The sequence below is a fragment of the Lissotriton vulgaris genome, chromosome 1_1 (genome assembly GCF_964263255.1).
Source record: "Lissotriton vulgaris chromosome 1_1, aLisVul1.2, whole genome shotgun sequence".
Classification (NCBI taxonomy): Eukaryota; Metazoa; Chordata; class Amphibia; order Caudata; family Salamandridae; genus Lissotriton; species Lissotriton vulgaris.
In genome coordinates, this window is record NC_141685.1 from 1,060,573,055 (window position 1) to 1,060,645,143 (window position 72,089).

At 45.4% G+C, this 72,089-nt stretch overlaps 1 pseudogene; it reads right to left on the minus strand.

Annotated features, from left to right (window-relative positions):
- Positions 1–13,628: 13,628 nt before the first annotated feature.
- Positions 13,629–24,071, minus strand: LOC147748544 (EKC/KEOPS complex subunit Tp53rkb pseudogene; annotated as a pseudogene).
- Positions 24,072–72,089: the final 48,018 nt, after the last annotated feature.

Sequence of the window (72,089 nt, forward strand, 5' to 3'; positions counted from 1 at the left end):
TCTCATAACCAGCAGACTTGACTATAGCAATGCACTCTACGTCGGAAGCTCCAACCAACTCACGCACAGACTCCAGACCATCCAAAACACAGCCACCATGCTCATCCTAGGCATTCTCAGAAACACTCCCATCACTTCCCAACTCACTGGCTACCCATCCAGAAATCTTGCCAATTCAAGCTACTCATCCACGTCTACGAAGCACTGGACCAGCATACCTCAACTAACAACTTAAACTCTACCAGACTTTCAGACACCTATGCTTCACATCTTTAACCCTTGCACGGGTCCCCTGCATCCGCAAAAGCAAGTCAGGAGTGTGCGCCACCAAGAACTGGAATGAACTTACTCAACACATCAGGACTGCTATTTCACTCTCTATTTCTGCAAGAAACTGAAGACCTGGCTGATCAACTAGGAGCACCACTCGGCCTACGTTCCTGCTCTATCTAGTGCCTGGATACCCTCACAGGTGATAAGCTGCACCATAGAAATCGATATAACATACAAACATAAAAACTCAGTAAAGTGCCCCAGTGAGAAAAAAAGAGTGAAAAGGAAGGAGTGTGTGTCTTACAGGTACAGCATTGTGTTTATAACAGAGGAACGTTGTTTATTAGTCTATAAATTTAACACGAGTAAGGTCTTAAAATGGAAAGAAAAAGAGGTAACAGACTAACTGGCAGATGCATCAACGTATCCTTTTGCTATTCCTAAATAGCGATTTTTAAGGAATCGCTATTTAGGAATAGCAAAAGCCTATGCATGTAGGAATCGCTATTAAAATAGCGATTCCTTAACATTCCTTAATTGCTACTCGCAAATTGCAAGTCGCAATTAAGGAATGCTGACCCATTCATTCCTATGGGCCTACAGGCCCATAGGAATGTATTGGAGATTGCATGAGCAATTTGCGAGTACCAGTAGATACTCGCAAATTGCTCATGCAATTTCAAGGGTGCAAGGGTGTCAAAATGACACCCTGTTGCACCCCTGAAATTGATCTATGCACATATGTTACACACACACATGCCCTAAGGGCATGTGTGTGCGCAACATGAAACTTTGAAAAATGCACAAAAGTGCTTTTTTTCAAAGTTTTAGCGAATTACCATGAAGTCCAACTTCATGGTAATTTGCTCCCCCTATTAGCGAATTCGCTATTTTTTTTACTTTCATGCATTGCATTTAAGGAATCTCAATTTGGGATTCCTTAAATGGAATCGCAATTTAAGGAATCTCAATTTAGAGATTCCTTAATTTGCGATTTTTGCATTTGGGATGATGCATCCCAAATGCAAAAATACCGGGATTCTGAGAATCTGCCCATTTGCTCCCGGTATTTACTTTGATGCATATGCCTGTAAATGAACAGGAGTGCAAGTAAAGGAGGTAAAACGGGGACACAGAATTAATGAAATAGAAGTCCGCACACAGAATAAAAGAGAAGCTGATTGGCACATGCGATAAGACTTCACACTCAAAAATAGCGAAAAGGAAGTTAAATTGGCGGAAGTTGATTAAACAGTGAAAGCACGAGCTGAAAAGGAAATCAAGCTTTGGATCTGCTATTTTTTAGGTCTCGCCTACGCAGCGCGCATGCGCTGCATAGGAGGACCTTTAGCCGTTGTTCTACTCTTTTCCGAAGCAGATACTCGTGCTTGTGGCGGCATTCACCTTGCGGGAGCGAACAGGCTCGTCCCACAAGCATGAGTATGTGCTTACAAAAAGAGCAGGCTGCACGTGGCAGGGATATGTGCACGCACCACTCCCGGGCCAGCATGATTGCAGTACTCCTCCTCTGTTGCGGCTCCTCCTCTGCAGCGCCTCCTCTCTGCGTCCTTCTCCCCAGCACGCATCCTTTCTGTGCCTCCCCCTCCCTCTTTCTCCCCCCTCCCCCCTTGCTCTTGGTTCTGAACTTCGCTCTCTACCACCCTGTCACCAGAATTTCCTTCTTCCTGCTTCTGCTCCCTCATGTTCTATCACCCTTTTTCGCCATCTTTTACTTTCTTCTTTGCTCCCCCTTACTTTTCCTCCCTTATGTTCCATTTTCTATGTTTCTTTGCCCCCACCCAGTGTCCTCTCTTTCGCCTCCTCCTTTCTCGTTCACCCCTCCTAACTCTTGTGATGCCTTTTTTTCACCATGCACTTAAATAATATGGAATCGCCATAGAAGGATACACAAAAATAATCTCACAGGTGCTAAAGCCTTCAGTACCTAACCCCACCATTTTACTTCCTGTTCACATCTGACGTCACCCCTTCCAAAACTTTTCTATGATTCTTAAACAACTATCCATTCCTTTCCTAGTTTCCTAGATACCCACTAACTGCTGGAATTCATCCACCTGCCTGTAAACCCCACCATGTCAGAGACCGTGTCAGCACAAGCCAAGTTAATCAAGGCCAGGCAGCCCAGAAGGAAACCTCCCTGCTCCATGACCTGACTGTAAATGGAGAATAGATCCGAGTCCTGGCCGGAAGTGGCGGGTGACTCATCCGGTCTGCTCATTCAGGCGTTGGTCCCACTGGGACAACTCTTCTGGCTCGTCACCTAATAAGTACGTCAGGATGTGGGGGTGCCTTGAAGTTCATGGGTTCTTTCATCTGTGCCCTAATAAAGCGCTTGGAGAATGCACAGTTCCTCTAAAGGTTTAGCTGTCCACCGCTTTCATTGCTTTCTTACCCCCAGCCCACTTATTGCTTTTGAGGGAAATTATTTTCTTCATTTAAAACGTCTTTCCATTTTCTATAAAACATTATTGTGCAGGAAGTCAGGTCACTTTATTAATGGCTCCCATGAACCATTCTCCCAAAACGTTTACTGATACTTGGTAGAATATAAAGGACAGTAAAAGTTAAATATTGGGGTAGCGAGTGGTTACGATTACTTATGTTGCTTCTTGAAGCTGCGCTGACTACTCTACACCCAGGCCTGGTGCTAGGAATTATGGAGACCCCATCACTTTAAAATGTTGTTGTTTTGCAGCCCTCACTCTGCCCCTAATACCAGGGGCTCACCTGAGGCCTTGAGAATGGTGTGGCTCCTGCTTAGATGGCTGCCTAAAATTGTTCTAATGCTACTTCAACCTTGTTTGCAACTCATAGGCTTTTAGGCATCCATTACGGAGTCAAGTACCACAGTTTACTCTAGAACAGTTCTGGTAATTACATCATTTTGTGGGTAGCTGGTTTACTGATATTATTAATTCATGCTATCAGTGTCACACTTGATGCAGTATGGTTTTAATTCTCCACCAAAGGGTCAAGTTGTGTTATGTCACTTTATGCCATGTTATTGGACTCAAATGTCCTGGGGTGTAATTTCCATGTGTCTTATATTCAGATCAACTTTACTGATTTAGTTTTGAGAAACCATACGCACCAGGTGAACTTGTCAATCACCTGCGGTCCCCACAGAGGTCATTACCCTGAGGTTTGACAAACCCCATTCTATTGGATTTCATCTTTTGCCATCATCCTTTCGGCTTTGTCTGGACATTACGCTGCAAAAATAATGTTATGTTTGTCCATTTTCTGGTCATTTCAGCTGACTAGAGCTGAAACTGGTACTTTAGTCTTGCTATATTCGTCCATTAATTACCTCCACACAGAAAGGTTTTGCCCTACCCTCCTGCTACTAGCAGCTGTGAGTATTGTTTATTCAGAGCGCACTCAATTTTCGTAAAAGACAATATAGAGAAACGAGAGAGGAAATGAGTGGCCTAATTCCTCAAGAAAATATGTGTACTGAAAAAATCCAGCGAATTGCTGCCGAAGCCACTGCCACACCATTACCTTCCAACTACGTTGTCGTCAGAAATCTAAAAACAACCATGGAAAACAACCATTGGCATAGCCAATAGGTCTTGCTTTTGGGATCTTATAAGTATTTAGTTATGAAGCACAATATCCTTGGTGCAACAACATCAACTGTTGCGTGGCTAAACACTTATAAGGTCCCAAAGGCGAGACCTATTGACTATGCCAATGCTTGTTTCTTCTTCTCAGTGAGTACCCAAAATTGCCACAAGTATGTCTAAGTGTGGCTCCTAGATGTCCCTTAGGATTTAAGCTGCATCTCACTGATGAGTCCCAAGAAGGTCAAAACATGTCTGAGGCTACTTGCTGTCCCCTGAAGAAAGAAGAGGCATGGCCCAGCAGCTCAGGCTGGACTATTAACTTTTGGTGGAACCAAGACTGATTTGCATATGACGCCTCTGTCTTTTCTGCCAGAGTGAGTGAATAAGAAATGTGTTACTTACCTGTAACAGCAGTTATCCAGTATTGGTGTCTTTCATAGATTCACATGCCTGAATCATTCCCCGTCGTCGAGACGGGAGCCTCCGGTACATAGAAAAGTAATGTCCTATAGACATACATAGAGAAAATAGGCCTAAGGGCCTCACCTTAGTAGCCTATCCTTGTCCTTATGTAAAAAGGACCAAACTCTTAGAGCCAGCCAATCAGCTATGACCTCCCTCTAGAACCTTCCTGGCAGGAGCCTCAGTCCCTCAGATTTTTGTACGCACCCAGCTAGGTAGGCGTAATACAGTTAGAGAGGGATGTGAGTCCTTCCAGGGGAGGCGGGAGGGTTGCATGTGAATCTATGAAAAACACCAATACTGGATAACTGCTGTTACAGGTAAGTAACGCATTTCTTATCCAGTATTAGGGGTGTCTTTCATAGATTCACATGCCTGAATCAGAGTAGTCAGCAATACATTATGCACATTTCTGATGCAATGTTGCCATACAGGCATGTTAGATAATACACATATTATCATGCAACATTGGAACGATAGCATAAAGCAGAATATCATAAAGACAAAAAATGTGCAAACCCGGATGGCGGGATGTTGGAAGGCTCACCTCACTGGAATAGATGGCGAAGCACCGCCTGGCCCACTGCTGCATCCTTCTGAAGTTCAATATCCAGGCAGTAGTGCCTGGAGAAAGTGTGTGGTGACTTCCAGGTCGCCGCTCTGCATATGTCCAAGATCGGCACTCCAGCGAACAGTGCTGCTGATGTGGACATCGCCCTGGTGGAATGCGCTGTAACATGATCACTCAAAGGCCGTCCGGCCTTGTCATGGCAGAATGCTATCGCTGAGGAGATCCACCTTGAGATGCTTTGTTTCGTGAGAGGCATACCCATTCTTGGTCTACTGTAGGCCACAAACAGTTGTGATGATTTTCTGAAAGTCTTAGTTTTGTCTATGTAGAACTTTAGACACCGCTTGAGGTCCAAAGAATGTAGTGTTCTTTCTGTTGCTGTGGAAGGGTTCGCAAAGAAAGACCGAAGGACTATCGGTTCATTGAGATGAAAGTCTGAAGGCACTTTCGGTATGAAGTTAGGATTCGGTCTCAGCACCACCCTGTCCTGTTTGAACTGCATGAAGGGTTCTTGAATGGATAGAGCCTGTAGCTCGCTTACTCTCCTGGCAGATGTTAGAGCGAGTAACAGAGCCGTCTTCCATGAGATGTACTTGATGGATGCTCGATGAATGGGCTCAAAAGGATGCCTCATGAGTTGGTTGAGGACTAAGTTGAGATGCCATGTCGGAGGGACCCTCCGAGGTCTCGGGAAGGATCTATAAAGTCCCTTTAGGAACTGCTTTACAAGCCTACTGGACCACAGAGATGGTCCTGTGAAAGTCCTGGTGAATCGTGAGATAGCCGCCAGATGAACCTTTATGGATGCATGCGCCAGTCCTGACTGTGCCAAATGCTGCAGATATGGCAATATCTGTTCGGGTGTGATATGCAGCGGTCGCAGGCCTTGCTCTGAACACCAAATGCAGAATCTTTTCCATTTGAGAGAGTATGTTTTGTTGGTACTGTCTACTCTCGCTTTTGCCAGCACGTTCCTGCATTAATGCGGGATATTCAGGCTACAGAACTCTCTGTGCTCAGGAGCCAGGCTGATAACCTGAGTGATTGCAGGTTTGGGTGTTGTACCTGCCCGTTGGACATGGTCAGTAGGTTCGGATGCTGCCGCAGACGAATCGGTGTCCTGATGGAGAGGCGATGAAGATCCGAGAACCAGTGCTGCCTCGGCCAGAACGGGGCAATCAGGATCAGGGTACAAGGCTCCGCCTTCATCTTCCTGAGGACTCTTGGGATCATCGGAAACGGAGGAAAAGCGTACGCAAATACGCTGAACCAACCGATGGAAAAAGCATTTCCGAGTGACCCTTGATGGGGATGCCAGCTTGCGTAGTTTGGGCATTTGGCGTTCCCCCTGGTGGCAAACAGGTCGATTCCTGGGACTCCCCATTTTGAGAATATGTGATCCAGTGCGCTCTTGTCCAGTTCCCACTCGTGGGAGAGGGATCTTTGCCTGCTTAGGGCGTCCGCAATGGTATTGTCCTTGCCCGGGACATAGTCCGCCCTGAGCGTGATTCCATGTAGTACCAGCCAGTTCCAGACCTTCTGCGACTCGCGTGATAGAGTGAGCGAACGCGTTCCTCCCTGTTTGTTGAGATAGTGCATCGTCGTGGTGTTGTCCGTTTTGACGAGCACCTGGGAGTTCTGGATGCGTGGTAAAAAGGCTTGTAGTGCCAGATACACAGCCCTCAGCTCCAAAAGATTTATATGGAGTTGTTTCTCCTGAGTGGTCCATTTGCCGCTTATCCGAAGGTCCTGGAGGACAGCGCCCCAGCCTTCCAGGGAGGCATCCGTGGTGATCACCAGAGGTGCCACTGGAAGTAGAAATGGCAGCCCTATAGATAGATTCTTGCGACACCTCCACCAGTCCAGACTCTTGGATATTTTTGGTGTTATCTTTACAATGTCCTCTGTGTCCATTGGTTCGTGAGGGCCTCTTGCAATGGGCGCATCCTGAGTCTGCAGTGAGGGATGAGGAGTATACAAGAAGACATCATGCCCAGGAGAGACTTGTAGGTCCGAACTTTTAAGGACTTCCTTGACGCCACAGCCGTGGCCAGAGATATTATCTTTGTTTGTTCTTTCCATCGAAGGGAATGCCCTTGCGCACTCCATGTTCAAGGTTGCCCCGAGGAAGGTAATGTTTCTTGTAGGGATCATGCAGGATTTCCGGAGATTGAGAGTTAATCCTAGCCGTTGAAAAAGATTGGTGCAGGCGTTGGAGGATTCGGTCACGCCTGTAGCTGAGGGTGCCTTTACCAGCCAGTCGTCGAGGTAGGGGAAGACTTGGTGACCCATTTGACGCAGGAAAGCTGCCACCGGTGCAAGGCACTTTGTGAAAATCCGCGGAGTGGACTTGAGGCCAAACGGCAGGACCTTGAATTGGTAATGTTGTCCTGCGACTTCGAATCTCAGGAATTTTCTGTGACACTTGAGGATGGGGATGTGGTAGTAGGCATCTTGGAGATCCAAAGATGTCATGAAATCTCCTTTTTCCAGCATGCCTAGTATTTCTTGGATCGTCACCATCCTGAACGATTGGCTTCTTAGGAAAGAGTTGAGCGCTCGGAGGTCCAGAATGGGCCTCCATTTCTTCTCCTTCTTGCGTACAAGAAAGAAGCGGGAATAGAAGCCTTTTCCTCTTAGAGGTGATGGAACTCGTTCGATTGCTCCTTTCTTCAGCATCACAGATATTTCCTTGAGAAGCGGGCGTAGATGTTTGTGTGGCAGTCTGCGGGGAGGTGTTGTAAGAGGGATGGTGGTGAATTCCAGGGAATGGCCGAATCTTATTAATTGAAGAACCCACCGGTCTGTGGTGATGAGTTGCCAATTGGTGAGGAAATGGGTCAATTTTCCTCCAATTTGTAATGAGGGATAGAGTGGCTGGACTGGCTTGAGTAATTGGTCACTGGCGGCCGCCAGTGCCCCTTTTCTGATTTTTGCCCCTGAAGCTTGACCTTCCGTAAGAAGACTGACGACTCTGTTGCTGCTTCTGTTGGTATTGATTTTTATTTTGGTAGGAATACGAGGACCTATTTTCATAGGAGCCTCTGTAAGAGGATTGTCCCCTAGATCTGTTGCCTCGAAAGGACTGGTTCCGTGCCTGCAAGGTACCCAGTGCTCTGGCCGTATCGGTGTCCTTCTTTATGGTTTGTAGCGCCTCATCAATCTTGTCCCCAAAAAGGTGCTGGCCGTGAAAGGACATGTCCAGCACTTTCGTCTGCACCTCCTGTCGGAACGACGTTGCTTTAAGCCATCCTTGACGGCGTAGAACTGCTGCTCCAGCAAGTTGACGAAAGCCGTTCATGGCTGCATCAATGGCACAGTCAATGATTTCAGCTGCTGAGGTTTGACCCTCCGTAAGCAGTGCCTTGACTTCTCCCTGCACTGCGTCAGGCAGTTCCGCTAAATAGGGGACTATATCTTCCCAGAGTTTGCGATTATAACGCCCCAACAGAGCTATGGAATTGGCCACTTTGATGGTCATGGCCGATGTTGTTGTAAATCGTTTACCGATCGTGTCCAACTTCCTGCCTTCCTTGTCCGGAGGGGCCGACAGAGGAGAGGAAGGGTTGCGGGAGTTCTTTTGGGCCGCCTGTGTAACCACCGAATCTGGTTTCGGGTGCCCATTGAGGCAAGCTGCCGCTGTAAGTGGGGCTTTGTATTTTTTGTCCAGGCGTGGAACAACCGCAGGTACAGAAGCTGGCGTCAGCATTAGTTTCTTGCCTTGGTCCCATAGAAATTCTATTATTGGAATAGACTTCGTTGTCTTCTGCGTCTGCTCCTTGAAATCGTGTAAGAAGCACTCAGTTTCAGTCGATTCCATAACCATATGGAATCGCTTTGCCGCCCTTTCCACAATTTTATGGAAACCGCCAATATCCACAGGTGGTGAATCTGCCTGGCGTGGTTGGGGTGAAGCTGGGGAAGATGCCACATACTCTTCCTCCTCTTCATGGTCTGACTGGATTTCCTGGACTTCTCCTTCTCCCAGTTCATCATCATCATCCTCATCTGATGACACTACCACCTGAGGTTGGACTCTCTCATGGCGGACTTGAGGGAGAGGCCGAGACTGTTTTGGGGCTGACGCTGGATTATTTATGGTAGGCGTCTGGCTCCCACTTTCTGTTGCCGGTGTTTCTGGGAAGCGTTGCTTGTAATCCTGGATAAGGTATTTCAGGTCATTAACAATAGAAACCGGCAGGCATACCATCGGGGTGACATCCGTGCGAACACTAGTGTGGACAGAGTGTTCATGGTAAGTCATGTCCTCCTATTCCTCGTCTGTGCTCTGGCATTTGACATGAAGGTCCGAAATGGAAGTAGCTGGATCCAGGAGTTCCTCTTCCTCAGATTCTTCACTCTGGAAGATTTCTGAAGGCAACTGCGTTTGCACTTTACTCGGAGACGTTGTTTCTGGCGTAATTTGCTGCTTGGCAATCTTGCCAGCCGCAGAACTTGTTGTAGAAGCCCCTGCTGTCGTCGCTGGTGTCGTCGACGGTGGCAGCGTTAGAGACGACATCTCTACGAGCTTGGACTTCTTCCACGGCTCAGAAAAGGCCAGCGTCGACGACGAGTCTTCCGTCGACGTTGTCTTCGTCGACGGTATCTCCGTAGACGGCATTTTGATCATCGACGATGTCCTCGACATCGGTGCGGTCGTCGTCGGTGCGCTCGTCGGCACATCCTTTCTCGTCGACGGCGAGCCCGTCGTCGAAGTTTTCGTCGTCGTCGCCTTCGTCGTCGACGGTGGGCTCTTTATCGGCGACGCCGTCGTCGACGGTGTGATCTTCGTCGTCGACGAGGTTTTCGACGTCGACGACGGTTTCAGCAGGATAATAGATGGAATAGGTCTACCTGCTGACGACGATGATGGAGTTGTCGTCGTCGATGGGGAAACCGACGACGCTGTCGTCGTCGACACAGTGGTTGTCGCTGTGGTAATCCTTTGCGCATGCCTGCTAGATGACTGAGCAGGCTTCTTAAAAGTCTGGGTATCTTTGGCAGACACTGAAGATGTTGTAGATCTTGCCTCTGAAGACTTCTTTTGTGCCTTCCTAGAAGGAGTGTCTGAGGGGCCAGGGGAAGCTACCCTTGGCCTCTTTAGAGAGACTTCTGAGGTCCTTGACACGCTACCCTCTGAAGATTCCACATTGTCTCTCTCCTTGAGCCTGTCAAGCCAGATGAGCAGGCGACCTTCCCTGTCCCTTAAGGTCTTGTTGGGGAAAGACCTACATATTTTGCAGTCTTTAGGGACATGGTCTGGATAAAGGCAATATAAGCACAGGGCATGCTTATCCTCCACATGTAACCTTTTCTTCCCACATGAAGAGCAGGCCCTGAAAAAGGCTTTCTTCTGGGATTCAGACATTGTAGAAAGCAGTAGAAAGAAAGCACTTACTGCAGAAATAAGTGGCTGAAGTAATCCTTGAAGATGTAGAATGAAGAAACCACTTTTAAAAGTTAAGTAGATGGTTTTGAAGAGATCCTGAGGAGAACTCAGGCTGGAGACTCCCTAGCACAACGTGCGGTAGAAAATCTGAGGGACTGAGGCTCCTGCCAGGAAGGTTCTAGAGGGAGGTCATAGCTGATTGGCTGGCTCTAAGAGTTTGGTCCTTTTTACATAAGGACAAGGATAGGCTACTAAGGTGAGGCCCTTAGGCCTATTTTCTCTATGTATGTCTATAGGACATTACTTTTCTATGTACCGGAGGCTCCCGTCTCGACGACGGGGAATGATTCAGGCATGTGAATCTATGAAAGACACCCTTAATACTGGATAAACTTAATAGACTGGAATGTCGCCCAGAATAACTATCAGTGAAGGAGATTCATTCATGCATTCGGTCGATGACTTTTGACCTCAGTTTTTAGATTTGTGACACTATTGATGAACTTGGAGCAGACAAACCTGGTGCTGGTAATGGGCAGATTCTGTCTATGGTTGAGGGTGGGATCTTTAAAAATGTTTTAGTGGGGGCTTTTGCTAAGGAAGTTGACAGACAGGACGCGCTCCTAGGGAGCTCTAACTTCCCACCAATCAATCCTTCACTTATCCCTCCTAATCCTCCCCATCGGCACTGTATTATCCCCAAGGCTTATGTCTGGACAAGCTGGAAGTATTGCGTGGAGAGCCCTGACCGCCCTTGCCGTCATCAGACCCCACAAGGTGTTGGGCCTTCTCAGGTGGCCAGACTCAGAGGTCCATGGCCCACTGCAGTAACGAGGTTTGCCACCTCCCAGCTGCTGGCTGGAGGTGTCCTGGGGCCGCGGGGCTCTGCTGCGGCCCCTGTGCATGCTGCTGAGAGGCTGCCACTCCGACACCTGTGCTGGGTGGATCCTGGATCCAGGGAGGAGAGGCGAGTGGCCTGTGAGACTCTTGTGACCTGGTGCGGCCAGACCCTGTGCAGCTCGGGAGGTCAGAAGAACTAGCCACGTAGGAGGATGGCACTGGGACCCCACTCAATTGGAGTGGGGCCCAGTGGTAGTTGAAAGACAGTGCAGTGTTACCATCATGGTTGTGGTGGGGGCCCGGGGGAGTTCCCGTCCAGTCGCAGGGGTCTTTTCTTCCCAGCCCTGGCAGACAGCGGTGTGCTGGCCGGGTGTAGTGCCCTGCCACCCCGTGACCCACTGGTAGGTCCTTCCTCCCCACACGGGTGATTGAAGCAGGGGTACCCGGGGGGAGCCTGGGTCCTTGTTTGCTGCAGTGGGGCGGTGTTCCCAGTGAACTGAATGCCGGCTGTGGGGCCAGAAAACAAGTACTGTAAGACGTCTGGGGCCTGCTGCTGCTCCTGCTATTGAGGAGCCCCAGCACCTAGGAATGGAGTGTTGATGGGTGGCAAACCGAGCCCCTGCTCGTTGGGAGGTGAGACCCGGCTTGACTGTGGTACCAGGTTCTGCATTACTGGCGGGGCAGGACGCCATGAGGAACTTGCCTGGGCACAGTGGTGGGGAGGGGGGGCCCTTTCAGGTGGACTGATTATTGAGTGGTGCTTTGATATGCTTTATACCTTAGCACCCCGATGATCCTAGTGCCCCCACATGACATCCCTCCCCAACTGAATGACTACGCACCTGGTGTGCAGCTACCCGATCCATTGGCCTAACTGTCACACAGGCTTACGGCAGTGCCGCTGGCATGGGAAAAGACAGATCTCAGCACCAGGTCTAGGGTAATGCCATCACATAATATAGCACCACACACCAGCTGCCGCATAGGATCACTCAGCATGGTCAGGCGACCTTGTCCAAACAGTCTCCGGAACAAGAGGCTGAACCACTCAGGGCAAGCTCTAGTTGCGGCCATTCAGGGCTCTAGGGAAGCACTTGAAGGACAAATTGCAGATGTATTCAATGAAGTCAATCTCCTATGTGCAAAACTACACAAAGTAGCAGACAAGATAGACAACGCAGAATCCAGTATCAATACCTTGCAGTCGGAGGTGTGGTCTTCATTGACATCAAACAAATCACACTCTCAACCATCTGGTGTCTCCCTCTCTTTAGAGGGTGAAGAGGTGTCAGCCCAGGCTGAGACAGCTTCCCGGGCACATACACAGCCGCATCAGAGTACTTCACAGGTTTTTTTGTTGTTGCAAAAACGTACAGATTGAATTTATTAGAATATGTACATTGCAACCGAATACGTAATTTTCCCAATTAACTTTTTCTCCAGCTTCAGAGCACTGGGTGGTCAGTAAACGTAATTCACCCCTTCGTGTTCTTTAGGTGATGGGCAATGCCACAATTGCACGTTAACAAGCGAGCTGGTGAGAAAAGGCAATTGTCCGTTAAGGGGCACAACAATGGGGTGCAATTTTATGGGTGTAAAAATTACAGCTTGTCGCTTGAGTAGCCTGAACTGTATTATATTTGCAAAAGAATGATGGTGATCAGCAAATAATCGAATAGAGTTATGATGGGTTGGAGTTTTTACATTCCTTTTGTAATTCTTGAAAATATTTATCTCAGATTCTTTAATATGTTAGTAATGTGTCCAATCTTTTATTGGATTGAATTTCTTTTTTTTAATGTAAAAATTACACAAAAGTAGAAGTACAAAACAATTAAAGGTGTTAATACGCTTTAATTCAGACCCATGCACAGGTATTTTTTTCCAAATATGGAGTCTTTAGTCCGGTAGACTGGCACATCACTGATTTTGGATATTTCATCGTTTTCTAATGCGACGTAAAGGTCCTTCAAAGTGAAATATCTGAGCTCCGGATATACATCTCCAAAATAAGGGACCCTCATCTAAATCTGGAAGCAAAGAGGTCTGGCAATGCAAGGATGAGAATTAAAACAACACATACTTTTCACTGGATGGATCACACTTATGTTTTTGACCAATTATATTCGGATGTTTCGTGCATGCTGAGCTAGATATTCTGTGATCCCCAACTGCTTGCAAGAAAAAACTGCAATGTTTATTTACCACAGGAGATGTTGCATTTAAGTGTATTGCATATGGATAGTAGGCAGTAATGGTGGAAGACAGTATGGTATTACATCAACCCATTCTAAGCAGACATCCCTGAAGAACAGACTCAAAGAAATATTAAGATTTCCTTAATACCTTTGAACAATGTGGTCAGAAAGATTAACTTTGATTGTGGTAGACATTATATCAAACCTGAAAGATTTAAGCACTGCAAAATGTAAATGAAAAATGTTGTCAAATAATTAACAAAAGGTGAATCAGCAACCTGTTTTGAGAAGTAGGGTTTTTGGTTTGTTATCCAATCATTGATCTTTTTCTTCCTCTTAGGCGAACTTCATCCAGTTTCTTAATTACTGGCCCAGACTTTTTAGATGTAGCCGAGTAGCTCTTTAGAAGCGCTGCAAAAAGATCCTCTGTATTGGGATGAGTACTGAGGAATGCTTACTCCAAGACATACAGGTCAACGCCTTTATCTTCTGGAAGTGCAGAGATGGAACTCAGTCCAAAATCTGTTAAAACTATGTCCAGGGCTTCTGCTGGTGATCGTAATAGCTTATTAGACGTTCTTAAGTCTCCATGAACAACATCTTCGTAGTGCATTTTTGCCAAAATCTGGCCTATCCGCTCAGCGAGGGGGTAGAGTTTTGCAGTATCATTTTCCAAACGTTGCAGGGTAGTAACATGATCCCGGATAGTGGTTGAATGTACAATATCCTCGAGGTATATACAGTTGGAGACGTAGTCTACAAAGTAGACCACTGGAGCAGAAATACCTGCTTTCCTGCATCTAAGGATAGAGCGGACCTCTTGGGATGTCCTTTAGTTTCTCCTAACTTCCCTAACTAATAACCTTATCTAAAGCTCAGTTCTCATTCTAAAAAAGAAAACATTTATTCAAGAATTCTTACATCTCAGGAAAATCGAATTCTTACATCTCAGGAAAATCAGCATACCGACAGCATCTCAGGAGGAAATCGAAAAGAGAGTTTTTTCTTAAGAAAAACCACGACTTTTTATACCCTTTTTCACTAACCTTATCTATCTAAAAAAGTAACTGTCAGTACAAACTCAAGTTCTGATTGGACAATTTGAGGGTGGATGAGCATCATCTCATCATCCTAATATTCAATTTCCGTAGCAATAGCTGAATTTTAAAGAGTCCTTTGTTTGAGAAAGTCTTTGACCTAGTCACATCCTCAACTAGCTACTACAGGATCCTTTCCCACGATCAGTAACTCAAATGTTCATTCTTTTTGCAGTCATCAGGGTAAGCAGTCATTGAACCGCTCTCGCTCAGGCGTAGGCAGCTCACATTCAATCTCGGCATTGGGCTGCGCATGCTCAGTTTATCTTCCATTCACAGTTAATAAAGCAGCCATCTTTTTACTAGGCCTCACGGGCCAGAACGGGAACTATCATAGAAACAAACACAAATAAATGTTAATTGTTGAAATATAGCCCTTCTGTTTACCTCCCCCCAAACTAAGGGTTTCCCTGTTAGTTGTTACCTAGCAAATAAGCAACATGTATGTGTGATATACTCACTTAACTCCATGTTTTTGCCACAAAACACAAACAGAAAGCACATTTATGCCGCTTTTGATTAAATTAAAGCCTTGTATTAATAAACATGACAACATTACTAAATTAGTCAGTTATAGTTTTCCATTCAAGCAAATTCGTATTCCCACGTATATTTGTGTGTATATTCTATACTACGTTGATTAGTTTTTTAAAACCACACAATTAATAAAGGTTACAGTTATGAGGAAATGATTTCACGAGGGGCATACAAAATTTTGTTTTTCCACCTCGCTTCATCACGGGTCACTCACAGATATAATTCAAAGCCACTTCAAAGTGCTAAATTACACAGCGGCGGTCTCTTCCTTTTTTCCCCAGACAAGGTCAAAGACATTTTCCACTTCAGCTGCCCCCAGCCTTTCTTTTTCTTCTCTCTCTTTCTGTTGCGCTCCTCCTCAATTGTAGAAAACCATGATTGTTCTTTGCTTTCCTTTCCATCATTTGTTCCTCTGTGAAATGGATTAAAAAAAAAAGAAGAAACACTTTTGCTGCACATGTCTTTGTCAGACATTTTTCTACTCCAAAATGCAGCCTCAGGAGGAGAGAAAAAAGGTTTTAAAATACATACAATAAATACATAACTAAATAAAGCAAGACAGAGTAGTCGCAAAGTGGCCAGATTGGATTTATTTACACTCAAACACATTAGCGCCACCTTACAGAGTTTGACAGTGAAGCGCTACTTTTCTTTTCATGTTGTTAGCTTTTCAAGCAAAACCCCTCATTGATTTCTGAAAAATTAGTGTAAAAGCTTTAAGTAGTATTCCCTAGGAGTATTTGCTTTTTTCCAGTATGTTGTTACCTTTTTTTCAGGCAGCATATTACTGCAGTCTAGTGCATAATTTGAATTGAATTGCTTCCAGGTGTTTATAGCGGGGCACAATTGGGTTGCAGCTGAAGGCAGTGTGAGTTTCTCTCAGTGGGGCAGTATGGTGTTCAGTGAGGGAGAGGATGTGGCACTCTGCAGATGCCAGAAACTGCAAGGCTCTGAGACAAATGGCTTGTGATAGCACGTTTAAGCATATTTGGGGCATTCTGCAAATGGCAAAGTTTTCAGATGAATGTATAGTGTCGACCAATAACAACCGAGCGCATGTGTGCAATGTCAATTTAAATAAATGTGGAAAAATACTAGCTGTGGCGTCGTCTTTTGCTTGAGGCAAAAATAAATGTGGATATATAAAAAATGCCGAAAAAATAAATATGGATAAATACAGACGGAAATGGAAAAAAATTGAATACCATAAAACCGGGAGCCCTAATTATGAAGACCGTGACAAGGATGTTATCCTGAGTGCCGCCAGGGAATTTTCGGTCCCGCAATTTGAGAATCACAACATCGCCTTATACGTGGGTTACACTCATAAGGTGCAAGAGAGACACAAGTCCTTCCTTGCTATGAAAAAGAATCTCCGGGAAAGGTACATTAAGTATATGTTGTTATATCCTGCAAAACTCAGAGTCATTGCTGATGGGAAATCACACTTCTCTGTGCATCCTACCGTCCTATAGCTCTACTGAATAAGGATCTTAAAATTTACACCAAGCTTCTGGCAAAACGCCTCGATCCATGTATGCCGGGCCTCGTGGACCCAGATCAGGCCGGCTTTATCCGCGACCGACAGGGAGCAGACAATGTGCGCTAGATCGCGCACCTCGTGGGGAAGGTTCACCACTGGAAAATTTTGTCAAAACAGAAATTCCCTTTGGGCACATTAATGAAACCAAAATGGTAAGACGTACATTAAACTTACAAACTGACCACGAGCAATCTAATGGTAAACTCAAATTCTGAGACAACAAATAAATTCAAAATGTACAGTTTTATTATATAGATAAAAATAGAATTAAAAACAATGTTAAAAACATACGTCAATCAAGGGAAAACAGACAATATATGGAAACAAATAATATTCTAAAGTTCATCAAATGAATTCCTAAACCTAAACACGGGGAGATACTCAAAAAAGGTATATTCAGCCTAGTCAGAATACTCCTTCAATAGATATAGCATAGATTCTCTCCCCCAATTCTCAACGCGTTTCGACGGGCCAAGAATCATACAGCCGTCTTCATCAGGAAAAATATTAACTGTCTTCCCAAGATAAGTCTAATTTATGTAATCCTTATTCATGGATGTAAGACTTATTCACTGCAGCGAGTAGGGTTATCAATCTTTCTTAATAACAGATAGTCCCGTTTACACGCGGTAGCTCTGTTCCGATCTGCTACAATTCGAAACGGTGGTATCATTTATTTATATTATTCAGTAAAGCATTTCAAAGGGTGCCTTCAGGGGGATGCCTTCGTCTTCCCGTTCTTTCGCACTCCTTCTTGAAAAATAGATACCGGCGCCTTCCGCGTGTAATCTCCTGAGTGTTCTGTAGACGTGTCACCACTGGAAAATCCTGGCCTGTCTTCTGTCTCTGGATGCGGAGAAGGCCTTCGACCGGTTGGACTGGACCTTTCTTCGGGCGATCCTGCAAAAATTTGGATTGGGCCCTAAGATGTTAACGAGGATCATGGCTCCGTATGTGGGGCCGCAGGCTAGAATCCGGGTTAACGGCGCACTGACGGCGCCGTTCTCTATCTGCAGGGGCACAAGGCAGGGGTGCCCTCTGTCGCCCCTGCTGTTTGCCCTTGCGGTGGAACCCCTTGCAGAAATGATCCGCCGAGCGCCAGACATACATGGCATCGCAATTGGTGGTCAGAACAACAAGGTGGCGCTTTTAGCAGGCGACCTGTCCTTACCCTGACGCGTCCCTGGGAATCCCTTCCGGCCTAACACAGGGTGCTCTGTCTCTACGAGGGCGCCTCTGGCCTCAAGATCAACCATGACAAGTCCTGGGCCCTTAATCTTACCATCCGGAATGAGGAAATGCCCGCTCTTAAAGATGCAGCGCCCTACCAGTGGGCCGAGCGCCATGTCCGCTAATTGGGCCTCCTGCTCATCCCCCTCCTTGGACACATGGACATCGGTGAATTGGCGGGAATGTCGGATGGCGGTCCTCGAAGACTTACAGAGGTGGAGGCCCCTGATGCAGTCATGGCTGGGTAGACTTAACGCTGTCAAGATGTCGATCCTCCCCAAAATCCTGTATTTATTCCAAAGCCTTCCCACTCCGGACCCACTTCATTGCATACGAAGCTTACAACGAGAACTCACATCCTTTATATGGGGCGGAAAAAGGCCCCGCTTCTCGCAAAAGCTCCTCATGTCGCCGCGGGATAGGGGGGGTTTAGCCTGCCCTAACTTGGTGCATTACTATTGGGCCTCTCATCTCCGCTTCGTGGTGGAGTGGGGAGTCACAGAGAGCAAGAAGGGATGGCTGCACATGGATCGAGTAGTGACGGGGCGAACCATCTGGGACCTACCATGGCTGCATCGCACGGCCCGTTCCAGAAGAGCCTATATGGCAGTGCCCACGAAGACAATGTAGCCGTGTCCAAAGGCCTCACCACGTTCCCATCCCCACACACTCCCATAGCCGGGAACCCACACTTCCCGCCGGCCCACCAATCCTGCGCCTTCGACAAATGGACACAGGGCAACTGAAGGGTGATCTGCGACCTATTTGACGGGGGCACACTCAAAGCATTCGAGCATGGCCAGGACGAATTTCGTATACCGCGGGAGGCGAGATTGCAATATGCACAGCTAAGACACTGGGTCTCTGAGGATATGTCGCAGGCAGCCACGCGAGAATTTACTCCTTTTGAGAAATTGGCGCGCTCCCTTGGGAGACTAAAGGGACTGATTTCCCAGATCTATCACATTCTGCAGCATCCGACGAGCTTGCCATCTCACACATACCAACGCCAATGGCAGCTGGCGATTGGCGCAGATATTGAGCCCCCGCAGTGGGATAGACTATGGCGAGATATCCCCAAGATATACGGGAGTATCCCGCAAAGGGGAAAACGCCTACAAACTCTTGACCCAGTGGTATTACACACCCCAACACACCCCAACGTCTTCATAAGATGTTTCCCGCAGTCTCTCCCTTGTGCTGGAGGTGTCGATCTGCATCATGGGACTTTGTCCATATTTGGTGGGGGATGTACAGTGCTGTCCATCTTCTGGAAGGAGGTTCTTAGCCACATAAGGGGGGTGCTGTGGTTCCCCTTGCCTGAAGAAGCGAGCACGATCTTACTTAGCATTAAACCTGCCAACATTAAGGCACTTATCCGCAGCGACTGGATTCTGACGCTCCAGATGCTGGGAGCAGCTAGGCAAATCATAGCCCTATACTGGAAGAGGAACGAAGCCCCACCCATAGCAACCTGGTTTGTAAAACTCTGGCATGTTATAACAATGGAACTCCTCACAGCGCGATTGCAAGCACGCGGCATACGCTTCGGGGCTATCTGGAAGCCTCTAGTTAGCTATCTTTGCAGTATAGAGCATGCGCGCCACATGCCCACCAGGCTCAGGACCCTGCGCCTCTTCGATGATGCTATGGCCCCGCCCAACCTCGATAGACTGTTGCCTTAGACACTCCTGGAGACACAGACAACACGTTGAGCCCTTCTCCCCAGTTGGCCCCCTCCTTGACGCGCACCCCCTTCGTCTCTGATACACTCTTTGCTTCTCCTCTTTCTAGTAAATCTCTCTCTTTTCTTCTTTCACTCCTTTCACACTCTTGGTTTCGCATATGAATACGGAGCCCCGTTGGGCTGCCTTTAATTGTTGGACTAGTTACCAGATTGCCTTTTATAAATGAACCTGACACATGGGCTACTTGCAACTCCGTTGGATGCAACTGCTTACAGCATTAAACGCGGCCGGCCCCAGCGGGGTTGTAGGCGAAACGCTGTGTAAACCCTGTTTCTCTGTACAGGGCCCTGGGCCCTACTGCTGGACTCTATTCTTCACGGCTGGCCCTTCTTAGGGTTGTAGGCTTAACGCTGTGTTATCATGCATCTGTTATGAGCCTTAATACTTGAAAATAAAACAGATTTGAAAGTAAAAGTAAAAAAAAAAAAAAAAACTTAAATAACTGTTCTTTACACTTTATATACCACTGTAAGATCTTATAGCTAACCTTTTGATGAACTCTGGTGAGGCAAAGATATTCGATAACGTGGTACACCTGGTGAAACAATTTCAGGAACACAATCTTCAAACCCTTTCTCTTTTGGGGATTTAAAACATCTGAATGTACTATGTGCAACATTCGCAAAATGATATTCCCTCAAATCCGGGAAAGCCAGCCCGTCATCTTTCAGTGGCCTATATAATGTGTCTAACGACAAACGAGGAGGATTACTATCCCAAATAAAGGCTGGAAATACCCTTCATCTCTTTAAAAAACCTCATCGTAAGGGCACATGGAATAGCAGCAAACAGAAAATGGCACAGGCAAAACTGACTTCCGACTCAAAGAATTTCGGCCCATTATGGAGAAAGGTAGCTTATTCCATTTTGTAAATAGTGCCTTGGGCTGACCTAACCGATTCTAAAAGTGTATGTCTCTTTCAAGAGACTTGGGCAAGGGAGGAGCACACCTCCCGGGGCTTTGAGATATTTACAATACCGGCAAAATGGGGAGGGAGAGGTCGTCCATCGGGAGGTCTTGCAATCTGGGTGGCATCGCACTTGGGTTGCCTAGCTACACGCCAAAGTGTGGATTCAGAAGACATATTGGCCGTCCTCCTTGAATGGCCCAGATCACTCAAACTACTTATAATAAATGTCTATTCCAGACCACTCCCTATATCCAGTATCTCAAAAACCATAGAAGAATTGTCCTCTCTTCTGGAGGCCATTCCGGATGGTACATCATATGTAGTGGGGGGGGATTTCAATTCGCATTTCGAGCCATTACCGGGCCGCCTTGATGGACCCTCCCTAGAGGAGGATTCAAGTTGGCAGGTTCCTCCCACAGAGGCCCCCACTCCGAGAGCATGGACACCACTAGCCGTGCGGATAAATACGCTCACCCTTACCCATGGCCTCAGGGCTTGCAATGGCCGCGCCAAATCCGATATCCCGAGTAAATGTACATACAACAAAACAGGGAGAGAATCAAGATTAGATTATCTCCTGGTACAATTATCCGCTTGGAAAAGGGTTATAGACTTCAGAGTAATACCCAGAGAAGACAGCGACCACAATGCCCTAGAACTGGAATACGTCATCCCCCGTACTGAGGACAGGGTATCAAACGAACAAAAGCCCAGGGAAGGACATCTCCTAGAAAATAACAGAAGGAGAATAAGATGGGAGAAGCTGTCTACTAGAGACGATAAGCTAGCTATCCTCTACGCTAGGATCACACCGATTTTAGCAGAGGCATTCGCCTCGTGGGCGCCATTGAGTACGCAGGAAAATAGAGAGCACCTCCGGAGCTTACATGAACAATTAATTAAAACTTTAGAGATGGATCTGTTCAGTAGTGGCCCCTCTAGGACCAGGGGAACACAAAGATACCTGGTTAACAACTCATGCCGAAACGCCAAACGCGACCTTGTGCTTACTATCAAAGCGGGAGGATCGCGGGAGGAGATTCGTGCTAGAAGGCGGGCGTACAAGACACTCGTGGCAAACGCCAAGATAGAGTGGGATCTCCAACACTGGGAGAACCTCTCTGAGCTACTAGCAATTAGGGACTCCCGCAAATTTTGGCGTGTAGTTAATCCTGGTTCTGAAAATCTTCCATCGGCAATCGAACCAAACATTGCCCCAAGCGTGTGGCAAAACCACTACCAGTCTTTATACGCCCCGGAGGCTGGAATGTTGGAATTCCCCACCCCATATCATGCAAAATAACCAGGCACCGGAGCCTTTCACCGAAAAAGAGGTAAGGGTGGCGATTGCAGGGTTATCCTCAGGAAAGGCACCGGGCCTGGATGGGGTGCCGGGAGATTTATTTAAACAGGAACCAGGCATCTGGGCGCCCTACCTTCTGTTGATGTTCAATGCAGTTCTTGAGGGGAAGGAACTACCTGACACTTGGCTGGGGGAGGAGGTGGTCCTGATTTTTAAAAAGGGATCTCCCCTGCTTCCAGCCAACTATCACCCAATAAGTCTCATTGATGTGTCGCAGAAGCTATTTGGCAGGCTAATACTGAATAGGCTACAAACCTGGCTGGACGAGACCGACACCCTTAGTCCACTACAAGCAGGATTTAGAAAAGGAGTCTCCACAGTCGACCAAATATTTCGATTAAATATCATTTATTGGAAGACAGCACTGATCGAGAGCGGCACTCTTTACACGGTCTTCGTGGACCTACGTGCTGCCTTCGATTTAGTCCCCAGGGCAAAACTGTGGGAGGTAATGGCCGAGCTGGGCGTCCTGGGAGACATCCTTGAAATCCTAATTAGACTCCACAAAGATAACTACGCCCGAGTTAGATGCGGGAAAGGTGGCAAGCTGACTGACAGGTTCCCCGTTCGCAGGTGGGTACGGCAGGGTTGTGTTCTAGCCCCGACCCTGTTTTGCCTCTTTGTGAACGAGGTGATAGAACATCTGAGGAGGATTCCCAACATCGATGCACCAAAATTGAAAGGCAGCCGGGTGCCCGCGATTATGTTTGCGGACGACACCCTGCTGCTGTCCAAATCGCCAATGGGGTTACAGAGGGTCCTAGATGGCTTCTTAGGCTTCTGTAATGAAAGGGGGCTTGAAATCAACCTTGTAAAGACAACATTTATGATTCTTAACCCTAAGGCCAACAATCGCCCAAATCCCCGCCTGGGCACAACATGTCTGGAAAGGGTTTATACAATAGAATAGCTTGGAATAACCCTAAACCAGAATTTAACATGGTCGGCCCACATAACAAAAGCTAGCACGAAATTAGCTCAGAGGGCGGGAGGCATCACGAGAATTGCTAGGAAATCCCCACTTCGCCCGTTGGCACCTGCCATCCATATTTACAAAGCTCAGGCTCGGGGGGAATCATCTATGGTAGCGAGCTGTGGGGCCACACCTCGACACACACTATTCAGACCATAGAAAACAAATTCATCAGACAGCTGGTTGCCCTCCCCCCAAGTACTCCACTTCTCCCACTAAGACTAGACCTGGCTCTGAGACCTATTACGGAAAATTCCTTGGCTAAAGTACATCAGGAGAATGTGTGTGACTCTCGGAGCGCCTGAGTTATGGTCAGATCCGGAAAGTGCGTCCGCAAGGATCTCCAGAAAAGCACTGTCCAGTTTGTTTTACAACTTTATGCTTCAAAAAACATTGGATACCACCCGGGAAGGGTCCCTAACTGATCTCTTCATTAAAATTAAAGACTCATACAGTCATGAATGTGTTCTGGATGGCATGACACCGGCGTTCACACGGAAGGTCTTCCTGCAATGGAGGTATGGGTCTCTCCCCCTAAGGTCCTTTACAAAGGCTTGGGTAGGTGGATAAGAGACAGGGGCATGCCCGGCTTGTGCATATAAACTGGAGAGCGACTTGCATGTGGTTCTGTTTTGTGGAGCCTATACCAGAATTAGGAGACACTGGCTGGTTCCTCATCTAAAAAACTTGGGCTTCAGAACATATGCTCCGGCTTATAGAGTCCTAAAGACGGATCTATCATCGCCAACAGTGTTTGCTATGGCAAAATTCCTGACTGCAATGTGGCGGGCACGTGCACGAATAATTAAGGACACTATACCTTCGTGAAACACCTCTTCCACCTCCCTTGTATTTGGCATAGCTATTTTTTCTAAAACTGTACTATATATAGTATTTGGCACATCTGTTTTATTAGAACTTTACTCTATATAGTATATTTGTATAATGCTTTTATTGTGTCTTACACGCATTTTAACAATCAATTTATTTTGTATATATCTTTTATGATCTTCTATGATCGAAATAAAGATTTTTTGAATTGAATTGAAATAGTGCCTTAACCTTACTAATTAAAGAGACATAATTCAATACGAATAAGTCATTAACTCTTTTTGAGAAATATACCCTCGATAACGCTTGGGCCTAGAATGAACCAGAGGCTGAAACTCAGAAAGTAAATTGTTGAGTGTGCAGTTACATAATAAAATCTCAGTTTTAAGCTTGTAAATCTTATAACCTTCCAAAGCTTGGTATGCTTGAAAGATTGCAAAACAACTCTTCTGGTTCTCCATTTCAGGTTTTAAAAACAGCACAATGTCATCAGCATACAGCTTTATAGGAGTCATCCCGCCTATAGGCGGTGATATATTTAAATTTGTCTGTATAGCTAAAGCTAACGGCTCTATAAAAAGAGAAAAAAGTATAGGCGACAGGGGGCAGCCCTGTCTCATCTTCCTGGTCACCCCACGAGTCCCGATATTTCTGTAATTTAAAATGATTTGCGCTCCTGCACCTTTATATAGACTTGATATTATCTTGACCAATCTGGTGGGGAATCTAAACTTCTTAAGAATAATAAAAAGGCTCTTCCAACATACCAAGTGAAAAGCCTTTTCGGTATCTAAAGACATCACCTGACCAGGAACTTTTTTTGGTGCAAAATAATCCAGGGCTTGCGTTAAAAAGTTTGTGTTGGAGAATAACTGTCTCCCAGTCACAAAATCGCACTGATCTGTGTGGAGGGCTGCACCCATAGCATGACTCATACAAATCGCTAAAAGTTTTGTAATGATCTTGTAATCTACAATTAAAAGACTAACAGGCCTATATAAATTAAGGTTCTCATTATCCTTGCCTTTAAGAAAGCTGACAACAGTTGCAATATAAAATGAGGCAGGGACTTTACTCCCCTCCAAAATCTGGTTAGCAAGTTTTACCAATTTTGGGTTTAAAACTGATGCAAATCTTTTATAAGTTTCAGCTGGAAGGCCATCTTCACCACAAACGTTACCATTACGCATTGATTTTACAGCCACCTCAATTTCATCAAGTTTGATATTTGCTTCAAGGGCTTGTGCTTGGTATGATTTTAGCTTTGGTACGGGGAGCTAATTCAAAACATTTCTGAGCCAATGCACATTGACCTGCTGTTGCATGCTATATTATGCTTCGTAGTGTTTGAGAAATCTCTCCTGAATTAGCTCAGGATCTTTAATGTGGGCTTTTGTTTCCACGCCCGTGAGTGATATTATCTGCTAGGCCAAAAATGTACCTGCAGATTTGCTTTCCTCATACACGTTTTGAAGGTATGCAGAGTTTGCTATGTATCCTTGCTCGTAGTAATACTCATGTAAATACGCCTTCTTGCTCGTCTGAAAGCTATTTTGTCAGCAGTTTGGGACGGTAACAGAGCCATACGCTCCGGGCTCAATTCAGCCTCTTGCCCTGTCCGAAGTATAGATATACATTTCCTCTGCCCAATTTCTTTAGAGGTGATGTAACCTCTCAGTTGCTTTAAAACCTCCCATATATTCTCAATTCCAGTGGAATTAGTATTTCCCTTAAAATAGAGAACTATTTCACTCTGTATCTCCTTACACCACTACTTGTCTTCAAGATTTACTTTATTAAACAAGCATTAGAAATGCAATAGATCTTGCCTTTCATTACGTTAAATCCATTTGCTTTGCTATACAATACCATTAGCAAAGCAGATGGCTTTAACTTAATCAAAGGTGAGACCTATTGCATTTTCAATGCTTCTTTTCTTCTGTACCATACCATGCACTTCAATTTTTCCGACGCAGCATCTCCAGAGCCGAGAGAATTTTATCAGTGATAAAATAGCAAAGCTGACAATTAAGTATACGTTGTGAAATATATCCTACATTGCACATACACAGCAGACACAACATTGAAAAATATGAGCATATACCTAGGTTACGCCACATGCAAATTTATTGAGGCTTGTGGGCGAGAATGCAAAAATGAAATGTGCAGTAGCTGTATTGTGTTATACTAGGGTGATTTATACACAGCACTACCAAACTCGCCCGACACAGCTAAGCACTGGATTGAATGGACCTTGGAATCCATGGATACTTGAATTGTACTTTGGTTTCTGATTCTTAGCGAACACCTAGCATGTTTTCAATGAGTGGCCTGTTAAAATATGGTATATCTATTACTGGACTTACAGGAATTCTGAGTTCTGCAGCAAACACTGCACTCTCGCAGTTTTAGTGAGGGAAAATTTCCCAGAAAATACTGAGACATGCAGATTTTAGGGGCCGGAACACTGATAATGAGAGTCGTAGGGGCTGATTTACTAACCACTAGCAAGAGTGGGAGGCCCAGGGCAACAGACCACCAAAGACTAGGAACCACTGAAACAAGGAAGAAACGCCAAAGAAACAGCCACTCCACCAACAGTTTCGGGACTCCCACGCAAAAAAGGAGCAGCCGCAGAAGCAACCAACACCCCCATCGAGGCTAACACAGCTCCAGTCACTGCGCAAGCCCTCCACTGACACAAATAACACCAGAGCGGAGACCTGTGCTGCCGAAGGACCGCCATGCGCGAGCCTCCAACAAAATGCAAGCCCCCGGCGAACCAATGTGTGAAAAGGAAGACCCAACAACAACACTCCTACCCTAGGAGGCACCTGAGCCCATGCAGCAGGAGGCCTGTGTGCATCTAAACTGCCATGGCCTAGTCACTAAGCCACTGCACCTGGCCCCCAGTGCAAGGCCTCCAAAGAAGAACCAAGGAGAGGCTTGCCTTGTCCCAGCCAATGGCAGCGCAGCCTTCTGACTCAGCCCACATACAGCAGAGCGTGCTGGCAGCTACAGCAGTACACAGCATGCTCGGAGCACCGAGGAAAGTGTGCCCCGTTAAATGGAGCTCCAACTCGAGGCAAAACTGGCACAGAGCAATTTGCCCTAAAGCAGGAACTCTAACACCCTGCAAAATCCAGTCCAACAACCAGCCGCTAAGGCAGAAAAGTACATACTTAGCTGCACTTCCCGGAGACATGTGAAACCAAGAACCTGTTTGAAGACATACAGCAGAAAAAACAAGCAGTTGGGGTTGTGTAAAAAACATAGTACGTCCCAAGTAATGAAGAACAGTGTGTGACGCCGCAAGTGAGAGATCCAATCCCGGCGGGCGGGGCTAAAAGGAGACAAGGCGGCAACAAGGAGGGACTTAGAAGCCTCCTTTTTATTCGCGAGCCTGCGTTTTGCATGCAGGATGACGCCAGCGAATGAGGAAGATGGGCGGGGCTTCAACTCTACCTCCGAGAGTTTTGGAATCTATATTGATTCCAAGAAGCTCTCGTATGACGAGAGCAGCGCTTGCATGCAGGATGACGCCAGCGAATGAGGAAGATGGGCGGGGCTTCAACTCTGCCTCCGAGAGTTTTGGAATCTATGTTGATTCCAAGAAGCTCTCGTATGACGAGAGCAGCGCTTGCGCGCTGTTTGCGCCAGCCGAGACCTAAAAACCATCTCCCACCTGGCAGTGCTAACTTGATGCTTGATACATTCATCTTCAACAAAGCATGGTCTGAGTATGTGGATAGTTATTTTGTTTTAAACTCTGTGTGGAGAGAAAGTAGTCTAATCTAGCAGCTGACTTATGTTTTCCCGAAAGACAAGAATATTGCCGTTTGTCTGGGAATTCATTTTTCCCTCCACAAATCTATTACATTCAGCCCTCTACTACCCTCTGTCATAGCACTGGCCATTCGTGGTTTATTCAGCCTACGCATACCTGAGGATAAATCTAAATCTGGGTTTTGAAGAAAATTAAAGTCCCCTGCCCCTAAAATTACAAAACCGGGAATATTGAACAGAGCCTGGTATAACTAAACGAAAGGTGCTGGATAATCTAATATCGGAGCGTAAACTATAGCAATCGGAAGTCTAATATTATTGAGAAGCCCACTAACCAAGGCCCACCTACCTTATGTATCAGTTTGGGAAAAAGTAATGGAGGAGGAAGTGTTTATTCACATACAGTGCCCCACGCCCCTATGCGCAGCCCTTGCACACGACATACACTGAAAGCCTGCCCTTTGCTTAAACATTTTGAATTCGGGATCCTTTTTCTCAATAAAGTGTGATTCTTGGACACGTATGATATCTGGGTGTGTCCTCTTACCTTGGTATCTATTGCCACATCCTTACATTTATTATTAAGGCCATTAGCATTGAATTTAACAATTCGTATAAAATCCGTAGGTGTCATAATTTCTGAGTCACCCTCACATATACAGAATTTGCAATCTTGAGGCAAAAGGGCAACAGCCTTGAAAGCACCTGTCACATAAAAATCAAAAGGGTCACCTGTCATGAAAAGTGTTAAAGAAATAAGATTGCATATCAACTTATTACGGCCTACGCCTACTGATTAACAGTGAAAAAGCATAGTCTCTTTGGAAATGTAATGCATCCCCCATTCCCATGAAATTAAAGTGACTACGTGCATTTCCTTACTACAAGCTAGTGGAATCATGTCCCTTCACATTTACTAAAGTGCATTATACAGGTACATTGTGCATCTTAAACCATATGTGTGGACTGCATTAACCTGATAGTCGAGGATCTGCCTTGGTACTGAGTCATTTACTGGAAAGTGCCTACAGTCTAAGTGCCTCATGCTCCATAACACTACTACGTGTAAAATATCTTGTTTCCTAACTGAAAGATTTAAAGTATTCAGCTGCAAATAGCCTACAGGTGGATGCCGACCTCTTTTTTCCCTAGCCATCATTTTGCTATGCTTGTACCCTTTCCCATTTGATAGTAAATAACCATCTTGTAAATACTGTTTAAGTGCTCTCCCATTTTTACTTGCCCTAGTGCCCACACCAGCGCACCACACCCTTAATCTTTGACCCTCCTGCCCCAAAGCAAGGATTGCCCAAGCATCCTCCCTCTCACCCAAAAGTACCCTGGGTGCTAATGATGTTGCACCCCATCACACTCATGCCTCCGGGAGAACCAAAGGTCCCCCAAACCCTGATCCCCGGAATGCCAACTCATTCCCCAAGACACGGGCTGTGGTCGAGGAAAAAATAAAAAGAATCACTCATTCAGATGAACCATCTTACATGTCTGCAATACTCATGCTTAGCTGGACATTCTTTGCAGAAGCGCCTGGGCTTCTTCTACAGCAGTGAAGAGATGAAAATTACCCTTTGCTAGGACTTTAAGCTTAGACTGCTGTGCAATGGAAGCTTGTACACTCCTGTCTTTAAAAGAATCAATCATCCTGACAAAGTCTCTTCGACTTTGTGCTGAAAAATAGACATGTCCAAGAAGATTCTGAATAGAGACACTTCCTGGGTAGATAGAGTTCTCTTTTCTGTAGCTTTTGACAAAATGCATTTCTGGACATGAAAATCTGCAAAATTGGCTAATACTGTACGAAGGTACTTAGCATTGGTGGGACATTAAGATGGTACCATATGGGCCCTTGTGATAGTTAAGTCCCCTGTTAGCTCAAGAATTGCCTTCTTTATTAGGGAATCTACTCATTCCCATACATGCGAGCCTTCACTTCCTTCTGGAACTCTGTTAGGCCTGGCTTTTTCAGCGGGTTTATCTCTAAACTTTTTGCTTTTTGGCCTTCTGTTTCTGAACTGTTTTTGTTGGTTTTATGACTCCGGGCACTTTACCACTACTAATTAGTGCTAAAGTGCATTTGCTCTCCCTGTAAATTATTATTATGGATTGTTGTTTTCCTGATTGGTTTATTTGGTTTACTGTTAAGTCCCTAGTACAGTGCAGTGTGTGCGCCCAGGTCCTGTAAACACAATGCTGCTAGTGGGCTTGCAGCACTGATTGTGCCACTCACACAAGCAGCTTTGCAACAAGGTCTCAGGCCTGCCTTTGCAGTGCCTGTGAGCAGTCTACTACTGCCATTTTGACCTGGCAAGTGCACCACTTGCCAGGCCCTAACCTTCCATTATCTTACATGTGAGTCATCCCTGAGGTAGGGCCAATGTACCCCTGTGGGCAGGGTACAGAGTATGTGAGAGGTGGGACATGCCCTGATGTGTGTGCATGTCCTGATAGTGAAATACTGGCAATTTAGTTTTTCACTATTGTAAGGCTATCTGTCCCCATAGGATAGAAAGGGGAGTTTGCTCATAACATTTTATGAGAATTTCTGCCTATGGGAACAAGATCAGAAAATAAAGCTTGATCTGCCTGAACTCAGAATGTTAAGATGCATCGTTAAGTGATGGTGATTTTTACATTTTGGGTTTGAAAATACCACTTTTAGAAAGTAGGTATTTTCTTGCCTAATCATCCAGTGTGCCTCTGCCATGTTGTGTATTGTCTGTCTGGCTTTGGAGTGACAGGGGCTGGGGACGTGCATTCTGTTCAGACAGTCACTTAGGGGGGTTAGGTGTGTTTTGCCTTTCCAGGGATTGTCAGGGCTGGGCTGAATAGACCTGGGCTGCATTCAGAGTGGGAGGACAAGATTTCTTTCCCACCTGAATGGGCCTGTTCTGCCAAGGACAATGCTGTCTCCATCTCCTGCCAGGAAGCTGCACCGGTGAAGACAGAACTGGTTTTGGCTGGGCAAAGACACTCTCTGCCTCCGGAGAACAAAGGATTTTGTATTATAAAACGAGCCACCAGGGGATTTTATTTCTGGCAGCAGTACCCTCCTACCCAGGCAAGTCACATCATTGCCTCCCAGGCGTATGGCACAAAATGTTGGGAGGGGAGACATCCCGCCCCCCCCCCCAGTCTGTGCTGCCGCTTCTACAGCAGGCTGTTCAAGCGCATGCATGGAACCCCCAACCAAATGAACTCATTAGTGATCCGCAGCTACTACATTAAGTTGTACCAGCACATGCCTTGGCTCCCCAATCAAATTAACTCAGTGGTGGAAAACCCATGCCTCCCTTTCTTGAATTCCAACTGTTGCGCCACTCACAGGACACACGGGAGGCCCTTCACCCCGACCAATGATCCAGGCAAAAAAGAGAAATGCTAGGTTGCTAAGAACCCTTTGTTGAGCACTGCACACAATTCTATACACTAATCCAGCTTGCACCTAATGTACCTATCACCCCTGCATCCCAACAAACCTCAGGTTCCTCACAGGGGTGCCTATGGTATACTCAACATTCGCCTGTACGCAAACACATAACCTGTCTTCCGGCCACTCCCCTGGGTGGCTGCGGATGGATGTACCTTTTTAACACATTGGGATTCCCATCGTCCCTTCTGCATGATGCTCTCCGCTGACAAGCCCGCCCAGGACACAGGGGCCCGATTCACAGAACTAACGACAAAATCCTAAACTTACTAACATTTTTGTATTCACAGAGGGCACTTACTCATTTTGGTATTCACAGAAGGCACTTACTCATTTCAGTATTCACCGAAGTTAGGACTCCTAAATGCCTTCTTTGAATACCGAAAGCCTGAAAGTTAGGATTTTTCTCAGTTTAGGAGTATTAAAGTTAGGACTCCTAACTTTAGGACTCCAAAATACCTTCTGTGAATAGCAAAAGTCTTTAAGTTAGGATTTTTCTCAGTTTAGGAGTAGTAAAGTTAGGACTCCTAAATTGAGAAAAATCCTAACTTTAAGACTTTCGGTATACACAGAAGGCATTTAGGAGTCCTAAAGTTAAAAGTCCTAACTTTACTACTCCTAAACTGAGAAAAATCCTAACTTTAAGACTTCCGGTATTCACAGAAGGCTTTTAGGAGTCCTAAAACGTTGGTGCTAGCCATTGAGTTTGTCGGCTGACACTCTCCAACCTCACGTTGAAGGACCTGTCGGAAGAAATACTTACCTCTAATAAGGCTGTCCTACCTTCCTCCTTCTTTTAGTCCTGATGAAGACCCGGCACACAAATCAGTGCATTTATCGAGGGCAGAAACGTCGACGTTCTGTTTATGTATCCGTCCACACAGAGTCTCAACGAAGCAAAGAAATAATTTATCGATTTGAGACAATTGTATTCTAAAGTGGACACTCATGATGTAATGTTCCGTCTATATGTATGATCATTTTGGCACTTCATTTAATTGTTTACAGCACTCTGTCACCAGTCACGACCTATTCACTCAATGTATACCTAGTCCATGTGTTTTGTTTGTTTTGGACAGCTATTCAAAGAATTGTGAATTTACTCGCTACAAGGTTTATACTAAAAGATTTACCTTTATAACTATTGTGGCCAGTGTGTGTTTCCACATATAACCTTCATTGGATATATTGTTTTATTTTTGTATTCAATACATTTTTCAATTTAATTGTGATCCCCAACAGAACCATTGTTGTTGTTTATTTCCTTACCCAGGTTCTGAGGGTTACTGGGTTACCCCATTACTTCTAATAGGAATCGTAAACCAGGCGCTTTAAGCTCATTCACAGTAACATGGTTCCAATTTGTTTTGCTTTTCTCTTATTTTACAGTTACAGTGAACGCTGTTTAGCTAAAGAGCCTCAGAAATAGCTGGCATGTTGTGACATAGGGACTTGCGGGTCAATCATTGCTTTTATATATTTCCCTGGCATTTAATAGCAGCATGCAGTCAGTTAAAGTGCACTAATAAAAGAAGAAACTTCAGTTTGGATCCAGCAACAAAATAACATCAGACTACTTACAGCCTCAATTTGCTTGTGGATTCGAGCATCTGCATGTGAAAAGTGTCGCAAAACATCGTTTTTGGTAGCTTGAGACTTTGCAACAAAAAGTCCAGTTTTTTAGGTTTTGCCTGGCGAAAGCTGCGCTCTGCGTAGCTTTTTCGCGCAGGCGAAAACCTAATGAGTACTGTAGTGTGGTTTGGAACGGCCCCCGTCATTTATTGGCTAGCTCCATAAATGGAGCCTAGCCATTGGACGATGGGCCTGTCCGTCAATGCCGGACCAGATTCGGGGGCGTTCCCGAGATTTTTTGGCTTTTGCCGACGTCACGCGACGTCAGCCAAAAGCCGGGAACGCCCCAGAATCTGGTCCGGCATTCCCGGTGTTCCTGCCTTCCTGCTTCTTCTCCGTGGTGACGTGTCGGGTAGACTTTCAGGTAAGCGGTTCCGTGTGTGTCTGTTCGCGCCCCCCCCCCCTCCCTCCCCCTCCGCTGTAAGTGTGTGGCCGTTCCCGCCCCCCTCCCGCTCTCTGTGCCTTTCCGCCCCCCCTTTGGTCCTTGGGGCAGCAGGAGTGCATGAACTCAGCGAGGTCTTCCAGTCAGCCCAACACCAGCTGACACCTCTCGCTGGCTCTTTTCCTGACACACAGATGAGGGCTGCACATAGATCCTCTTAAAGGGGTCGGCTCGCCCGGGGGAGAGCTCCACATTTTCCTTGTAAACAACTCAAGCCGCTCCAAGGAGCAGAGAGAGGTCTGGCTGGCCGCCGCCAGTAAAACGCGAATTATTACGACGCGCTGCTTCACTTTAGTGTTATGTAGTCATCCAAAAACAATGTTCCTAAAATACCCGCACTTTTCCCACGTTAGGTTCGGCATCCTTCCCCCTGCGAGCCAAGTTCTATCCGTATCAGATAGCGATCTGTCCGCAGGTCTTGCTCTGAACGAGGGGGACCCCTCCATGATCCAGAGACCACTGGCTGCGCCTCTCTGCCGTATTGTGCAATCCACAACCAGCCGGGCCTGGTGCCAAGGGTAGCTTCAAGCAACGATTGTCCCAGCTCCAAGGGTGTGGTTTAAGTGCGAGGTCAGGGCTATCAGAGCCCCAACGGTGTAGCTTCAGTGCAAGGATTTTCAGCGCTCCAAGCAAAATAGTATTTTGTCATTTGAGTGCTCCCCGCCCCTGCAACAAGGCTGTCTTTGAGAGCTTTTTTTTACGATCTGGGGAACTCTTTGAATCTCTTGTGCTGGTGCAATGGGCCATCTCCCTACAGACGCCTTATTAAAGTGCCAGCCCTGATGATGTATTTATAGTTCAGCTTTCCCCGAAAGGTAGGGGTGTAGCTGTCATGTGCACATGCAGGACGTGCTGCACGCGCTGCTCGGCTGCTCGGTTCTGAGACACCAAAGCAATGAACCCAAACTTGGTCAGGCAGTTGCATGCGCCCTAAAGCGTTGCAATAACCAGGCGAGGGGTGCGTGAGTCTCCGTCAAAATACAGACCACCGCAAGGTCACGTGGTGTGAGTTGCGTGTGTGTGTGTGTGGGGGGGGGGCTACACTTCCTCCTTTAGGTGAGCTCGTCACATGTAAAATTAATCTAGCCAGGTCTGTCAAAACCCATGACAATGCAAGAACCCCCTCTTTCAATGCAACGGAGGTGGGGGAGGGGGGGGCTCCTGTCAGCGTCTCATCACTCGACCAGTAGTCTGTCTGAAGCAGCAGTGCGCCACAAGTAGGACATTATGATTTTGACAGCTTTACATCACCTGGTTCTCCCGCACAGATGTTTAATAACACCCCACCTCTCTAATATACCAGTTTAAATGTGCAGCGGGGCATTACAGTGTTTGTGCAAATGTGAAACGCGATAACAGCGCGGCCTGATTTCCACTTTACCTACTTCACGAAAGAGTCACTCGCCAGTCCACAGCATGTTGTACCTTTGCACTCACTGAGGTGCGCTTGTAAGAGGGTCTTCGCCTCACTGCTGTTCTTATATGACACACATTCCTGCAGTCCTGCCAGCATTGCTATCTCTTCGGTATAATCTGGTCACGGGGAGAGAGGGGAAGCCCTGCTAGGGTGCCAGACAATGGGCTGCTTGTGAAACTGGAAGGGCCGGGGCAGCCTCCGCCCTCCCAGCCCCAATAGCTGCCATGACGGATCAGCGTAACATTTTCTAATAGGCACGCGCGTGATTTGTGCTGCTGCGGAGAAAAGGATGCCCGCTGGCGCGCGGCCGGGCCCTGAAGCGCCGGGCATTATTATCACCACTTCCCCCCTGTGGCCACGAGGACGGGGCGGTCTGAGGAACCTGCGATGCCGGAGTTATTGCACCTTCGCCTGAGGGATTTGTTTTCAATTTTCCACCCCTGTCCCTTTTCAGCATCTCTCTGGTCATAATATGATTGAGAATCTTCTTGGAAGAAGGGGCAAGACGGAAAAATGTCACAAAGTGGAAGGCAGAAGTACAGAACGACGCACACACAACTTCAAAAAAATAATAGGGGTAATGTCAACCTGCACCCCCAGATTATACAAGATACAAGAAGCCCGTGGGTCTTAGATAGTTTAATACAAAGTGTGTAGTAGACGGCAGCTCCCCCCCCAACCCCCCCCCTCAAAATAATCCCAGCGGTGGAGAGAGGGACCTCCACTGAAGCTCCTTGAAGGAAGTCAGACTTTCGCTTGCGCGCTCAGCGCTATTTAGAGCAGCAGTGAAGGCCTTACTGCTTCTAAATCGCAGCCCCCCCCATCTCATGCCAACCAGGTAACACATGATAATTTGCCCCCCCCCCATACACCTCGTGTTTTTTATTCCATTTAAAACCCTGTGAAGTAGAAGGGATAGCGAGAGAGGGAAAACAAGCGAGATTGGGGACAGGTAGAGTGGTGGATGGAAAATATGGAATGCGATGAGTGAAAGAATGGGTGGTGAAGGAAAGAGACTGGAAGAAAGCGAGAACGAGAGCGGATTAAGTGGCGGCATTAAAGAAGAGCCGCGTGGAAAGTGACAAGGCATGTTTACCGGGAATTTGTAAACTACAATTTGCGCTTTAAAAGGCAGTATTTAATATTGAGATTCAAAAAATGACTTGGGGAAGGACTCGAGTGGTTTTCTTTAGTTTCTGAAAAAATATTGCTGGTCAAATGTATCTCCTAGAAACCTAGATCTACTGGGACAATTTGTTTTTCTACATCTTCGAAACACTCACTTTACATGAGCCCCAGGCACATTGCACAAGGTCACATTCATCGTTTTCGGCACGGGAGATTAAGTGTTATTCGCTCAGAATGACCATTTTTGGCATTTTTTTAATATTAGAAAAAACGCGTTATCATTTCCGAAAAAGTGGAAAGATAAAAGATTAGGTTCTCAGATGTAAGAAGATTTGGTTTCTCTTTGTGCATTTGGGGGGGGGGGGCGGGAGGGAGTTAGGGAACTGAAGAAGGATGCCTTAATTCTTTGTAACTGTTTCATTCTGAGGTAACTGGAAGTGAATTGAATTTCCTCCTTCGCTTTTCAGTCGGCTCCTTTGTTGTCTTTTCCTGCTTGAACATGCCCCCATTTAAATAATTTCCTTTTCACGAGGAACTTAATAAAGTAAGGAAATGTTTGGGCCTAGTCAACCATGTTTTGACGCAACATTTATGAGAAGTTGATTCACTGCTATTGCTGCTATTTAATAGACATCCGTGAGGCTCGGAATTGCTGGAAATACATCATGGGGCTTATTTACTAACCCTTTGCGCCGCCGGTGGTGTTACTTTTTCCCATTTTAAAAGTGACGCAGCGACGGCGCAAGGGGCTTGTAAATAAGCCCTCGTGTATTTATCAAACTGTTCTTAGCTAAGTCAATAGTGCAAACTCTTTGCTGGTGTTTGTGACGCGCCCAAAGCAAGCAGGCCTATGTCTATCAGACAAACAGACACACAGGAGAAGCTATGATGCCGGTATTTCCCATGCGTCCATCTTCCTCGCCCCAGACCTTACAAACTGAGAGAAAACCTAAGTGAAGTACAGACGAAGTACGAGTCTGAGCATTAGAGCCCTTCCAGCTCCACTTTCCATATAGCCGATTTTGCGACTGAAAGGCGTGATAGAGGCCCAGGTTGCAGCCCCGCATGCACAGTAGAGGACGCCCGAACCTCTGTCCAAGCAGCAGTCAATCCCATGGTGCATTGCGCCTGCTCTACAGGTTGGAGTTGCATTCCAATCCACACAGGTGTGGCGGACTGTTGTCTCAGGACCTCAACCCCCACCCGCAGGATGGAGTGGGAAATGGGATCCTGCCATCAGCACAGGTGTAGCTACTAAGTGCAGGTACTCTGTTGCGGTCAACTACCGTGACCTTTTATTGTTGTGAAACGACGGTCAAGAAACCGTGACCTTTCATTGTGGTGAGACGAAGGTCAACCACCGTGACCTTTTCTTGTTGTGAAACGACAGTCACCTACCGTGACCTTCTATTGTTGTGAAACAGGACAGCTTGCTGTGGACGTTCAGTCCTCAAATGTACTAGCCCCATTTGATGTATTGTTTTTAATAATTCAATAGCAGGTAATTAAATATAAGATTTAGCAGTTATGGATAGTTCTTAAAAGAACAGGTGCTGTAAACATTTGACACAGCAGGAATACTGTCCATACTGCTGTTCTCCCTGTCACCAAGTTACTGTTCACAGTAAACCCTTCCTTTTCGTGGTTAAGCGAATGATGATAATGGACACTTTGTGTGCATCTCATATTTCAAATATGAAGAGGTAGCGCTGAGGTCACGTCCAGATTCTGCCAGATACGACTCAGGGTATTCGTTTCAGGTGCTGTTGTAAAACCAAACAGAAATGGAAGTGCGTGGGGTGACCAGGTACTCCGTGTTATATCAATTGAGCAAATTGGGCAATAAACGTATTGATAACAATGATATGTAAAGCAAAGACAGGAAAAGAGTGGTGGTGTCCCGGTGACATGGAGCCATCCAGTCACCCACACTGTCCCTCCATTGATTTGTGACGTTCTATGTGTGTGGAGATTTGAGGGTGACCAGATTTTGGAAACTCCAAACCGGGACATGTCACAAAAATAAAAGAAACAACTAAAAGGTTACACCAGTCGAGGGACAGAGACCGATTGCGCTCATAGAAGAAACAAACAGAGCACCAAGGGAATACACGAATTGCAAGTTTTAACCCTAGAACCATATCTGGTAATTACATTGCTTTGGGATACGCTGCTAGCTAGTCCTTCTTGGCACACATAATAAACCTTCTTACTGTTTTCAGTCAACCCTTGCCAAAAACCCGGGATATTAGTGCAATTTGCCTAACTTTGCCGGGACAGCTGCTGGATAACTGGAACTGCCCCTAAAGAGTGGGTGTGTGCAAGAAAGAGTAAATAGGTCCCTAAACAGAGGCCTCACAGTACACTCGAAGGGCAGAGGGTACGCCCGATAAATGGCCGAGCGTCTAGACTCGCCAGTTAATGAAGAGGCGCTTTTAGTTATGGACCAGATCTATTTGTTTTGTGAATGCTTGTTCAATGAGCTAATTCGATTCAGCTTTGTGGGAAAATACGTCAAAGCTGACCTATGTTGTTGTTGGCTTTTACTGTCAGATGCTTTATGATTCACGTTTGTTGGGAAGGCCCTGGGTTGGGTCATCGTGTTAGCTGGCGTCACAAGCTGCTGCACGTAGGCGAAGGCCGCACCGGTGAGTCACGTGACCTCCTCGGCTGGTCGAGTCCATCAGGGACAGTCCGTCAGCCCCGTCTAAATTACAATTCATGCTTGTGCCCCTGTTGCTTGCTTGTACCTCCGTGTGCCCCTGTTGCCTGCTTGTGCCTCCGTGTGCCCCTGTTGCCTGCTTGTGCCTCCGTGTGCCCCTGTTGCCTGCTTGTGCCTCCGTTTTCGTGCCCCTGTTGCCTGCTTGTGCCTCCGTTTTCGTGCCCCTGTTGCCTGCTTGTGCCTCCGTGTGCCCCTGTTGCCTGCTTGTGCCTCCGTGTGCCCCTGTTGCCTGCTTGTGCTGTGTGGGTGTGTGTGGAGGGCTCTGTGTAGCTGTGTGTGTGAGAAGCTTTGTGTGGCTGTGTGTGTGGGGGCTGTGTGTGTGTGTGGGGGGCTCTGTGGGGGGGGCTCTGTGTGTGTTTGTGTGTGTCATTTGCGAGAGATAAAGCTACTGGCATTGTAAATGGCAATGCCATTTATTTATGTTAAAAAACAAATAAAAATAATGTCAAGAGCAATGCCAATAGCTCTAACTTTAACAAAGGCAAAACCATTGCATTGTAAATGCTTGTTTTTTTTGCATTGAATTCCACGACTTTTGTATTTGATTAATCAGCACTATAGAACCATTGCTACACAACAATTACCCCACCCTTTGCTTTAGTACAGAGTGGGGTAGCTCAGTGCATTCAAGAGCCTGCCGCATATAATTCACTGGTCACCAGTTTGAGAAATAGCATGGCCAGCAGTCATTGATCCGTCCCCGGATCCGATACACCTGAAAGACACTCGCCATTCCGCCCCACAGTACACAAACATGCGCGCATCCTCCCGCCAAACAAAATACAATAGCTCCGCCACCAAACTACTGCAGGGAACCTACATGCTTCCAAAGGACACCGAAACCAAGAAAAGGTGCCCCCGCGATGCCAGCCGGGCTCATTAGCACCGCCCACTGCGAGGGGTGGTGCACAATGTTTCCAAGATATTCCTCAGTGACCCTGCCTCCTCGCCCAGCATTAGCCGCTTCAGTCCTGCCCCTGTGATGTGTGTGGGTGGGATAGCCCAGCGCCACCTCATCTCGCCAGCCTGGCAATCCGCTGCAGGAAATATATTTATTTATTTATGCATTTTTATGAAGCGCAGACTTTACCCGAAGGTGTCAGAGCGCTGTTCAATAGAACCAGTTACCTTAAATGAGAGAAATGTTACATAATAGAACTTACAAAAATAGCAAGACACATAATCAAACACAGCAGGCAAGAGGAACACAATATCAAACACAGCAAGCAAGGAATGTACACAAATAAATAAATATTACAAATTTACAATGACTAACGGAATGAAGGAATTAGTTCTGAAAGTGTCTTTGGAATAGAAGAGATTTGAGGTCCGCTTTGAAGATCTGGTTGGAGGTGGTGACACGGAGCGATGGAGGAAGCGAGTTCCAGATTCGCACCGCATTACCTGAGAACGATTGAGCCATACATTTTTCCGTTTTGAAGGAGGGGGGCTCAAGCAGAAACTTTTCAGCATTCCGAGAAGGTCTCAAGCCTCCAGACAATTTCAGTTTAATCGCCAGATAGCGAGGGGCGGAAGAGTGTTAGGTTTTGTGGGTCATGCAAGCCGTTTTGTAAATAGCTCTAGCCTCGATGGGAAGCCATCGGAGAGAAGACCAGATAGGAGTGATGTGGTCACTTCGTTTGGACCCTGAAATGAAGCAAGCTGCTGAATGGAGTACGGATTTGAGGGGTGAGAGGTGAGATTTGGGAAGGCCAGTCAGACGAGAATTGCAATATTCCAGTCTAGAGAGAACTAGTGATTGGACCAAGGTTTTTAGGTCTTTCTCCGGGAGGAAACGTCCATATCCCCCAAAGAAGGCGCAGTTGATAACATGCGTTCTTGGCAATGGAGTTGATGTGTGAGATTAGGTTGAGTCTTTTGTCAAGTATGACCCCTAGGGATATAGCGCAGTCGACAATGATGGGTTTACTGTTGAGTAGATTCAGCTGATCCATCCAGGATTGAACAGGAGGTGGGGAGAGAGAGGTAGATAGGAGGAGGAATTCAGTTTTAGAGTGATTGAGAATGAGTTGGTGAAGTAACAACCAGTTGTAAATCCACTTTAAACGGTGTCCCTCACAACGTGTATGACCACCTAATTGGGGTGCAATATTACATACATACCATACCCCCGTGCATTGAACATGCTCTGCAGACCTGGGGGGTATTAAATGCAGGGTTCAGGACTATCTGCTAAGTGCTAGACATTGATCTGCGCAACATTAGAAGGCGTCACCATGACTAGTGCCTAGAAAGGCGACGAGCACAGAAAGCTGAAAGCTAAGATGGGCTACAGTAAACAGGCATCGGCAGCGCGTAGCTCGCCTGAGGCAGTTTTAAATCAAATATGTGGCAATTGTTGACAGGACTAGCCCCGCCCCTTTCACACGGAAAGTTGAGAACTCAATGGCACATTTCTTCACAACGCAACTAATCTACCCGTGTCAAAGCGCAAATAAAGGGGTCAACCCAGTCCCCAATTTCACCTATAGCAAGAATGTTTGAACGATCAACAAAAATTCCCTGAAATTTGATTTTATGAAAGATCCAACAACTGCACTTATGACTATGAAATCGGAGCTATAACTAAAAACATTGCAGTCCCCACTCAAACCAACAAACGGAATGAAAGGGGGTTCGGACCCAAACGCTGAAGTGGGAGTTGACATGGTTGCAAAGATTAACGAAATTTCAGAGGGAACAGACCAACGAATAGATCCACAACTAGAATATCCATCGCATAAAATATTTGTGCAAGAGACGAAAACTAGAATAATGGAAAGCGCAGAAAGCTTAGAGGATTTCAATCACTCTAGCATCACACAGGTAGACTCTAAGGAACTCGCTCCGATACCGTTAGAGGCCAATGTGGTTATAAAAACTAATCAAGCTTATACACCTAAAGAATCGCTACCGACACCAAAACCAGAGTTCCGAAATGCCCTGGAAGGAAAAAAAATTATCCAAGTATTAGGAAACCAACATACAGATATACATGGACGACCTAAAGTGCAAAATTATGACTCACATGACCCAACTGAGAAGGAAAACAGTATTCATCTACAGATCTCAGAAAATACAAATATTGAAATAGGATGCAAGAATCAACCATCGTCTGTAAACGGTCTTGCAACCATAAAACAATTCCCATCAATAAACGGATCCGCACCCATAAAACAAAGCGCTCCTATCAAATGGAGTGTACTATCGCCAAATCACTCACTGACAACGACATACAAAGACGTTCCCGATAACAAAAGAAATGATGAAGATAACAACAGCGCTACAAACATCAACAAACTAAATCCCAAACACAACTCAAACGCCGGAACAATATGGGATATACATTATGAAACCTCTGTATTAACTCTGGAAGCTTTAGCTGCACAGTCAACTAAAATGGATATTCATATAGACATTTTGGGTCTCATGGCGAATGCAGTAGCAGGAATCGAGAATAAACTAGCTGACCTAAATAAGTTAATAATAAAAGTACAAAAGGAAAAAGCGTCAACTTGCATAGAATGCACATGTGCTCCAATAATAAACAAACTAGTACTCATACCGGACGTTGTAAACACAATATTGGAGGATGCCAAAGAAGCAATTTATTTAAAAAAAGCGGAAAATGGTAAGGAGGAAGGAAATCAAACTAGTAAAAAATCAATCTCAGAAAACATACAGGAGCAATCGACAAAATTGTCTATTGAGTATAGTAAAATGCCAAATGTGATTAATCAATCGAAAACAATCCACGACATAAGTGAAAATAAAGCAAGCAAAAAATCAGGAGACTCGTCAAATAAACCAAACTCAAAAGACGAGGACTCGGTGGCTTCTGAACTAACAAAGAGACAGAAAAAGAAACTGAGGAAAGCAAGAAAAGGGGTAAATAAGGAATGTTTTATGCAAAATGAACCAGAAATAATCAAACCCACTAAAGAAAGATCACAAACTCCAGAACCCAAGAACTCCAGAACCGCAAATACTTTGGACCAAAAGAGTAAAAAAAAAAAACACCACAAGGAGGAGTTAACAGGATGTCTCAAACAAAATTTGCAAAAAACGCTGAAGGAGAGAAAAAATACTATGATATTGTTGTGTTTTATCTAGGACCCTAATTAAATATTTCATATTTAATAATAAGCCAATGCAAACCAAATGCGGCAAGGCTACTTCCTTAGACTCCTAGAAAGCACAATGAGTTCTTAAAACATACCAAACCTCCAGCAACCTGGGAATTCCCCGTGCTTTTGTTTTGATCTGACTAAGAACTCCTGCAAGCACTGAAAGAACGGTCAGTTCTTAGTGACATCTTTAATTGACGTCTTATGTCCAACCTTACGTCAAACACGGCACCTTCCAGGTATAAATATACCAACGTTTTCCTTAAGCAACACACGGTGGTGTGGAGCAGAGCGGCTATCTACTTATCCGAAGCCCAGCTGATGTGAAGTGTCGAAGGAAGCCATCCCTCCCATTTGATGCACTGAGAAAGACGCTGTCTTTTTCTCCTGCGGAGAAAATCCAGCTCCGCTGTTTCCAGTCACCCTCGCGGGTTGCTGGGAGATCGAGTCCCGAGAACGAGATACAAGACCTCCTCCATTCTAGAACCAAGGTACAGAGCTGATTAGATCCTTAGAGAATTCTTGGGTCCGATACTTGGCAAAACTAACTTAACTTAAACTGCTGCCCATCTACTCCTTCCCACGTACTAGGCTTAGGTTAGGTACACCGGGGTAGGCGTATTTAGAAGCACCAGTTGAGTACGTTTAGTCCAACTTTTACCTTTGTTCGTAACAGTATATATTTTATACCTTTTAAATATCATATGGCTCAGAAACCATATCAATGCTTTTACAATATTATTTCATAATACTACTTTTACTGTACGCACTTTACTTTATAACAAGTATTGCACTCATGGCAATTCATTTCTCTAGCATGAGAAAGTAGACTGTTCAATAAATAACACCTTTTTATTGAAAATGCCCGTCTCTCTATTTCTCTGCACTCTGGTGAAACTAAGTATGCACAACTGACTGAGTGAAATAGTTATCTATTGTTTTCACACTACTCTGGAGATATACTCCTTATTCTGGGGGAGCAAAGTTGTCATGTTTATGCGGTTGTCAGAAGCTGAATTCCTTCTTGTCTAAACAGGGAAGTTCACTCCTCCCTTTTCATTCGAGAAAGTTTCTAGTGACCTCTGAGCTAGCTGGCAAACCTAAATTAAGTCTAACATATTCAATAGAGACCCAGTCGACCTAAGTCCTACGTCTAAACTATCGATTATGTTATTCCAATGCGCAGCGCCTATTGGGAAAATAGGAACTACACTGCATGGCGCCCAACGTTTGGTAAGGCGATAATCTAACGCAAGATACTAGAGTAACTCAGTCGTGCTTTTTCACACAGACCCCTTTTTCCCGTAAAAACTCCAATAGACGTCTAGAGTGGGTGAAAGGTTAAAATATCTGCCGGAACTTAGTAGGATGAGAATCCTATGTATTAGTTTACGGTATAGTCAACGTTGAAGGATACAGTGTTCCAAAATATTGTGCACCTAATCTTTGTTCCCTTGAAACTTAATCGACAAAACTTTCAGTCAGTAAAATGTCAGAAAGCGACAAAGAAAGGGAGAGAGCTACTTTGGCAGCTCAACTCATAGCGGACGACACACTTGTTCAAGACAACGATCCGGATGCAATACTTATCCGGTCAATATAAGAAAAACCATAACTATAAAACTTATAGAAAATGGATTAACATCGAGAGGTGGTACCGTCATATTTGTGGTAGAGGCACATGAATTTCGGCAGACAGAGGTATTCTATTCCTAGATAAATTTTCCAGCAGCACAAGCTGTAACACATGACTTCCACTACTACAAAATAGCGGAAGCTCCAGCGGAATACTCTCCTTTCGAGGAAGTTGAAATTCCCCCACCCACCTCCTCGCAAATCAATGAGTCTCTGTTATTAGACTCCAACAACGATCTCCATGCACCAGTTTCCCCAGTAACTGTTAACATTGATGCAAGCACAGTGAATGTGGGGGACACTGAACAACTCGTGGTTAATGACTCAGATGCACAGGTTGTCATTGAGGTTGAAGGAAATAATGACAAAGAAGACGTGGAGGATGATCCACCGGCTAAACAGACCTCAAGGGCAGTTAGAGCCTGTCGCAGATTGCAAAGCAAACGCGGGGGGCACGTTCTGGAAAAAATAAGGCCACATCACCACCAAAGGTAAAAACTACCTGCCAGAATAACGAGGAAAATAATCTGAGGAACATATTGGACGAGGATTTAATGTCTAAAATAGCGGAGCTGTTAGAAATAAAAATTCAGACAATCATCAAGCCACTTATTAGTAAGATTGATAAACTTTCTGCAGAGATAAAGAAACTTGGAAGCACACAAAATGTTTTAGCAGATGCAATAGGCAATGTCCTAAGTAATGTTAATAAAGGCCGCGATCCCCCAGAGAAAGATAATGAACCCAGGGTTACATCAGATGCTACCCCTCCAGGAGTAATTCCTGCAGAATGCCCACAAACTTCTGGCCAAAATACTAACAACTTGCCATTAGAAGCCCCAACTGCCCGATTAATTGATTCAACACATGCTATAGCGCCCTCTAGTTTGGAAGAAAACCAAACACAATTTGTAGTTGAAGCAGCACCGCTAGTGCTAGTGCTAGCCAATACACCAATCCTATCACCGGACCAAACTGAGTCAGCCTCATCACTAAAAAGTAAGGCACTATACTGGCTCTCAAATAATATGCGGATAGCACAGGGGGGTGAACAGCGGCTGGCTGATGAAATTAAAACAGCAAGGAGGGTTGGTTGGATAGGAAATAAGCAAAAAAAATGGAAGGGCGACTGTGTGATACTAAACTTTTCGACTCCAGCTGCCCTTCCGGACATTTTATCAAATATCCTTCCACCACAAAAAAGAAGTAGTTCTATAATCCCTCTTACATTAGAATTTTTCTATAATGAATCACAAAAGGCCAATAATCAAAAACCCCGGAAGCCAGTCTGGCCAACGAGAGACCATGGTTGGGGAGGGGGACCATCAGCTTTTGACACGAATTACGCTCCCCAAAATAGGGTAGGTCCATGGCTACTAAACCAACACAATACTTTTCAAAACATCACCTCAGGGCAAAATTGGAATCAAATGGGCAGACGAGGGCCTGGCATAATAACCAATAACTGTGGGCCTACAGGAAATGTTAAATATAATGGAGGATGGCCAGGCATGCAGCAGAATGTACTGTATCCTAATACCCCAGCACCCATAGGCAATGCTGACTTTAATGGAGGATGGCTGGGGCCTTACCAGAACCCACCCTTTCCCATTACCCCTGCACCTAGATGGAATGCCCCTATAAATGGTTGGGGCTTCGGGGCCCCATCCCACAACTGGGGAGTTAGCACCTCAAATAGGTTTGAAGCCTTAGCTGGCTTAGCTGACTGCGACTGACTTGAGGGAAGGGCACTGACAACGCCATGTAGTACAAACCATACATATCATAGGTTGCATCCCGAAGTCGAACCAAAGCAGATTGCACCTACTAAAATCTTGCAACAGCCTTTACATTCTGTTGAAACAATGGCACAACAACTGCATTTAGAGACATCTAGGGTAATCGCACCATGTCAGGTAGTAGAAACACGAGGGGTTTTAGGAAGTATAAAAATCATCTGCTGGAATATAGCGGGTCTGAAAAAAAACCTTTCAGATCCGTCTTGGCACAATTATCTGGCGAGTGGGGATCTAATTATGTTCCAGGAGACATGGGGGCTCGAAAACTACTTCAAGGTTGACTATAGATCTTTTTTCATACCCGCAGTAAACACAAATGGGGGGAGACCCTCTGGCGGATTAACAATCTGGGTGAAAATCACAGGAGGCCTGTCCTTTAAGCAAATTGATATAAATAATCCCGACATTTTATTACTCGAGCTAAAAAATACTAAGGGTTCTAGCACTTATGTGATCAATATCTATAACAGACCACATCGATCATGTAAAGAATCAACAGTTGTAACCCACCTGAGTAATCTTGTGGCGGGATTTGATCAAAATGCACAAATGATCATAGGTGGTGATTTTAACAGAGGTTTTGAACCCATAATAGGTCTAGAAGACATCTATAAGGATGAGGACAGTGCCAATAATATTCCCTTAGTAGACACAAATTACAAAGCACCTTGCTCAGTGAGCGCCCTACAATTACTGAATTTGACATTAGAATCAGGCCTACGTGCATGTAATGGGCGGTTGCCATCAGACTGTCCCAGTAGACCAACGTTCACCAGAGGGGCACACTCCAGCCACTTAGATTATTTACTAGTCTCCCTGAACTTGTGGCCTATGACCATCGACCTAATAGTGGATGATCGCACGGAAAGCGACCATTATCCTCTGATCTTATCTGTCCAAACCCAGATCTTTAAAACCCTTGACAAAAGTGCTGATAGCACAATGTCCTTGCCACAGGATCCCCTAGTGGCAAATAACCGCAGATCCCTGAAATGGCCAGTAGTATTAGACAACTCTAAAATCATTAGTCAAATCTATAATGTATTTGTGAGTCATATGTCTTCTCTCTTAGGTAACGGTACTGTCATCCAAAATCCTAGTTTGATAGAATCCCATGAATATTTAATTAACCAACTTGGCGGGATCCTGACCAGGGCAATAAAAAGACTACATAATGCCCAAAAGAGCAAACAAACCGGGATCACCTGGTATAACCAGGATTGCCGGAAAGCCAAGACAGACCTAATCATAGCGGTCAGGGGGGGTTCAATGGATATTGTGAGAACCAAGAGAGTTCAGTATAAAAGAATCTTATTAAAGGCCAAGAAAGAGTGGGACAAAAGGGTTTGGTCCGATTTATTGGACACATGCAAGTGTAAAGATCAGACCACTTTTTGGAGCCTCATTGCTAGAGGCACCAGGGGGGTGACAGAATGTAAAGATAAATTTCTAGAGGAAAAAACATGGGTCGAGCACTTTACTATGTTATACTCTTGTACAAGTTCAGGTGAGAGTGGAGGTTGGGATAGTTTGCAGGCCCCTTTGGCAGCGTATGATGCACCCCTTGTTTTTTCCCTAACAGAAACTATCTCAGCAATTAAGGCAGTCAAGTCAGGGAAAGCACCAGGCCCTGACAGAATACCAGGTGATCTTTGGAAACATGAAAACTACATCTGGGCTCCTTACATCAATTTATTATCCAATGAAATTGCTCAAGGAGCTCCTATTCCGGAAACCTGGAAGGGGGCAGAGATTGTGGCTCTGTTCAAGAAGGGTGATAGGTCAAATCCCTCGCATTACCGACCTATCAGCCTTATTGACGTGTTACAAAATTTTTTTGCACGACAGGTTCTTGGTCGGCTCACCTCTTGGATTGAAGAGCACTCTATATACAGAAAAAATATCAGGCAGGTTTTAGATGTAAGATAAGCACTGTAGACCAGGTTTTTAGATTTTTATGTTTAGCCTGGAAATATACCATTATAAGGAGTTCCCATATATACGTGGACTTTGTTGATTTGAAGGCAGCTTTTGATATGGTTCCTAGGGCAGCCCTATGGAAGACCTTAAACAAAATGGGTGTCCCTGGAAATATCCTTCAAATTTTAATCAGACTCCATGAGAACAATTACGCACGTGTTAGATGGGGACCGAATGGAGAAGTCACTGAGAAAATAAAAATAGCAAAAGGGGTAAGGCAAGGGTGCGTAATGGCACCTACCTTATTCTCTTTATACGTCAATGACATCCCTGACACTCTTTTGGGCTGCGAGCATGACTCTCCCAAATTGAGCGGGCAAGCCGTTCCGGCATTACTATTCGCAGACGACACAATTTTAATTTCTCAGACACCTAGGGGGCTTCAAAATCTTTTAAACACATTTAGTTTGTATTGCCATGACAAGGAATTAGAAATCAACTCCTCAAAAACAAAAGTTATGACAATCAACCCCCATAAAGGTTTTAATAAGGTTTTTAAGATAAACAATGAACCTATTGAAGAAGTTCCTAATTTTAAATACCTGGGTATTATTTTAGACAGTGATGTTACATGGAAAACACAATTGGAGAATTCAAAACTAAGGCTAACCAAAAACCAGGTACCGATCTTAAAGAAGCACAAGAATAGCCATTTCAAAGGGGTCTCACCAGCCATCGAATTATTCAAATATAAAGTACAATCTTCTTCACTTTATGGTGCGGACCTTTGGGCCTATGCTTTAAAGGATACCTTTCGAGTGAGGGAAAATTCCTTCATTAGGCAACTTCTAGGGATACCTGGGTCAACACCACTGACACCCGTATTATGGGACCTTAACTTTAGGCGTACTGATGATTATGCCTCTCTTCGCCCGCTACTCTATTGGGTTCGCTTATGGTCCACTGAAGTGCTGGCTGATTATAGAGAAGCATTGCAAGAGATATTGGCTATAAAAAATACCACGCGCTTGCCATGGCTAGAGTACGTCAAAAAATGGTTCGAAAAATTAGGGTTAAGTGACTTCTGGTTTGACCCTGATTCTCTTACATATAGTTCAAAAAATATCTTGAAGCAAAGGTACTGGGACTATATTAGAGACTCAGTGCTTACAAATCCCAGAACAGGAACTCTAACTTCGAATTTTTTTTAAATTAAAATGAATATGCAATTAGAGCCCCTCATGGATGAAATTCACCCTCCACTGGCTAAAAGCTTATACTTAAAGTTCCGGTATAGCATTTTGCTATTAAAAGATAGAACAACTAGCTGGAACTGCAATAAGGGGTTGACCGGGGCCGTTGGCTCTAACATATGCGAGCTCTGTGAAATGGGGATGAAAGAAGATGAGTCCCATGTTCTATTTATATGCCCAGCATACCTTAAAGCAAGGAAAAAATGGCTTAAGCCAATCTGTAACAGGTTAGGCCTTAGACAAATTAAGGTTGGACTTAGAATATTCAAAGGAGATACTGCACAACCAATTGTGTTTAGCCTAAGTCGTTTTTTCCTATGTGTAGCCTTGATTAGGAGAAAGAAAAATCAGAAAACCTAAATGTAATGGGCTACTTTACCATGTTATTGACTGTTTATTAGTTATAGTGCTGCCCGTTTTATTGTTATGATATATGCTACTTTTTAAACAAAAACAGATGTCTAATTTATTATCTTAATATTGTGTATATTCATACAGTGTTCTCAATGGAAGAGGGACCGACCATGATCTAGCCAACCCCAGGCTTGATGTTTTTTTTGCGTACTTTGCACAAATAAGATGTGATGAAATTTTTACCCACTGCTGCTATTTGTTATGTATTATAATGATGTGTTATGATTTTAATGTATTGTATCTTACAAGGTTTTTTAAACCGAATGAAGATTGAAATGAAATGAAATTCCCCTAACATTCCAAGAGCACCTGCTCTTATTTAATGGCGCCATAAAACATCAAAATCACATCACCAGGCTCGGTGCACTAGGTAGACCAGGAGCCACATGGCCGGTTCTAGCCAGCTACACACCACATCCTGACATTGAAACAATGTCAGACAGAGAACTTTTAGTTCAGCTAAAACAACTAATTAAAATACATAGACAATTAGTCCAATATGTCATGCGGACTTCAACAGTCCAACCTGCAATTAAACTTCCACAAAACACCCCACATCAGGGGAACACAAATAAAATTACACCACAGAACATACAATCATGTCTTGGTAAAACACCCGTAAAACGGGAGCAAATCCCATTCTGGTTAGCACAAAAAATCACTCAGATAGAGGCGGTATTTCCTGATACTACCCCTCACGAAAAACACAGAATTCTGACTATCTGCCTCCCAATGGGGATCGCACCACATGTGGAGGACTGTGACACTTGGGGCACAGTCTTTGCTTCTATCTACACAAAAACACACAGTGTTCCGTGTATAGCGGTTAAACCAGATGTGCTAAGACAGATTCAAAATGAATACTGTCCAGAACCTGCTTTGACTCTGGGTATGAAATTACTAAAAGACTTTAAACAGGTCTCGGCTATATTATTAGCCAACATTAAAGGAGAAGCAGCATGTGTGGCGATCCGCCAAAAATTGAAGGAGACAGGTATAACCGACCAACCTTTTGAGCTCGCAAAAATAATTGAAAAATCCTATGAAGAATTAGGCAGAGATAGTTTGGGTGGTAAACCAGTAAAACCCCAACTAATTGAAAATCCTGAAAAAAACATCTCAATTCTCAAAAGAAGAACTGGGAGGGTAACAAACAATCCACTCCCAGAGAAAAACAATTTCAGGCCAGAGGAAGATCTCCCCAACGGAGAAATAGATCTCCAGAGAGGGGGGGCAAGTCTCCCCAAAGGGAGCCCTCTGAGAAAATATATAACCTTAGAAATAGGGACAATTTGAAAAAAGCTGACAGATATCAAGATATTGATACACGTTCCTCTCAATCTTTTCAGACTTCCTCAAAGAAATCGGAAAGAAGAGGGTATTCAGAACACATGGAAGAGCACGTCAAGTCCAATGACAAAGAACCTGCTCATCAAAATAAAAAATCACAATTTCCCAGGAAGAAGGTAGCAAGTATTAAAATAAAACATGCAGAGAATCTTGAGGACACAACTGAAAAACGGAGAGTGGGCCCAGACAATGCTAGACAGCGCAGCAGAAGTGAGCATAGCTCGCAAGATCCTGATGAATCTTCTGGAGACAGTGGACACGAATGAATACATTCAAGTGGAAACTGCAGACACCTGAGTGAGCGTGCCCCATAAACTATATGAAATAACATTACGTATAGAGGGAGATAAAACTAGGAAAATAAAAGGTCTCTTTTGGGAGAACCTATCTAAAGGCTATGACATCCTTCTAGCAGAAAAAGACTGGCCACCAGAGTTTGTCAGGGAGTGCCCACATGGCGAATAAATGATTATGCCTGCCTTCTCAAATCACATTCCAATACATAAAAAATACACACTTGCTAGAAAATGGGCAGTAGCCCAAGCCCCAGCATTATATAAAAATCATGTAGGATGGGATGAGGATTCTCCTCATCATAAAATCCAGTTAAAAAATCAACCTACTGCACAGAGGCAGTATCCGGTTAAACAAGAAGCTAAAAAACAAGTAAAACAAGCATTGGAAATGCAATAGGTCTCGCATTAGAAAAGTTGGAGCTATTGGTCTTGTAAATGACAAATATTTTATTTATTTGTTGGTTTTTAAAATAGCTAAATTGATAGCTTTGTCATTTACAATGCCAATAGTTATAACTTTTGCGAATGTGACACCTATAGCATTTGGAATGCAACATTGCTAGCCATAAGTGAAGGACTCTAAAGGAGTGCAGGAGTAAGGGACCGTGAGAGAGGCTTACCGGTGGAATGAAGCTGAGAGGAGTTCAGCGCTGTATGCAAAGTATAACAAGTGTCTAAGGGGAAAGGAATTAGACAGTTAATTACGGTCATATTGCCCAAAAAAGGGGCTGCCATTATTGCGGAAAAAACTTACCACGAGGTGGGGCCAAGGGGAGTATTGAAGACGTCTGTGGGGAGAGAGGGGAGAGTGAACTGGGGTATCAATTACCGAGTGTGCAGTGAAAAAAGGGTGCTCTAATAAACGAGCTTTCCAGCGGGAACAGTGCCCTTGATGGATAATCTGCGGGAAGGGAAAGTGCACATAAACAATTGACACATAAAAATTGAAGGCGGGTTCAAATAAATAAAGCATGTCTGGAGCCTCGAATATGTCGCGCATCTATAAGGGCTTACCCCACAGGAAGAATTGCAGGTCCGCAATGGCGGTCCTTGCTAGGCGTGAGAGATCTTCACGATACGCCCTCAGCAATGTGTTGTCATAATAAGAAAGCCGCTCGCGGTCACATGGAAGCAAATGACCAATGGGCGCGCGGCAGAAAGTGTCGGCCATTTTGGGTTGGGAGTGTAATGAAACAATATATGGACAGACCAAAGGTGCATGCAGAGCGTCTGCGGCGGCCCTCTTGAGGGAACTGGAGCCAAGGGGTCCACAATATGGATTGAGGGCATACAGAAGAAAGAGCTTGGAAGCTCTAAGAGTAAGAGTGGTGCAATTCGAGATACCGCAGTGCACAATCACGCAGTGAACAATTTCAAATGGGCCAAGCAACATTTAGGCAATGTCATAATTGAGTGACATTAGTAATTTGAAAAAAAACAATTTACAGTGAACCTGATAAGGTGAAAATCGTAGTAGAAAGAAAAACCATGAATAAATTGAAAATAACCAGTCAGAGTCATGTACAGCTTTCCAAAAGTCAGTAGTTGTCCAGTTACACCAATGGACATAAAAGAAAAGTTCCAATAAGCAGGACAACGCTGTAGCCTAGATCTGGAAGGTCCAGTCTTCGGTACAATTCAGGCCAGTGTGCAGGGGGCGGAGCGGGGAGAGGGGAGAGGTGCGACACGGCAGGCAGAGTAGGAGGAGGAGGGGGGAGGAGAGTAGGGGAGGCACGGCCTAGCGGCCGTGCAATCAAGAAGTGAGGGGGCGGAGCTGGGGGAGGCAGTGAGAGAGAGAGTAGGCAAGGCAGGCGGCTGGGGGCATCTGCACGCGCTTTTAAGCTCAATGCGCATGCGCATTGAGCTTAAATTTCTCGTGCACTGCAAGGAATCGCCACGATTCCTTGCAAGTTGGTTAAAGAGTGGATAAGCCCCCATAGTCTCGCAAGCTCGATGCGCATGCGCATCGACAGGTGAGACCTAAAAAATTTTAGATCGACTTGAATATCAGGGGGTGATTGAAACATGCACCTCACAAATAAACAATCCTTTGTTTCCTGTCTCCAAACCGGACGATTCATATCGTCTAGTCTTGGACTACAGACATCTAAACTCCTGATGTAAAACTTTTGCAGTCCAAAACTCAAACAGTGCAGCACTAATGAATAACATCGTGCGCAGAAAATATAAAACGACATTAGATATCTCTAATGGATTCTTCTGTCAAAACATTGCACCTGAAAGCAGGTATTTGACCGCTTTCTCAATAATAGGGTCGCCAAAACAATTTTGTCTTCTCCCACAGGGATTCAAGAACAGCCCAGGATTATTTTCAGCAAGGGTAACAGAGTTACTACAAATCTTTGATGATGAGGCATTATCTTATGTAGACGACATCTATCTTACAGATGATGACCTGGAGACTCACTTAAAAAGATTGAACACCATAATTCTTGGGTTCCCTTCTGAAGGGTACAAATTTAATTTAAAAAAATCAAGAATTGCCCATTTAACTGTCCTATTTTTAGGATACGAATTATCAAGTGAAGGCAAAAGCCTGGCAGACAACTTCTTAGAGAAGTGTGCTGTACTACAAGCTCCAAAAACGCTGAAAAACTTGCAATCAATACTAGGTTTCCTGAATTTCGGAAGAGGAAGAACATACAATCTAAATTATGCAGAGAGGGTTAAACCTCTCTACGAACTAATAAAACCTGATTTTAAATCGATTAATTGGACTCAAGAACACACAGAAATATTAAGATCATTACAGACAGATATGTTAACTAAAACAAAACTGCAAACACGCGCAAATGAACGCAACCTTGTAATCCGAGTCATCCCAGGCAGATACGGATTCACATACCTGACCTCTAATGAGGGAGAAACGGTACCAATAGCCTACAATTCACATTTGTACACACAGGCTGAAATGAAATTCAGTACAACAGAAAAAATTCTGACTGCAGTTCAAACTTCTGTAGCAAAAGAAAGACCCCTAGCGCAAGGCAAGGAAGAAGTGTCGGTATCGAGCGGAGAGAAGGACTGAGACGAAGAGGAAAAGACCCCGAAGGAACATCGAGGAGGCGAAGTGGAGTCGGAGAAAGAAGGAGAGCCAGGAGGCCAACGACCCCGTGATCCGCCGTGCCACACTCCCGAGGGAGGAGTGTGGCTGTCACAGGTACAACAGCGTTGGGCTGCCTGGGTGGGGAGCCGGAGTGCTCACGTGTAATTAGTGTAAAAAGCCCTTGTTTGTTACCTCCCCTTTGTATCACCGTTCCCTCTTCCACAACCCGCTTCCCTCCCTGTACCTCACCTCCTACCCCAACCCCTCGCTCACCGTGCACCGAGTTGAACGAGCACTGTACACTAGGGCTGTCCTCACTACCCCAGTCCCTGAAAGGTGCATAACTGAGAAAGAGCATACATTAACGGCATCCCTCTTTCTGGTCTCTTCCATGTAACGGAGCTGGTCGGAGTCCCGCCAAGCGCCTCCCCAAAGAACCACAAGAAACGGAAGAAAACATCAACCACGGATTCCAGCGCCTTCTCCCGAGACCGCTTGACCCAGAGGAGGAGAAAGACATTTGTGTACAAAAGCTCTTTAAAAATAAAACCTTCTTTGCCTGCAACACCTGGTGTCAAGGTCGTCCCTTCTCCCACGCCCACACTGGTGTCAGAAGTGGGATCCGCCCCAACAGAACCGACCATGGCAATGGACCAGGTGATTCAGACTCTAATCGATGGGCAACAGAAGCTAGAATGGGCCATTGGTCAACAGATCAACACAGCAGACGCCGATAGGGAGCTCTTTCGCACTACAATATCACAGCAGATGGACAACATCCAAAAGACTGTACAGGCCCCAGGCGCTGCAACCCTAGCTGATAGAAGGCCCATAGGGCCACACCCCTCAGGAGTGGCGTTACAGAAATACGTGGCGGGGGAAGACCCCGATGCTTTTCTCCTTAATTTTGAACAGGCCGCTAGGGCTTGTGGGTGGACAGAGGAGAAATGGCCCTTCTTTTTGGCCCCTTTACTAACAGGAGAGGCCCAAACGGCCTATCAGGTAGCCAACCATTCCGGCACCGCTTCCTACTATGAGGTCAAAGAGGTGATACTGGACCACTTAGGAATGGACGCAGAGGCCTACAGGCTATGGTTCAGGAAAGAAAAGGGAAACACAGGAGAGAACCCAAAGACTCTGTACCTGAGAATCAAGATGGCAGCTGAGAAATGGCTGAGACCGGGTAGCAGAAGCAAGGACGAAGTTATGACCAGTATCATCTTGGAACAGTTCATGGAGGCCTTACCCTATGGCACCCAGAGGCTGTTGCGACAGCATCCCGGGCTGACCGCCGCTCAGGCTATCGAGATGGCGGCCAACTATACCAGGGCCGCCCCCCGGACGTTCCCTTGGGATATGGACAAAGGCAGTAAGACCAGCGCACCACCACCAAAACCGGACAGAAGAAAGACAATCCCCGAGCCACTCAAACCCCGGCCCTGCCGACAGGAACCCCCCACCATGAAAGGGCCTCAATGCTTTGAATGCGGGGAATGGGGGCACATAGCACGGATATGCCCCCACAGAAGACCAACAGAAGAGCCTATGGAGGTCGGCTACATACCGAAAGCCGTGATGTACACGGCGGAAATGGACCCTCGTTTTACGTAAGGGTCCTAGTGAACCAGAAACGAGTGAAAGCCCTGTTGGATTCGGGTTGTAGGCAATCTGTCATCCAGGAGCGATTGTTGCACCCTGCCCAAATAGGCCACGAAGGCATCGTACACATTAGGTGTGTGCACGGGGACGTAAAGCCCTACCCCTTGGCCCGTATCACCTTGCACCCGAATGGTAGGGAGCCCTGCTCGGTAAAAGTGGGAGTGGTGGGTTCTTTGCCTGAAGAGTTAATCATAGGAGTGGATAACCCAGACTTCCTATCCATGTTCAAAAGGGAACTGAGAGACAGTCCGGCAGGAGCTTACCTATCAATAGAACCCTGGGCCTTGGATAGGGGGTTCAAGTTCGCCCAGGCCAACGATCCCTCACTTATGAATGCGTGAGAGGCGGCTCACGTGGCACAGAACAGCCAAACAACAGGGTACCCCCGATTCAGGACAGAAAAAGACCTACGGTATAGGGAAGGGAAGGCGGGAGAACCAAGCCAACTAGTGGTTCCTAAAGACTGCAGGGAGCAGATCCTGTTCTATGCACACACACACTTCACCGCTGGGAATAGCGGAACCGAGAAAACAACCCAGAATATATTGCGTCTGTTCTACTGGCCAGGCATTTACAAAGAAGCAGAAACCTACTGCAGACAATGTGAGGTGTGCCAAAAAAGAACCTTACGAGACCCCCAGCCATTCCCCTACAACCGTTACCCGTCATAGGCAACCCCTGGGAAAGAGTGGGGATGGATCTCATTGGTCCGTTGCCACGCACTGCAAGAGGGCACACATATGCATTGGTAGTGATTGACTACAACACCAGGTTCCCGGAAGCCTTCGCCATCAGTGCGCCTACCACCAAGAATGTGGTAGACAAATTGGTGGAGCTATTCTCGAGGGTGGGGTTTCCGAGGGAAATCCTAACTGATCAAGGGACCCCATTCGTGTCCAGGATGATGCAAGAAGTATGCAAATTGCTGGACCTACGACACATCCGAACCTCCGCCTACCATCCCCAAACGGATGGCCTTGTAGAGAGGTATAACCGGACTCTGAAAACAACGTTAAAAAAACTGTTGAACTTCGAGGCTAAGGATTGGGACAGGGTGTTACCCTTGGCCTTCTTGTATGTAGTAAGAGCCCAAGTCCAGAGCAGTTTGGGGTTTTCTCCGTTCGAGCTCCTGTACGGCAGACAGCCTAGATCCCTCCTAGAAATCATCAGAGAAGCATGGGAGGGCGAGGAGGCAGCAGAGCAGAGAACCCTACTGGAATACACCCAGCAGTTGAGGTCAAGCCTGGGCAAGCTGCGAGACCTAGCCTATTCCAACCTGGAAAAAGCACAAAATAACCAAAGACATCAATATGATAAGGGAAAAAAATGGAGGACACTAGAGAGAGAGGATTGGGCACTGGTACTCCTACCCTCATCCACCCAAAAGTTCAGGAGCGAGTGGAAGGGGCCATATAAGGTAGTTGAGACCATCGGGCGAACAACATACAGGCTGCTACTGTCCCCGTCCAGGAGACAAACCTTCCATATCAATCTCCTAAAAAAATGGCTAGGACCCCCCCCCAGCTCTGCCCATCTAGCCCTTCCGTCTAGCAGTCAACGGTCGACCATAGAACACCTTCCCGTGAATCCAGAGATAACCGATAAAGAAAGACAGGAACTAATGGAGGCATTACGCCCTTTTTTCCCCTTGTTTTCAGACACCCCGGATGCACCCACATGGCAGAGCATCAAATACACACCAAAGAGGGACAGATCCTCAAACAAAGGGCCTATCGTATTCCTGCAGCTAAAAGGGCCGACGTAAGAAAGGAGGTACAGGACATGCTCAGACTAGGGGTGATTAGGCCTTCGAAAAGTAACTGGGCATCCCCCATAGTCATGGTTCCCAAACCAGACGGGTCGACCCGTTTTTGCATGATTTCAGGGCGTTGAACTCAATCTCTTCTTTTGACGCGTTACCTATCCCAAGGGTGGACGAGCTGATAGAGCGAATAGGGGGAAGCCCGCTACATCACGACTTTCGACCTGACCAAAGGATATTGGCAGGTGCCTCTGCGGGAGGGAGATAGGCACAAAACGGCCTTCGCAACCGAGGATGGGTTGTTCGAATTAAACGTGCTACCTTTTGGGCTCCACGGAGCCCCAGCCACTTTCCAGAGGTTGATGAACACGGTGTTGGCTCCCCATACCAAGTACAGCTCGGTATACCTGGACGACATAGTCGTCTTTAGCCCCACATGGGAGAAACACCTGGGTCACGTTACCAGAGTCCTTCGTGCTCTGCAAACGGCCGGCCTGCACGTTAACGCTCGGAAATCCAGAGCGGCTTATTCCAAGGTGAAGTACCTGGGGTTTATGCTGGGGGAAGGCGTAAAAGCCCCACAGGATGAGAAGATAAAAGCCATTACCAAGACGCCGTTCCCAACGACTAAGAGAGACTTAAGGGCCTTCTTGGGCCTTATCTGCTATTATAGGCGTTTTATCAAGAACTTTGCTGCCCTCTCAACCCCTTTGACGGACCTCCTGCAAAAACAGGTTCGAAACTCCCTACCATGCCCTCCCTCGGAGGAGGCAGGTAAGGCTTTTCAGGCCCTGAAAGCGGCCATCACCTCAAGCCCCGTTTTGATTTCTCCCGACTTTGAGAAACCCTTCACCCTGGCAACAGACGCATCCGACACTGGCATAGGTGCGTGTTGTCCCAGGAAGGAGCCGACGGGCTCGAACACCCCATCCTTTACGTGAGCAGAAAACTACACCCAAGGGAACAGAAGTATCCCACGGTGGAGAAGGAATGCCTGGCGATACGATGGGCTGTAGACAAGCTCAGGTATTACTTGGAGGGAAAATCCTTCACCCTCTATTCCGATCATGCCCCTTTGCAGTGGATGCATAGAAACCTGTCCCATAATGCAAGGATCCTAAGGTGGTTTTTATTCCTTCAGCCATTTGCCTTCACTGTAAAGCATAGGAAAGGGATCGATAATGGCAACGCAGACTTTCTGTCCCGAATGCCCATCCTCCCCGAGCGGGCGAATCCAGGGGGGGGAGGAGTGTAACAGGGGAGAGGCCGGAAGGCTTACCCCGGGAGAATGGTGGAGTCCATATCCCGCTGACCCTGATCCCCCTCCTTCGTTCCAGACTGACCCATGGAGGAACGATCCGTTCGACAGAGACGTGGATGACGAACACAGCGGCCCCTTTAACTGGGCGTTTGCTTCTGAGAAGGAGGAACCGCCCCCTGAGGACGTCAGCCCCGCCGGAATGGTCGAATGCCAGGAAGTGTTGTATGGAGGGTGTGTTTTCACCCCGGAGGAGCGGAAGGAGGAAGAAGTGTCGGTATCGAGCGGAGAGAAGGACGGAGACGAAGAGGAAAATACCCCGAAGGAACATCGAGGAGGCGAAGTGGAGTCGGAGAAAGAAGGAGAGCCAGGAGGCCAACGACCCCGTGATCCGCCGTGCCACACTCCCGAGGGAGGAGTGTGGCTGTCACAGGTACGGCGGCGTTGGGCAGCCTGGGTGGGGAGCCGGAGTGCTCACGTGTAATTAGTGTAAAAAGCCCGTTTTTTACCTCCCCTTTGTATCACCGTTCCCTCTTCCACAACCCGCTTCCCTCCCTGTACCTCACCTCCTACCCCAACCCCTCGCTCACCGTGCACCGAGTTGAACGAGCACTGTACACTAGGGCTGCCCTCACTACCCCGGTCCCTGAAAGGTGCATAACTGAGAAAGAGCATACATTAACGGCATCCCTCTTTCTGGTCTCTTCCATGTAACGGAGCTGGTCAGAGTCCCGCCAAGCGCCTCCCCAAAGAACCACAAGAAACGGAAGAAAACATCAACCACGGATTCCAGCGCCTTCTCCCGAGACCGCTTGACCCAGAGGAGGAGAAAGACATTTGTGTACAAAAGCTCTTTAAAAATAAAACCTTCTTTGCCTGCAACACCTGGTGTCAAGGTCGTCCTTTCTCCCACGCCCACAGAGTCCAAATAGGGTTGAGATATCAGTAGGTGCCAGGCTTACCATTCCTGTTCCACCCCCTTTGGTATCCATATGCAATATTACCTCTTGGAACATTGCTGGGATTAAATCTAAAATTGGTATTCCACTCTGGGAGGACTTTATTCAGACACAAGATCTGATTTGTCTACAGGAAACCTGGAGCAGGGAATCGATCCACCTAATGGGTTTAGGACCTTTCATACCCCAGCAGTGGAAGTTATGCATGGGAGAGCTAAAAGGAGGTTGACTGTTTATCTGTCAAATAAATTGAACATAAAAAGGGTAATAGAGCCTGTTAAAAATATATATTTTCAGCTCCTGATTCTTGTATTGGATTCTGATATTTAATTTGCCCTGGTTAATTTATATAATAATATCCCCCGGGGCGAAGTTTAATAAGTTGTATAAAGCACTGTCGCTACAGGGTAAAAACTTTGGGCATGATTTGATGATTCTCTTGGTGGGTGATTTTAATTGTACCTTATGCAGTTTGGCGGAGGATAACAGATGCGGAGTCACTAGGGAAGATGGCTTGTGTCCGTCACATTTTAACCACACATCATTGGGTGAACAGTTCAATTAAGCCATTGGTAAATTTGATCTGGGATTCATAAATGAAATCTGTGTGTTACCGTCCATCCTACCACCTACATTTTGTGGGAGGGGTTGCACTTCTACTATTGACTTTGCCCTCATAACTAATTCACACGCTGATAGAATTCATTCTTTTAAGGTCTCAGATATTGCATTGAGTGATCACTTTCCGCTCTCTATGACCATCCTGATCCCAATGAAGTCGCCTTCAAGATGTAATCAGGAAGGGGATAGAGTGGGCGAAAACCTGTCTATCGGTAGCATTAATGGCTACTCTTTACGATGGGCTATGGTTGATCAAACTGAAATTCTTAGGTCAGTGATTGGGAAATGCATGTCTGAGCTAGCGATCTGTTTGGGGGAAGATTCTATGCCTGAAACTATCCTCTCATCTTTTTTAGTAATTTCTAATGAAATTAGGACCTCTGTCACAAGACAGTCTAAGAATAATAGAATAAAGGGAGGTTGGTCCAACTCTAACTGCACTAGAGCTTATGCATTGTTAAAGAAATAACTGCATAAGAAACCAAGGTGTGTCAGGGAGGTTAGGAGACTCAGGAAGAATATAAACTTGCTGTTACAGAAAGAAAGAACATACTGAAAGTAGAAGCCTGGGAATCCTTGCACTCTGCCTCTGAAAAGAACAATAGTGCAGGCTTCTGGAAGATTATTAGAACTCCCTTTTTTAGGGACGAGGCTGGCCCTAGACTAGAGATAGCAATCCCAAAATCAGATTGGATTGGGCACTTTGCCAAAGTATATGAGAGAGGTATTGTTAACCTCTCCTTGTACTCCTATCCCTCATTCTGCCCCAAGAAACTTGATGTTCACCCTAGAAGAGGTTGAGAAAGCACTACATAAGAGCCAGGGTGGTTAGGCTCCTGGCCCGGACGGAGTCCCCATAGATATTTTTAAAGCTATTATTTCTATGTAGGGCCCCCTTTTGGTCCAGGTTCTTTAAGCAAGTTGTATTGCAGAATTCTTGCCCACTTGGGTGGAGTCCATAATCGTGCTCATTTTTAAAAAAGGGGATAGACACGACCCGGGTTACTATAGACCCATTTCCCTTTTGGATTCATTCACGAAAATAGTTGGGAGAATAATTTTGGACCGTCTCCTAATTTGGGCAAATGATAACTCTATATTATCTGATCTGCAATATGGCTTTCGCTCTGGACTAGGATCAGTAGAACAAGGCTTAAACCTCCTGATGCTGGTCGGGAAGTACACAAGGGCAAAAAAGGGGAATTTATTCCTGGCCTTTGTTGACCTCTCGGACGCTTTTGATTGTGTGGTTCATTCCAAATTGTGGATTTTGTTGGGCCAACTTGGGATTGATGATAATGTTATTTATTTTCTTAAACGTTTTTATTGTGACGCTTCAGCCCGCGTCCGCTATGGCCTGAAGGGGGCACGCACAGATAAAATCCCAATCAGGAGTGGGGTCAGACAGGGCTGTGTACTGACTCCATTCCTTTTTAATTTATATATAAATGCTCTAGAGGGAGCTCTGTGCAGTAACAGTTTAGATCCCCCTCATGTAGCCGGCCGTCCAATCCCGGCATTTTTGTACGCAGACGATGCTGTGTTAATGTCTCGTACGCAAGTGGGACTTCAGCGCGTGGTGGATAGTTTTACCCTTATTATGAAGGACTTGGGTCTAAGGGTCAATACCTCAAAAACATTCATCATGCGCTGTGGCAGGGATTGTAAGACCAAGAGGTCAATTTTTATCGCAGGTCAGAAGCTTGAGGTTACCAAGCAATTCTCCTACCTAGGTATATTGTTTACCCAGAACGGGCAGTATTAGCTAAAAAACTCGCAATGGTTCGCTCGACCGCTGCCCTGAAAACCTTCGCTAAAACATTAGGTACTAGACCCCCTGTTGAGCTATTAAAGATCTATAAAGCCAAAAGCGTATCTGGTGCTACTTATGGGAGTGGGGAATGGGGTTTCTCTGCCCCTGCCCCCATTCAGGTAGGTGAAAATTCGTTTTTGAAATGTATCCTCGCAGTACCCAAGAGTACTCCTAATTATAATTGTCATGCAGAATTAGGACTCCCTTTTATATCTGATTTAATCAAGCTTGAGCCTGTGCTTTTGTGGGACAGGCTGTGGACCAAAGATGAAACTAAGCTGAATAGAGATATTTTGTCAGATATCCTGAAATTAGAAGGAGCGATGAGGATACCATGGCTGAGCTATGTGTGCAAGTTTCTTACGGATATCGGAAAGCTTGAGTACTTTCTAAATCCCCTTACTATGTCAGTCATCTCACGAAAAGACTTGAGGAAGGAGGGTTTGTCTCTTTTGGATTCGTTAAGAATGTCAACAGAGGTTTTAAAAACTACTGTCCTGCCACATCAATTGTTATTAACGACTTTTAATATTCAACCCTATCTGGTTTATGTCCCTGACAACTATGATAGATTTTTATTATCCCGTTTTAGATTTGGAATGTTCCATAGGCAGGTCAGTTTTCCAACTGTAAATGACTGGTCGCAAGATTTACAGCCTTGTCCCTGTGATAATTCGTCCCTTCAAACCACCATGCATGTAATTTTATTTTGTAAATTTTATGGATCTCTCAGATCTAGAATCGTACTACCTTTACTGAGAGAGATGGGCTTGCGTCAATGTCGTTTGGCCATGTTAAGTTCGTAATATCTGGACAATCTTCGATCTGTTGCTGTAATTGCACAATTCCTGAAAAAAGTGATCTTCTGCAGAAAATCAATGATCACATAGTGTATTTTTTAATTAGAGAAAGGATTTTTAAATGGAATTTTTATATTGATGTTATGTTATGTTATGTTAGTTACTCTTGTATAGCGCTCGAATCACCCTGGGGCATCTCAGCGCTGTCTAGAGTTGCACCTAGCTGGCGCGTCCGCTGAGCTGAGTTGGCAATTAATACAGAAGGCTTTTAGGTGCTTCCTAAATGAAGTGTACAGTGTGATTTCCCTGAGGAATTTGTTGAGACTGTTCCAATATTTAGGGGCAAGGTAGAAAAAGGCCATACCACCCGTACGTTTAAGGCGGATGTGTGGGATCTGTAGCAGTCTCGCCGTGCCTGATCTCAGCAGGCGACCTGGGGTATATCTTTTTAATTTATTTTGTAGGTATTTTGGGCCTCGGCCGTTTAGAGCGTTAAAGGACAAACAGCAGATTCTAAAGATGGAGCGTTTTTTACCGGCTGCCAATGCAAAGATTTTAACAGGGGCAGTGATGGTGAGCCAGCCGGCATGTTTAGGATCATTCTTGCCGCGGTGTTTTGGATAACTTGTAGCTTATTTAAGAGTGTGGTCCCAACCTCAGCTAGGAGGGCATTTCCATAATCCAAACGGCTGATGGCCATCGCTTGGATCAGTGTTCTGCGGTGGTCAGTAGGGATAAATGGGAAGATTTTCCGAAGTAGGCAGAGGCCGTGATAGCAGGAGCCAACAGAGGCTGCTACATGATCCCTCATAGTCAGTGAGTGGTCTAGTTTCACCCCCAGGTTCTTTACATGCTGTTTTGGTACAGGGGGGACACCCAGTTGTGGCGGTCACCATTCGTTATTCCAGATGTTTACGGCCTTACCCAGTAGCATCACCTCCATTTTCCCCGGATTCAACTGGAGAAAGTTGCGGTCATCCAGTTTGATATTGATGAATTATTGTGTATATACTCGTTTTACCCTTTTTTGTCAAGATACTGTAATATTGTATAATGACACTGTAAATGTATTGAAGTGAATTGAAATGTATTAATTCTGTTAATTATGTATGCTTTTATGATTGCTTTTAACAATCGAATAAAGCGATATTGACTGACTGACTGAGGTGCTGGCTAGTCCTAGGTACTCCGCGGTCTCCACTAGGTACAGACTGATCCAATTTGAATATCTCCACACGATATATTACACACGCCGCCGCCTCTGGAAGATGGGGACTATCCAGTCCCTCATCTGTCTCCGTTGCGATTCAGACGAGGGTTTGTTTCTTCACACGGTGTGTGGAGCTGTGGGGCACTGCAACACTTCTGGTCAGGTGTCCTGACTTGCATTGGGTGGGTTTTAGTGAGGGACATTCCTGCAGACCCTGGATTGACACTCCTTCACAGCCCAGAAGGCAGTGGGGGGAATGGATATAAAAAACACCTTCTGTTCTTGGGCCTTATTTTGGCAAAGCGTGACATTGCACAGCACTAGAAGGATACGTCCCCACCCGGAATAGCGACTTGGAAGAAGGCCATGGACAGATGTATGTCAGCGGAGGTGGCGGCGTTTCAGGTGAAGGGCTGCCCACAATAGCATCGGAAGATCTAGGCAAAGTAGACCAAATATCGGGATATTGATTTGTCCTTAATGTCACGACCCGTAACCCAAGATCCTCTAGAACGGCTGGTGATAAATGATTTACCGGTTTAATCTGAGGGACTCATGTAAATGTGGACGGCATTTTATTCAATGTGTATATGTTATGTTGGTGACTGTATGTATGGCGCACAGTTGGGGGAGTGGGTGGGGGTGGTGGATTCATGTTCTGCAGACCTGCTGGGGGGAACATTTGCAGTACCTGAAGATTTTACAAAAAGCCTTACGTCTATATGTTTCTTATCGGGCTTGGCCCATCTGGTACTACAGAAAATCAATAAATTCTGTTAAAAATAATAATAATACTATTGCTGTGCTCATCTCATAATTCATGTTTTCAGTGCAAATGTCTGAGTAGCAGGTTATTGCTGTGCAATCTGTGAGTTAGTCCTGATTTTATAATGGCATAGAAAGGACAAGTCCCAGAATGCAAAGAAAAAGCCTTAACTTGATGAGCTACTCTACTAAGACATGGACATTGGAAACTATAGATCATCCTCCCATGCTTAAAAAGTTTAAATCAAATGTACAAGACCCATGATGCAAACTGTAGTTGGTTAAAAGCCCAAACCATTTTAAGGTGTTCTGTGTGACACTGGGTGTTTCACTGTTGCATTGAACACTGGCATTTACTTTACAGCCAGCAATGACTGGGACATTGCGAAGAAGGAGAGGATGAGGCGTTAAGGCCAGAGCTGCAGCCTTTGGAACTGGGGAAGCAGGTTCCAGTCTCAGCGCCGGCTCAACATTCTGTGATCCTGGGCAAATCATTACATACCAAAACACAGAAAGGGGGCCAGAGGAGATTTAGAGACCAGCAGGAGTTGCCTCCCCAAATAGGTTTTTCCAAAAGGATAGACATCCTAATTTGTCATCAGGCGTTTATCGTCTAAGGCGGTGCCTGGGACAGACTCAGAGACCCCGTCCACATACGCAGGATAGCGAATGACAGTGCTTCCTAGCTATGAGAACAGAGGGCTGTTTTTTACATTCAACGACTATCCTTTGTTCTGTACATTCAATAAATCATTGACTCCTTACTATATCAGGACAGCTGGGAGCCCCCTTATAATAACCATTTGATTTGGCACCAAACCTACACAGGATCAGAGGCCCTGCTGTTCCCTCAGCACTACATGCTCATTCAGAAGGTATTTATTATACCTCTAAAAACACCCCATAGCTCCTCAATCTAGTGAGGGGGTTGTAGCACGCACAGTGACTAGGCATCACATTGTGAAGATGTTTCCTATGAGGAAGCATGCCACCTCTGGTGGGTGAGTAGGTAAGTAATTTATTGTATAAGTTAATAAAAACTTTTACAAAAGGAAATTGTTCAAGACGAAAATTCATAAAAGAAATACACTACAATTTCATAATTTATGCAAACAATAAAAGATGGGACTATGGGACAGTTTTGTCTAGCCCAGCGTTTCCTTCTCAGTAAGCTTGTGCCTTCCTCTAAATGAGTGTCTATTTCATTTAATCAGCTTTGGTCGGTCCTTAGTCCCAAACATGTGATATAAAACCATGTGTTTAAAAAGGGCTTATGTAATGTATTTATAAAAAGTAGCAAAATTAATAGAGTCATTTATCAGATTAGAGTCACTTATTATAATAGTGATGCTAGAGGTCTGTGGCCAAATGTCCAATTGTTTTCAATGTGGTGAAAGGAGTTTTTTGTGTCAGGCGTTTCTCCAGTAAAAGAAGCCAGTACCAGTGAAGAGTGAGTCCTCGATTAGAGCTGTTTATGGTGCGCCAGATCTCTTCAATTTTGCATCTACTGCCCCCATAAATTGGACAAACCAGCATGCCAGCTGTATGTCTCCTCCTCCAAAGCAAGCCTTCACTGCTTCCCTGCAGGTTTTTATTCTCTTCATGTTAAAGATTGATTAAAAAAACAAACGTTATTCTGGGTCCGGACCGCGGCAGATGAATAGAAGATGCGTGATGCTCTCGTCTGCTTCCAGCAAAAGCCGCACTTAGTTATTTCTGCGGATCGCTTCCAGGGTGGAAAGTGCGGCAGGACAGGAAGAATTCCCAGTCGGAACCAGTTATTTCTCTTTTAGTCTTCTGTTGAGGCCAGCACACAGATAATTTTGCGGGCCAGGCTTTGTATAACTCTGCAGCACGCACCAGCCGTAAGACCTTCCCCTGAGCGCTTCTTTGTCTTCTAATGCTGAGAGCCTTTTTAATGTCTTATTTATCAAAGCCTTAAAGCTGTTCTGCATTCCCATAGTTGCCCAGAACTCCTTCAGGCCTAGGCGGTTTATGGATGCAGTCAGGTAATCTCTTGGGGTGCAGGCTTTGCTTGAGTTTATCTCTTTCCATAGATGGAAATTCAGTGAGCACTTATCGGCACTTCTGATCCTAAACCAGCATTCAACATAGGCGGCGTTTCTAGCTATGTTTTGCGACTGGAGACAGAGCTCCAGCCTGATTTGTGCGGGAGATACATACTTTGGAAGACTGAAGATTATTCTTGCTGATATAATCACAGTTTGTTCCAAAGTATCCTCATCTTTTCCCCGGAGGTACTCGCTCCCGTAAATGATGGCTGAGATTAACTTAGCTTGTAGAACTTGTAGTAAAGGATAGAAGCTTGGCCCAGCAGTTTTAAGTTTCAGAGGTTTTAGAGCTACTGCAATGGAGTTTCCTCTCCTTTTTATGGTTTGAAAGTACCTTTCTCGTCAAGTATTACCCCTAAGTACTTATATTGCGTCACGACTTCCATGGGTACACCTGCCAGATTCCAGTGAAACCCGGTTGTGTTCTTTTTTGGGTTGAAGTGCATAATCTTTGACTGGTCTAGGTTGAAGGTTAAGCTGTAAGATGCTTCATGATTGACACGTCCAAATTGATATTTAAAAATACTAAACTAGCACTCCAAAAGATAGACAGGAAAATGGTGGTCACCACCATGGTTACCAAGTCAGAATCTCTTATAAGGGGAAGAGCCTTAAATTTGAGACATGGATAGAGAAGGGCATCTGCTTCCCACACCAACTAGAAAAGGGGACAGCCCTCATTATGTTCGCGGACCTGAAAACTAGTTATCAAGAAGAAGACTTAGACCTTTACAGATTTCTAAACGAAAAGGCAGCCCTATCAAAGACCAAACTAATCAGCACCCAACCTTCGATCTTTCGTTATGTGGCTAATATCAACAAACTAGGTCACCAAGTCTCACAAATGTATAAACTACTGCGCCCAAATAACACTAAACTCAATGCTAAAACATCCGAATTCTGGGGCAAACAGCACCACCCTCAACTAAGCGACTAGGAGTGGGAAAAGCTATGGGCCTCGGCCACACAGAACAAGATCACACCAATCCTTGCATAAACAAAACTCTGGCTACTCCACAAAACATACTGGACCCCAGACCGTCTACACACACTTGGCCTAAGAGAGAACTATCTTTGCTGGAGCTGTAACAAACAGAAGGGGGATCTAGCACACCTCATCTTCCATTGCCCTACACTCAAGGTTTTCTTGGGAAGGGTGTTTGACTTTATAGACAATGTGTTCAATCGCAAAATAAAGAGAGACTTCGCCTCCCTTGCCACAGCTTTTATGAGGACCGACCTCGCATCTGAGAAGTAGAAGGAGAAGGAACTAATGGACCTATTACTGGCGGCAGCTGTGAAAATGGTCCTAAACTATTGGAAGGACTCAAGCAAAACAACCTTTTAAGGATGGCTAAACTGGATTACCTACCTCAGGGGAGCGGACAGCTTGGTGATGCAGTACTCCACTTGGAAGGCGTCCTCCAGGGGTCTGTGGGAAGCCTGGACAGGTCCCTTGACTCACACAAACCCCCATGATCGAGCCGAACTGAAACTTCCGGTTCTGAAAGAGCCTCGGAACAGGCCTCAAGACCCTAGAAATTTGGACAATTGCGATTTTTCTCTGAACTCGAGGCTGTGAAGGTTTGTGCCTAGCTAGTGCCTAGCTGGTGTACACCTCTCTACTGGGCTTTTCTATCCCTCTCTTCTCTTCCCTCTCACTTAACTATCCTTTCCGCCTGTCATCTTCTTCTGTATCCCAACCACACTAACAAGAAATGATTATGAATGTATACAATTTATAAAATCCTAATAAAAAAATATTTTTAAAAAGCATACAGTAGGTTAGAAAGTGACAACCCCCCTAGCCTGGGTGCATGAGGCACTGTTGTTTAACTCTGATGAAAGGTCTGCCATAAACAGGTTAAAAAGCATGGGGGCCAGCACGCACCCCTGCTTCAGGCCATTTGCAGTTGGTATTTTCCTTAACAGATATTCACCGGTTCCTCGCTTTACTTGAACCCAAGTGTTGGTATGTAGGTGGATTATTTGCTTTCATAGCGCTACTGGAATTTCCATCTTCGCTAATTTAGCCCACAGTTTATGCCGGATTATACTGTCAAAAGCAGCAGAATAATCAATGAAGCAGAAAAAATAGGGGGTAGTTCGCTGTTTTGACGCCATCCATCAATAGCATCAGGGCAAGTAGGTTTGTGATGGTTCCTGTCCCTTTGGAAATGACTGTCTGGTTGATGGAGGAGATGAGGGGTTTTTCATTTGCCCATGCTGTTAATTCATCCAGAAGGAGACCAGCATAGTATTTTGCCTCAACATCAATTACGGCTACAAGTCTATAGCTGGTTGCTTTATTCTCGTCTCCCTTCTTGGAAATTGGTGATATTATGGAGCCTTTACAGGAATCTGGAATTCCGGCCCCTTCTCCTATGGCATTAAACATTGGTAATAATGTGGCCGCCCAATTTGTGGGTGAGGGAATTCGTCCTGAAAAGGGTATACTCTACATGCTCTAGGTATGCCATTCCTTTCATCCATTTCTTCCTCCCTCTCTTTCTTTCTTTAATAGACCCAGGTGTTTATTTTGTGCCAAACCATTTCATCTATATGCTCCAAAACCTTCAGAACCGGTTTATCATAAAACTAGAAAAAAAATGCACATCAAGAAAACACATTACATTTTAATTGTATGCATATTAGATGCACTGCAATGTACTTGGATACTGACTTAATGAAAAGTTTTGAACTTCAAAGCATTCACCACTTCAAAGGGTCGTTGTGAATGCATTTATTGCTTTAACTTCAAGGCATATATTGCAAAGGAAGTAGTGTTATCAAAGAAGTTAGTGTAACTCCCTTTTAAAGGGGGATGGCTTGCGCGAGCCTGGTTCTTGCATTTTAACCAGTTCCTGGCTAGGTTTGCCATCTGAATGTAGATTCAAGTTAGCTCTATGCAGAGGCGTAAAGAAACGTGAGGGGGCCACCCACGCTGCAAACCAGTCAGGAGCTCTCAGGTCAAGAGCCCGCCACCCGTGCACAGTGTTGGAAGGGGTCCCCTGGAGCTAGGGTCCCCCTCTTACCGCAGAGGCTGGGCGGGATATTGCTACACTACTGGCTCCATGAGCCCTATCAAAGTAGAAGAGTGTTAAATGGAACCCTACATTGAAAGTCCCAGTGAGTCCATTAACTATCAGCTTTTGGTGGTGATGGGGCAAGAAACAGGAGATGGGTGCAGATTTGCCCCTTCCCCAGGGGCGTAGCTTAACCAGTTAGATTGAAGGGGTATGAGCTTCAGATTTTCCAACAATTACACTGGTATTTAATGTTAAAATACATCATACGAGGATAGGGCGCATGAGAGGGGCTTAAGGGGCAGTGGAACAGGAGAGGGGTACTAAGTGAGGGAAAACAGAGAAAGGTAATGTTTGTGTGTAATTTTGTCTGTGTGTATGCAAAATTTCCTAGTGAAATCCGAGAGACTCCTCACCATACTCGACTGAAAGCACTTGTACCCAACTATTACCAGAAAATATATTTATTAGGGGAGTGTGACACCCCAACCCACCCCTCCTGAAGCTAAACCCCTGCCCTTCCCCAAACTCCAGCTCCTGATAGCCAGCGGTTATAGCAACATTCCAATCTGGTTCAGGGGCATTGTTGGCCCAGTTTTCTGTTAAAAAGATCAAGTCAGGTTTTAAGAGTTTACAATGTGTTGTATACTAGAACCCCTGTAAATAAAAGTCTCAAGAGTACCGAAGGGCATTAGTTATGTTGCTTTTCTAAAATCAGAGCACTTGCAGATATCTTAATTATGTTGTGTGCTGTGGAGTAATGGTTAGTCATTTGGAATTAGGTACAGCTTTAAAAGCACCATCAATTATGGTTTCCAACAACGTTTGAGATATATTTTTTAAGTGTTGTATTTTGTAGTGCCCACCATTGTACCGTTGTACCATGCTTAAAACTTTGTGTTATATGAACTTAAGTGGTTAAAGCCACCGTTTAGGTTTGGCCTACTTGATTTCGAAATGTATGGGTGCTGCTGGTACAGCACATATTCACATCGCAAGCCCCACAGCCATATTTTCCCCCAAGTAAATTTCAACAGGTTTCCATTGCCAAAATGTACTTGGGAAAAACTTTAGTGGGGGATAAGTGCCTTGTAAATAACAGAGCATGCAGGTTTTGGTGCAGAGAACTCTCAAATCTGTATCTTATGTCCCATTTTAAGACAAGACTCACAAATGATGCTATTGATCACACCGGATAAATTGAGACCCCCTCTTAGTATATAACTTAACATGTGCAATAGATAGCACACTCTCCTCCGAAGCATTTGTAGTCAGGGCCTAAGTAGAATTACGTAGTTCACAGTACAAAATTGTGCAGTCTAATGGCATAATTTTCAATGTGTTTTTGGGAAACGATATATGCATGCAATATTGTTAGATACACTTAAGCTTGGAATGGAGCCAAGAGGAGTGAGTGATGGAAATACCTACCACACATACATAGGTGACTGTCTCAGCTTTGTGGGGATGTTAGGATTTGGGAATGCTTTACAATACGGGTGTCACCTTTAATGGACTAGCCAGCTCTTTACTGCAGCCCTGAATCGGAAATGGTTTTGGATGTTTCTTATCTTTGCAGGGAGTGCGTTTTAAAATCTTGCTGTGTAGACAGAGAAGGAAGTTCCAACAGTGTGTATCTCCCTGAAGGAAATGAATGAGGGCTGGACTGCCAGTTTTTTGGCCAGAGTTCTAGTCTTTGTGTATCAGTGAAGCTTTGTTTAGATTCCCCTATTGTTAATGAAAAGTGGTTTGAAAGAGGAACATCTGACCAAGTATTTTGAGAGTGGGAGGCACTAGGGCAGGCCAAGAAGAACCCATTGGAAGCAGAAGCTGCCCACCTTCTACATAGGGCCTCAAGGCAGACCTCTCATGATCCTCGCTATAATAGCTACATAGCACCTTCAGGCCTATCACCCTTGAATTCACAGCCCCCAACCACAACCCTTCTAACCTAGCTCATCCCCAAAACGACACGCACCTTCCCTCCACCCCCGGCACCTTAGACATTCACCCACCTAATGTAGCTACCTCGCACTCGACAATTACAGACATAGATCCCTCGCCCACATATTCCAGCGGCACCCCCCCCCCCCACTAACCTCACCTTGTCCTCCATTCATACCACACCCATTCCTGTCACCCCTGACACCACAGC